The following is a 72,089-nucleotide window of genomic DNA, read 5'->3' as shown; positions in this document are numbered from 1 at the left end:
AAACTAAATGATATGCTGAAGTCATTCAGTTAATAAATAGTAAAGCCAAAATTTGAATTTGTTTTTTCTTGATTTCAAAGTCTATACATTCTACTATGCCACAATTAAATATTGATAGAAATATGCACCTACTCATATGCATGTGTCATTATAATAATAATTCCAAGAAAACAAGGAAGATGAAAAGAGAGACACTGGAGGGAAAATTTTATGCTAGAAGAGCCAAAGCCTGCAGGGAAGCCTGTGTCTAAACAATTAGTGTTGGTTATTATCTAAACAACATGGACATTTTGAAGAAAAAATAACTATATTTATAACTAGCTCAGGTATCCCTCCATAACATCATTAGAACTGTTCCAGTTAATTAAAGGAAGACAATCTTGCTTCCATTAATACACACATACTGCCCCAACCTTCTTGGATTATTAAAGATATCATACCAGCAATCATTGTCAGAAATCAAAGTTTCTATCAATATGTCAATATGCATTTTTCTACCCTGCACCTATCTGTACGAGGATGGAACTAGGTTCATGGTAATTTAACAATCTCTGTGTCTTTGTCTTTCTCTGTCTCTTTCTGTATATATAATATTATATATATTTAGAAATTATTTATTATATAATAATTATTATATAATTATTAATGATTATTATATATTTATGTTATATTTTATATTTATATTATTTATATTAAATATTTATATAATATTTTTATATTATATATTAAAAGTAATATTAAACATTACAAAATATTTATATTATATATTTATTACATTATATATTATATAATTATATATATAATATAATATATAATATATATTATAATATAATATTATATAACTTAATAATATAATATTATTATATTTTATATATTTATATGTAATATAAATGTATATATACCATTATATATTATATTATTATATGTTATATATTATCTATATATAATTATTATATTATAGCATAATATAATGATATTATTATATAAATCAATTCATGTAATAATTAATTAGTATATTAATATTATATATTATATTGTACATTATATATAATTATTATAATTATTAATATATTATAATATATTATATATATTCAAAGATAATATATATAATGTTATATAAGTTTATATATATTATATATGATATACTATATTATATATATTTAGAAAAATCAATTACATACTTATAATATGAAAAATCAAGTACTTGAAAAATCAAGTACATATTTATAATACCCTATATATACATTTAGAGAGAGAGAGAGAATATTGAGAGAATATATATTAAGAGAAAGATTCAGCAAAATCTTACTCACAAGTACATTAGTCATTTTATATTTTAATCTTGCCACCAATTCACTAAGTAGTAGTTTTGTTTTGTTTCTTTGCAGTCATCTATTACAGAAATTTTGCTATTTAATAACTATAACCCCACTCACGAACAAATGAAACTGATAAAAATTTTTTTAATCAAAAACTTGTGTTCAGTTTTTTTCTAATTGAGAATTAAAATGTATATGGATATTATGGATATGATTTACTGCCCTTTCTTTTCATTTCTCCTGTAAGTCTACTTTTAAGAAAAATAATATTTATCCATTTACTTTTGAAAGAGAGAGAATACAAGCAGGGGAGGGACAAAGAGAGAGAGGGAGACACAGAATCCAAAGCAGGCTCCAGGCTCTGAGGTGTCAGCAGAGCCCAAAAGCCCAACGCAGAGATCGAACTCATGAACTGTGAGATCATGACCTGAGCCAAAGTCCGAAACTTAACCAACTGAGCCACCCAAAAGCCTCTGTAATTCTACTTTTCATTTATTATTTATATGAGTTACTTCCAGTAAGCGATCACTTAGTGCTATTGTAAATATAAAACTTAAAGAAAATATAAACTGAAAATATATGCTGTAAAAAATCACAACCACATCACCCTTTCATTATAAATTTTATCATAGAGAAAAATGTTCATTCTTGGCTTTTATACAAAATATTTCAGTAATACGAGAAGCCAAAGGAAGTACTTTAAGATTATAAATTTAATGTTGGCATTGTTTCTAAAATAAAGAAAAGAGGGAATTAGCATTTGATTGCCCATTATATACTGTTAACTTTGATAGATGTTTCAATGATTTGTTCAATAGATGTTTACTTCTCTATCTTCCACTATGGACCAGGCACTATACCAGGTAGTAAGAATGCATCAGAGAAAAAAAGAAAAACAACAAGAAAAACCACACTTGTGAAGGTTTAATTCCCAAAACAACCCCCATCTTCAGTATTATCTCCATTTTCTAAATGGGAAAATGCAAGGCTAGAGAAATTAGTCAACTGGTTCAAGTTTGCACATCTAGTGATGGGGCAAAAAGCAATCCGAATTCCCGATTTCTCCAAACTTCCCTCTCTTCTCAACTGTGCTACAGCAGCTCCTCTTTACATACCAAGTGCCTACAATTGACGAAAGATTTGTAGATCTGCTTTTTCATTCCCTAGAATCAATTTTTTACTCCCCACAAATTTAATACCAATAAAAACAACATTAATGGATTTTTTTCTGGATTTAGACAAATGGATTATAGAATTCAAAAAGAAAAGTAAATAAACAAGCATAGCTGGGAAACTCCTAAACAGCAAGTACAATGAAGGCACACTAGCCATACCAGACCCAAAAACATATTATAAAATTTATGCAGTAAAAATGTGGTATTTGTGATTAAATAAACCAATGAAAAAGAATAGAAAATTTAAAACTACTTGCATATGGATCTATCAAATGAAATACAGTACTTGTTTATGGAGATGTAATTCACATACCTAAAATCTGTAGAATTCAATGATTCATGGTATTTTCACAGAGTTTAACCACTATTACTACATTCTTTTTTCTTAGTTAAAAAAAATTAATGTTTATTTCTGAGAGAGAGAGACAGACAGAATCTGAGTGGGGGAGGGGCAGAGAGAGAGGGAGACACAGAATCCAAAGCAGGCTCCAGGCTCCAAGCTGTCAGCACAGAGCCCAATACAGGGCTCAAACTCACTAGCCATGAGATCACGACCTGAGTCAAAGTCCGTTGCTTAACCAACTGAGCCACCCAGGCACCCCTTTACTACCTTCTAATTATAGAACATTTTAGCACTCCAAAAGGAAATTTTGTACCCATTATCAGTCACTTTTCATTAGACTCCAGCTCAACTCAAACTCTTGTAGATTAGATAATCACTAATTTACTACTCGATCTCTATAGATTTGTCTCTTCTAGACATTTCATAGAAAATGAAATTATCCAATATGTAGTCTTTTATGACTGGCTTCTTTCACTTGTAATGCTTTCACTTGTAATGTTTTCAAGGTTCATCCATGTCATAGCATGCATCAGTTCTTCATTCTTTTCATTGCTAGATAAAATAATATTTTATGAGTATATCATATTTATTGTCCATTCATCACTTGCTGGACATTTGAATTGCTTTCACTTTTTGGCAATTATTTAGAGAACTTCTTTGAAAATTCATGCACAAGATTTTGTATATGCTTATCTTTGTAATTCTCTTGAGCATATACTTAGGAGTGGAATTGCTGATACATGTGTAACTCTGTATTTAACATTTGGAGGAACTATCAAATTGTTTCCAAAGATGGGTGCACCATTTTACATTCCCATCTGCAATGAATAATGCTTCCAATTTTTCTACATCTTCGCTAACATTGTCGTCAGTCTTTTTTGTTATAGATATCCTAGTGAATGTGAAATGGTACCTTATTGAGATTTAGGTTTACGTTTCTCTAATAACTAATGATGTTGATCATGTTTACATGTACTTATTGATAATTTGTGTATCTTAGAGAAAAGTTTACTCAGAACCTTTGGCCACTTTATTTTTACATTTTTTAAATGTTTATTTTTGAGACAGTGTACAAGCAGGGGAGGGATGGAAAGAGAGGGGGACAGAGGATCCGAAACGACCCTGGACTGACAGCACAGAGCTCAATGTGGGGCTTGAACCCACGAACCATGAGATCATGACCAGAGCCACCCAGGTGCCCCTGCCCATTTTTAAAACAAATTATTTACCTTTCTTCTTTTTTACCTGAGTATTTACAACTATAAATTTTCCTCTGAGTACTTCTTTAGGTACATCTCATAATTTTTGGCTTTCTGTGCTTTGCCTTTACTTACCTAAAAGTATTTTCTCATTTCCTTGATGAATTCTTTGTCAACTCTTTGGTTACTTAGAATTATATTTTAATTTCCACATATTTGTGAATTTCTCTAAGTTTTTTCCTGATATTTATTTCTTTTTTTTTTTTTTCAACGTTTTTATTTATTTTTGGGACAGAGAGAGACAGAGCATGAACAGGGGAGGGGCAGAGAGAGAGGGAGACACAGAATCGGAAACAGGCTCCAGGCTCCGAGCCATCCGCCCAGAGCCTGACGCGGGGCTCGAATTCACGGACCGCGAGATCGTGACCTGGCTGAAGTCGGACGCTTAACCGACTGCGCCACCCAGGTGCCCCAATTTCTAATATAAATTTATTGTAGTTAAAGAGCATACTTTGTATAACTCCAATCCTTTTAAATTTATTGAGGCTTGTTTAATGACCTAGCATATGGTCTACTCTGGAGAATGTTCCACATATGTGAGATTAACGTGTGTTCTGCTGTTGCTAGGTGGAGTGTTCTATGCATGTCTGTTATGTATACTTGGTTTATAGTGTTGTTCAAGTCTTCTATTTCCTTATTGATCTTCTCTCTAGTACTATTATTGTCAGTGGGTTATCAAAATCTCCAAGAATTATTGTTGAATTGTCTAGCTCTCTCAATTTTTGTGATTTTGCCTCATGTATTTTGGACCTCTGTTGTTAATTGTATATATGTTTATAATTGTTATTATATTCTTAATAGATTGACCCTTTTGTCATTATAAAATGTCCCTTTTTAGCTTTAGCAACAAGTTTTGTTTTAAAGTCTATTTTCTCTGATTTTAATATAGTCACTTCAGCTTTCTTATGATTGCAATTTGCATGTTACATTTTTTCCCATCCTTTTACTTTCATCCTATTTACCTTTGAGTCTAAAGTATCTACTATAGACAGCATATAATTGAATTGACTAATACATTCACATTTAGTTACTAATGATATGGTTGGATTCAAGTTTGACATTTCGCTTTTTGTTATATTTTTATTTCTGTTGTTTGTTCCCCTGTTCCTTCTTTTGCCTATTTATGAATTTAGAAAATATTTTCTAGTATAGCATAAATCCCTTAATTACAATTATTTTAAACAATTATTTTAAAATAATTTAAATTTAATTTTTAAATATATTTTAAAAATATTTTTAAAATTACTCTCTATACTAGTGGCTTGGTGGCTTGTAATACATAACCTATCAAAGGTGTTTACTAACCTAATTCTAGTGAGATATATAAGCTTTATTTCTATGAAGCTCTATCTCCTGTGGTGGGGGGGGCAGGGTTATTTTTTATACTTATATCTATGTTGTGATAAATCCAAGAATATACCATCAAAATTATTATATTATGTAATTTTGTCATCTCAAGTAGCTGAAAGAAGGAGGGAGAGTATATATTTATAGGGTTTGCTACATATATTAACCTTTGTATGTACTATTACTAGTTATTTTCATTTGTTTCTGGGATTTGAGTCACCATCTAGTGCCTAATAGAGCTGTGTTCCCACCAACTTCCTTTGCGCTATCATGGTCAAATATATTTCTTTATGTTATAGGCTAAACAATAAAAACATATATAGTTCAATACAATTTCTTTTTAATTTTACTGAAATTAGAAATTACTGAAAAGAAATATGCAATTATGTTGTCTTTCTAATTACCTACATATTTATATTTACTGATATTCTGTTTTCTCCTGAGGATCAAATTACTGTCAGGGGTCACTTGCTTTCATTCTGGAGAACTCTCTTTAATGTTTTTTATAAGGTAGTCCTACCATCAATGAATTCTCTCAGCTTTTGTTTATCTGGAATGCCTTTTTTTTTCATTTTTCAAAGATAGCTTTGCTATTTCTCCACATCCTCGCCAACACTTGTTTTTTTGTGATTTTGATTTTAGCCATTCTGACAGGTGTGAGGTGATCTCATCATGACTTTGATTTGCATTTTCCTGATCATGAGTAATGTTCAGCATCTTCTTTGGAGAAATGTCTGTTCATGTCTTCTGCCATTTTTAACTAGATTACTTGGGGTTTTTTTGTTGTTATTTTGTTTTTTGTTTGTTTGTTTTTTGGTATTGACTTCCATAAGTTTTTTATGTAGTTTGGATACTAACCTTTTATTGGAAACATCATTTTCAGATATCATTTCCCATTCAGTAGGTTGTCTTTTAGTTTTGTTAACCGTTTTCTTTGCTGTGAAGAAGATTTTTATTTTGATGCAGTCCCAATAGTTTATTTTTGTTTTTGCTTCCTTTGCCTCAGGAGACATATGTAGAAAAAAAATTGTTATGGCCAATGTCAGAGAAATTACTGCCTGTGCTCTCTTCTAGGGTTTTTATGGTTTCAGGTCTCACATTTAGGTCTTTAATGAATTTTGAGTTTATTATTGTGTATAGTGTGAAAAAGTGGTCCAGTTTCATTTTGCATGTAGCCATCCATTTTTCCCAACACCATTTGTTGTATTCTTGTCCTTTCCCATTGCATATTCTTGCCTCCTTTGTCTAGTATTAAGTGACCATATACTTGTGGGCTTATTTCTGGGCTCTCTATTCTGTTCTATTGATCTATGTGTCTATTTTTGTGCCAGTACCATATTGCTTTGATTACTACAGCTTTGTAGTATATCTTGATATCTGGGATTGTGATACCTCTAGTTTTGTTCTTCTTTTTCTAGATTGCTTTGGATATTCAGGGTCTCTTGTGGTTCCTTACAAATTTTAAGATTATCTGTTGTAGTTCTGTGAAAAATGTTTTTTGTGTTTTGATAGGGATTACATTAAATCTGTAGATGACTTTGGAAGACATTTTAACAATATTTGTTCTTCCAATCCCTGAGCATTGAATATCCTTCCATTTGTTTGTGTCATCTTCAATTTCTTTCATCGGTGTTTTATAGTTTTCAGATTGTAAGTTTTTCACTTTCTTGGTTAAGTTTATTCCTGGGTATTTTATTAGTATTGGTGCACTTGTAAATGGAATTATCTTATTAATTTACTTTCTGCTGCTTCATTATTAGCGTATAGAAATGCAATGGATTTTATGTAGTGACTTTGTATCCTGTAATGTTACTGGATTCATTTATCAGTTATCACAGGTTTCTGGTGAAGTCTTTAGGATTTTCTATATATTGTATCATGTCATCAGCAAATAGCAAAAGTTTTATATCTTCCTTACCAATTTGGATGCCTTTTATTTCTTTTTCTTGTCTGAGAGCTGTGGCTAGACTTCCAGTACTATGTTGAATTAAAAGTGGTTAGAGTGGACATCCTTGTCTTATTCCTGACCTTAAAAGAAAAGTTCTCAGTTTTTCACCATTGAGTATGATGTTAGCCATGGTTTTTCATATATGAGGTATGTTCCCTGTAACCCTGCTTTGTTGAGGATTTTTTTTTATCATGAATGGATGTTGTACTTTGTCAAATGCTTTTTCTGCATCTATTAAAATGCTCATATGGTTTGTATCCTTTCTCTTGTTGATGTGATGTGTCACATTGGTTAATTTGAAAATATTGAACCATCCTTACATTTCAGAAATAAATCCCATTTGATCATGGTGAGTGATTTTTTTAATGTATTGTTGATTGTATTTGCTAATTTTTGTCAAGGATTTTTGCATCTGTTTATCAGAGATATTGGCCTGTAGTTCTTTTTTGTTGTAGTGTCTTTATCTGGTTTTGGTATCAGGAAAGGGCAATTCTGAGCTCATAGAATGAATTTGGAGAAGAATAATGATTAACTCTTTCTTAAATGTTTGGTAGAATTCACCTGTGAAGCCATCTGATTCTGGACTTTTGTTTGTTCAGAGTTTTTTGATTACTGATTCAATTTCATTGCTGGCAATAAATCTGTTCAAATTTTCTATTTCTTCCTGCTTCAGTTTTGGGAGGTTATATGTTTCTAGGAATTTACCCATTTCTCCTAGGTTGTTCAATTTGTTGGCATATAATTTTTCATAATAATCTTTTATAATCTGTGTATTTCTGTAATGTTGGTCGTTATTTCCCTACTTTACTTTCTTACTTTGGTTATTTGAGCCCCTCCCCCTTTTTTATGAGTCTGACTAAAAGTTTATTGAGTTTGTTTATCTTTCAAAGAGCCAGTTCCTGGTTTCATTGATATGTTTTATTTTTTTAGTTTCTATTTTATTTCTTTCTGCTCTACTTCCTTCTTTATTATTTTCTTCCTTCTACTGGTTTGGGGTTTTGTTTGATATTCTTTTTCCAGCTCTTTTCAGTGTAATGTTAGGTGGTTCATTTCAAATTTGCTTGCTTCTTGAGGTAGGCCTATATTGCTTCTTGAGGTAGGCCTCTTAGAACAACATTTGTTGTATCTCAAAGATTTTGGACAATTGTGTTTTCATTTTCATTTGTCTCCATGTACTTTCTGGTTTCTTCTTTGATTTTGATTTCTTCACCTACCCATTCATTGTTTAGTAGCATGTTATTAAACCTCCATGTATTTGTGTTCTTTCCAGTTTTTTCCTTGTGTTGATTTCTAGTTTTATAGCATTGTGGTTGGAAAACATGCATAGTATCACTTCAATCTTTTTTAATTTATTGAGACTTACTTTGTGGCCTAACATGTATTTATTCAGGACAATGTTCCAGGTGCACATTAAAAAAATGTGTATTCCTCTGTTTTAGGATAGAAGATTCTGATATATCTGTCAGATCCATCTGGTCTAATGTGTCATTCAAATCAATAGTTTCCTTGTTGATTTCCTGTTTGGATGATCTACCCATTGATGTAACTGAAGTGTTAAAGTCTCCTACTATTATTGTATTACTGTTGATTACTTCCTTTATGTTTGTTATTAACTGCTTTATATATTTGAGTGTTCCCATGGTGGGTGCATAAATATTTACAATTGTTATATCTTCTTGTTAGATTGTTTCCTTTATGATTATGTAGAGTCCTTGTCTCTTGTTACCGTCTTTGTTTTAGAGTCCATTTTATCGATGTAAGTAGTACCACCTCAGCTTTCTTTTCACTTCCATTTGCATGATAAATGCTTTTCTATCCCTCTGTTTTCTTTCTTTTTTTTTGTTTAAACTTGAGAGAGAGAGAGAGCCAGAGTGAGAGAGAGAGACCATGTGGAGCAGAGAGAATATCAAGCAGGCTCTATGCTCAGTGTGGAATCCAATGCAGGGCACCCTGGTATTGCCTAATACCTGTGCCTAAATCAAGAGCTGCATGCTCAACTGACTGAGCCACTAGGTGCGCCTCCATCCCCTCACTTTCAATCTGCATGTGTTCATAGGTCTGAAATGAGTCTCTTGTAGGTAGCATATAGATGGGTCTTATTTTTTTATTGACTTTGTCACCCTATGTCTTTTTATTGGAGCATCCAGTCCACTTACATTCAAAGTAATTATTGACAGGTATGTACTTGTTGCCATTTTGTTAATTGTTGTATGGTTGCTTTTGTAGTTCTTTGTTCTTTTCTTCTCTTGCTCTCTTCTCTCAGGGTTTGCTGGCTTTCTTTAGTGATATACTTGGATTCCTTTCTCTTTATTTTTTGAATATCTATGAATGGTTTTTGATTTGTGGTTACCATTAGGTTTATATATGGCATCTTATGCCTACAGCAGTCTATATGAAGTTGATGGTCACTGAAGTTTGAACCCATTCCTTATGTCTCCCCTCACCATGTTTTAGGTATATGGTATCATTATTTAGATCTGTGTGTGTGTGTGTGTGTGTGTGTGTGTGAATCCCTTGACTGATTTTTATAGATATACTTAATTTTGCTGTTTTTTTGCTTCCTATTTTTCTTACTCCTGCTTATGATCTTTACTTTCCACGCAGAGTTCCTTTTTGGATTTCTTGTAGGGCAGTTTAGTGGTCATAAATTTCTTAAACTTTTGTTTATCTGGGAAACTCTTTCTCCTATTCTAAATTGTAGTCACTGGATAGACTATTCTTGGTTGCACGGTTTTTTTCTTTTAGTGCTTTGAATATATCATGACTCTCCCTTCTAGCCTGCAAAGTGTCTGCTGAAAACTCAGCCGATAGCATTATGGAGTTTCCCTTGTTTATAAATGTTTTCTTTGCTCTTGCTGTCTTTAAAATTCTCTCTTTATCATCACTCTTTTTTCCATTGTAATTACTATGTAACTTGGTGTGGACCTTGGGTGGATTTTGTTGGGGGCTTTCTGTGCCTCCTTCATCTGGATTTGTTTCTTCCTCAGGCCTGGGAAGTTTTCAGTTATTTCTTCAGATAAATTTTTCTGCTAACTTTTCTCTCTCTTCTCCTTATGGGATCCATATAATGCAAATATTATTATGCTTGATGGTTTTGGTGGGTTCTCTATGTCTATTTTCATTTATCATTATTAATTTTTCTCTCTCCTGGTCAGCTTGATTACTTTTCATTACTCTGCTATCCAGGTCACTGATCAATTATTCTGCTTCCTCTAGTCTCCTGTTTATTCCCTCCAGTGTATTTATAATTTGAGTTATTGAGCTCTTCATCTCTGATTCATTCTTTTTGTTTTCTATCTCTGTTAAGCGTCTTAATGAGGTCTTTCACTCTTCATTGAAAGTAGTTCATTGAGTATCTTTATGACCATTACTTTAATTCTCTATGAGGGAAATTACTTATCTCTGGTTATTTTAGGTCTCTTGCTGTGATTTTTCATGTTCTTTCATTTGGGATTTATTCCTCTGTCTCCTCACTTTTTCTAACTTTATGTGTCTGTTTCTATGTGTTAGAAAAGTCAGCGATGTTTTCTACTCTTGAAAGTAGTGGCCTTAAGAAGAAGTCCTATAGTGCCCTGCATTGTAATGTCTCCTATTTATCAGAACCTGGCACTTCAGGGGTGTCTCCTATGTGTGTTGTTTGTGCCTTACTATTGTGGTGGAGCCATGTTTGCCTTCAGCCTAGTTGTCTGCAGTGGCTCTTTGACTGTTGTGAACAGGGTTTAGTCTTTGTGTTGTTAGGGGACCAGTCTGGGGCTGCCTTAGGCTTGAGTTGAGACAGACCACATGCTTGCCAGAGATGTGGTAGCACTGAAATTCTGGGTGCTCTCTCTGTGTTGTCTCCTGAAAAGCTTGCATTGGTAGGTCAGGCCTAAAGTCAAACCAGATATCTGCCCTCTTTTCCCCACAGCTGGGGCTTCAGTCAGACTACTGTGTGTGGTTATCTTCCCCTTTCTTTGGGATAGGAGTCACTTTGCAGTGGTGCTGATCCCTGCCAGGGATGCCTGAAACCTTCCAGGCTTGTGACACTGCTTTGGATGGGCTGTGGTTAAGGGCATATTGGAGCAGGTCTGCAGGAGAAAATGGGAGCAGGGCATGAAGAGTTGGCAAGGTTTGTGCAGGTCTGCTGTGGGAGGGGACATGAATCAGAGGCCTACCTGGAGGGTGTGTCTGGAGAACATGGGGAGTGCATTGTTAGCAAGTTAGGTAGCCACTGCACTGGTTCCTGCAGGTGTTTATGTTTTGGCTGGGGGGTGGGAAGGGGAGAGAAATGGCACCTGCCAGCTCTTTTGTTCCTAGAGAATTCACCAAATGATCTCTGCCCCTCCAGCACACATATTATTAAGCAAATCTCCCTCCTGTATATCCCAGGGATTTTTCTAACTGCTGCTTCTATGCTGTATTTCTGAGGGGCTGTTTTTTTGTGCTGTCTCATTAAGGGTAGGGACTCTGTTTTCTTTCACTGTCCTGGCTCTCTCAGAGCTGAGCCCACTAATTTTTAAAGTTCTAGGTGGTAAACCCCACTGATTGTAAGAAGTCATGAAATTATGCCCTTCTGGTTTTCAAAGCCATATGTTATGGGGATTTATCTTCCCCATGCAGGCTTCATAGTCTAAGAGTCTATTTTTCTCCCCTCTCCACATGTATGGCCTCTATTGCTCCCCTGGACAGTCTTGTGGGTCCATTTGGTTCCTTATTAGGTCTTTGCCCTTCCTACCCTCCTTGATGTTCCCTCTCCTCTACATTTAACTCTGGAGAGTCTGTTCTCCCAGTTTTGGGGTCATTTTCTGGATTATTTCCACTGATGTGGGTGTTATCCTGTTGTATCCATGGGATGAAGTGAACTTGGGGTTCTCCTACTCTGCCATCTTCCCCTCAATTCAGACCATAGTTTTGGAAAGAAGTTAGCCATTAATCGTACAAGTGTTCCCTTGTATGTGATAGGACATTTTCTCTTGTAATTTTAAATATTTTTTTTCTTTGTATTTGTTTCCAACATTTGACTATAATGTGCCTGGGTCTGGATCTCTTTGTGTTTATCCTGTCTTTGTGTTTATTGGGTTTGTTGAACCTTTTGGATATATAGATTGATGTTTTATATCAAATTGGGAAGTTTGTAGCTATTATTTCCTCAAATACTTTTTCTTCCCCCTTTTCTTTCTCTTCTTCTGGTATTCCAGTTACACATTTTGATGCACTTAAAGGCAGCCTCTGAGGTGCTCTTTATTTTTCCTCTCTGTTCTTTAGAATGCATAATCTTTCTTAATCTATACTCAAGTTCAAATCCACTCTATAAGTTCAAATCTACTCTTGAACTCTAGTGATCTTTTAATTTCAGTTATTGTGTTTTCCAAATCTAGAATTTCCATTCGGTTCTTTTTAAAATAATTTCTACATTTGCTGTGACATTGTCATTATATCTCTCTTTAATTCTTCAAACATGGTTTCCCTTCAGTTTTTAAACATATTTCTATAGCTTCTTTAAAGTCTTTGTCTGATAAGTCCAATATTTAGACCCCTTCATAGGTAGTTTCTATTACCTGCTTTTGTTTTTAATATGGGTCACACTTTCCTGTTTCTTTTCACATCTTACAATCTTGTGCCAAAAACTGGAAATTTTTGATAATATATTTATCCTATAGCCACTCTGAATACTGATTCCCATCCCCCATGTTTGTTGATATTGTTTGGTTGTTTATTTTTTAGTGACTTGACTAATTTGATGAAGTTTATTTTCTCCAGAGTAGGCAGTCTCTGACATCACTCTTATTGCAGTGCAACCTGGGGACTACATACAGCCTTCCTGAGCACCAGGAAATGAGTAAGGTTTTAACTTGCTTTCCTTGACTATCTCTTTCCCTGAGCTCCCCATTAAGTTTCTGGTTGGTCTTGCTTTATTGGTATCACATGGCACCCTTAACCTCCCTTAATTGCTATGTAATTATTGTATTTTAAAAATAATTGTTAAATAAAATTTTATATGGTCTCACCCAGTTGAAGCTAGGCTCCTTGGCAGGGGCAGGTTGTTGTCAGGAAGTTCATTTTGTAGAAGCATTTCAACTGATAAATGATAGATATAGAATGTTACCACTGTAATGAATGAGTGGATTTACACAATGAATGCCAAAGGTTGCTAAAATCATCAAAACTGTCAACCAGTTAATTTTTATCTCCAAGTTGAAGAATACATCTTTCATCTTTGAAGTATTCTTGTGAAAGTGGGAAAAAAGTCTTACTAAGCTTCTGGATCTAACTATGATGTTTTGGGATATATAAAGAAAAACTTGTTAAATGACACCACAAGAATACATTGAACAAAATCCAAGTGTTGGCAGTGCCACAGGATGAATCATTCCCTTTCTTAAAAAAAATAAATCAAGAAGTAAAAGAAAACAGATGGGGAGAAGATAACCTAGAGATTATTAAAGGCTTAAGAGACCTATATCAATGGATCTTCTATAGATCCTGATTTTAGCAACCTATAAAATAAAGTGAGACAATCAAGGAAATTTTTAACACTGATAAAATGTATATCATTGTGTAATTATATTTAATTATTTTTAGATATAATAATCTTACAGTGGTCATTCTTTTCAAAAGTATTCTTATGTTTACAGATATACAATGAAATATTTATAGATAAAATAATAAGTTGTTATACATGCACTGCAAAATGATCCAGAGATAGAAAATGTGGAGAGTTAATGATGAAACAAAATTGGTAATGAGTTTACAATTGTTGAAACTGGCAAAGGATTGATTCATAGCATCCTTATATTATTTTGAAATTTTCCATAATAAAGAGTTAAAAAATAAGCAACACATATTAACCAACTGCGTACTCATCATCATGTTAAGTAATGTTGAACAATAAAATAACTATACATTATGACTTTGCTTTTTTATCTAATTCAGGTGAGAAGATTAAAGTCATAAAACAATAAAAATCAATGGAATTAAAAGTTAAAATGTTTGGTGCAAACTGTAGGTACCCAGAGAGGAATTAAATTCCTGAGGCCTGGAGAAGTTAGAAGATAAAAGATTCAAGTTGGTATTTTAAAGGATGAAACAGATATGAACAGATAAAAGGAATACAGAAGAGCTTGGGCAATTTACTAGATTCTGTAAAGGTTAATAAATAAAAATCTCTTAGTATTTTGCTTGGGATATACTTCCCAATAATCCACCCCTGGGTTCTCGAAGGCAAACTAAGAAGGTTTAAAAACTTCAGAATTCTTCCTTGAATTAATCTCTGAATATTAAATTATGGAAATTTCATCAAGTACACATAGTCCTTCTGTCATCATATTTTAAAGGTCATCTCTTGTCTCTTGAAGGAAAACTGTCTCTTCCCAGTAAAAATCAAACTGAAACACCTATTTCAAATAAAAGTAAAGATGGAAGTCTTTCCCTGCACAACCTGCCACTTTACAAAGGAAATCATTACACAAGTTATCCAGGAGTTGAATGTATCCTTAACTCTCATAGGTAAGTACAAAAGAAGCATACAAATAGAAGGTATGCTTTGTACAATTCAAAGAGAACTTATGTCCACATAAGTGGACATAACTATTTGTGGCCCCCATTAGACTTCCCATCTGGATTAGAGAAATAGTTCTTCCAATTTTTGGCTTAACCATAATTTATGCACCAAGTCATTTCCTTGCTAGGAAAAGAAAAAAAGCTATGTTTATCCAAAACCATCTAGTAAAACAGTTTATAAGGTGTGAAACTGAGACCTAAAGAGGCTAAGCAACTTATGTAAAGTCACAGTTACTGCTTTATTAAGTAAAACAAGGAATAATACTATAATGAGTCTAACCAGTAAGGGAATAAGGTTATTATTATTAAATATATAACAAAATGTAAGACACATTTTATATTATGTATATTTTCCCCTCTCAAATTTCATTTTAATTCTTACCTATTTTATCACACATTTTTGCATACATATATGCAAAGGTTTTTTTGTTGTTGTTCACCTGACAGGAACGGTTTCACTTGATAAACTAAGTTCATCTTGAATGTACTACAAAGCCATATAGCACACTGCATTAGTTTTCCACTCATCAATTCTGCCAAACTTCTTACTATTAGAACCACAGGTTTATTCAGGTGGATAGACATATGGTTTCAGAGGGTTTAGTTCCTCTCTAGCACCAATGGATGAAATTTCAATAACTTAAGGCAAGGGTTCTCCAACTAATGTCAACAGATAATATTCCATGTTATCAAAATAAATATCAAAAACATGACAATATTTTAGAAATAGCAAAGTCATTTTCATAAAAATATGAATGCACTAATTACCTTTTTCACTGTGTTGACATTTGAACTGATGATGCATTGGTGGATAAAACAGCTAGCAATTCAGTACAAAGCAAGGCAATGGCCCAACTATACTAGAAGTCATTGTATTGTTCACCACCACACAGTCAAGTAATAAATGAAAAGAAAATGCCATTTCACTTAAGAATTTCATTCATGAGGTAATAACAATTGATGTTATTAAATCTTGATTCTTGAATACCTGTCATTTTAACATTCTTTGTGACAAAATAAACTACTAATATGTAATGGGTTTTTTGCTACACATATAAAGCCCATCTACTACATTCCAAAGTGCAATAATTGGTTCAAGGAAAAGTATTTATGTGATTGAGTTGAGAGCTGAATTAGCCATGTTTTCATGGGACAGCATTTTTATCTGAAAGATGACTCACAAACTATTGTTATCAGGCTTCAGTGTTGAGTAGAAATTTTCTCAATAATAAGCCAACTGGGCCACTGACTTCAAGGAAATCGGTTGTTAACATTTGTGGCCATTACATTTGAACTTTCAAGTGAAAATTCAAATTTTAGAAAGCATATCCCCTCCTGTGAGCACACACAGGTTCCAAAACTTAAGGGCTCTTCTGATGAGATCAGTGATGATACTAAAAATGTGACGATGTCATATTTTGATATTATATAAGAAAATGTGTCAACACTTGGGAGATGTGTATAATCAGAGAACAAATATTTTGTAAATGACCAATTCAAAATATTACCAAATCATACACGGACAAAAGATCCATTCAAAGTGGAGAACAGACCAATAAATTTTAATGTAACAGAGTGAAAAACATTTCTTGAAGTTGCTTCAGATTCCACATTACAACTAACCTCTAATATTCTAAAACTTACCAAGTTTTGTTGTAGTATCTAGGATGAATTGCTACAATTATCTGGAAGGCTATTAAAATAATCCTCCCTTTCTAACTATGTATCTCTGTAAGGCTGGATTTTCTTCAATATAATTCAATCAACAACATATCACAACAGATAGAATAAAGAAACATGAGGATTTAAATTTTTTCTTCTATGCTAAATGTTAGAGATTCACAAAAATGGAAAATATGCCACTGTTCTCATTAAATATTTATGAAAAGTCTTTTATATAAAAATATGTCATTTATGTTACCATATCATGGGTTTATTGTTATTTTTAAATCAGTTAGTAAACAGACACTTCAAAAATTTACCAGTTTCGGGGCGCCTGGGTGGCGCAGTCGGTTAAGCGTCCGACTTCAGCCAGGTCACGATCTCGCGGTCCGTGAGTTCGAGCCCTGCGTCAGGCTCTGGGCTGATGGCTCGGAGCCTGGAGCCTGTTTCCGATTCTGTGTCTCCCTCTCTCTCTGCCCCTCCCCCGTTCATGCTCTGTCTCTCTCTGTCCCAAAAATAAATAAACGTTGAAAAAAAAATTTAAAAAAAAATTTACCAGTTTCAATTTCTAATACTGGTAAATATTTTTTTTAATTTTTTTAATGTTTATTTATTTTTTAGAGAGACAGAATGCAAGTAGGGAAGGGAAAATACCTGGGAGAGATTTTATTTCTCTTTGAAAGGGATATAAGAAGGTGAATTGTCCTTCTGATACTTTATACTATTGTATGAGTATGTGTGCTTGGTGCTGCTGCAGTCATTTAATGACCATGAGAGGACAAGCATGAGGACAAGAGCCAACAGGTAGAAAGTAACAAAACAGAAAGATTGAAGGACACTGGATCTTTGACAACTTAGTTAAGTATCAAACCCAAACCACCTCCTGACTTCTTTTTATGTGAAATAGCAAACCAACTTCTTGTCCATGACTTTTTGAGATTACTCTTTTTCTTTTCTTTTACTTGCAAAAAGATCATCCTAAGTAACACAGAATGTTTAGGTGTGTATATTATTTTAGTGTTTCCTTTTGTAATTGCTAGTTGACATTTACATGATGGGAATCTGTTTAATATCTATGTTAACAACTAAAACAATTATGATTTAATGGTGAATAAAATGGTTTACTTAATTGGTATTTATAGCAACATGCATAGTAATCATTCACATACTTAATACAATATTTTGTTGGATTCCATACACACAAAGTTGCTTCTAATTATAATTTAGTTCCCCTGCATGGAGAGATTGCACAGTATAACACAAATGATTATCGTGGTTTATATGAAATTGGCATTAGCTCTCTACAGTCCAAAAACTTTAATATGTATTCCAGATGTACCTTTATTTTTTATTTGCATTGTGACCTTGGGTTTAATCTCATATTTAATTTTATGATGATGTAGTTTCAGATTTGGATCTTTATTTAATCTGCTTCAATATTTTGACTTCAATACCAAAGTAGAGCATGCCCATAAAGATAAGTTTATTAGATAAAGCAGTATTATTAAAAGCTGCAGGGCTTAATTTGACAATTTATGATAATCATATTTCACATTTTAAGAAACATTATCTAGGGCAGGGATTCTCAATATTGGCACTATTGATATTTTGGGCCAGATAATTCTCTGTTGCAGGTAGCTGTCCCATGCATTATAGGATGTTTAGCAGGATCCCTGGCATCTAATCACTGGATGGCAGTAGCATGCACTCCCTTTCTCCCACCCAGTGTTGACAATGAAAAATATTTACAAACATTGCCAAATGTACCCTGGGCGGGGGGGGGGGGGGGGGGGTTGTAAAACTGCCTCCTTTCCCATTGAAAACTACTGGTCTATGAGATAATTTTTTTTAAAAAATCCTGATTTGGTCTGCCACTTTTAGCATAACTCAGAAGCATGATCATGTCTATCTTGACTATCATTTTTTTAATTCCTTAGAAATGATTGCTAAGGTTGTTTACCCTTCTCCCTCCTTACTACCCCATCCTGAGGGGGCCAACAGCCTTAGGAAACAGAAGGCATAAGTAGCATGCTCTAGAAAGGAGAGAGAGAGGAGAAAGAAAAAAAAAATGATTCCTACATTTCCTTAATTATGGTATTAAGTATCCATTCTTTAAATACCTTTATCGAATGGGTGGTTATATTTTTTTATAATTGTTTAATTCTATTAGTTTTTGCTCAAAATTGTGTCCCCAGATTCTAACAGTTTTTCCATTCTTGGTAGACGTTCAGTGTATAGCTAATAAATCAATAAATGAAGTTCTCATTACCTTACCATGACTAAACAAACCCACCAATTAGTAGAGTGCTTGTTTAAAAGTTCTTCCTGTAAGTGGAGGGCATCTAACAAAAAATATTGAATATTGCCATATAAAAACTTTGACATCAGGCACCCTCATTATTATCAAAAGATTCAGTCCAAAGAAGATTATAAGCCTCAAACAACTAACTGTAAAATGTAAAGCAAAACATCAACAAATTAATATAAAAATAAATGTGAAGTCCTATGAGAACAGAGAGAGAGAAGAAATGACTTGAAGATTAGAACACTGAAAGAATGAAGTGATAACTGGATTGAGCCTTTGAGGAGAGGACTCTTACAGGCTAAGGGACAGTGTGAAGAAAGGCTTTGAATTTTGAAGACACCAAGGAGAGCTTCACGAAGTCTGAAATTAATATAACTATGTCAGTTTTCTTTTGCTTAGAGTTTGTATGAAATATATTTTTCAGTCCTTTTACTGAGTTTTGTACTTAAGATGTGTTTTTTATTTAAAAAACGTGTTTCTTATAAACAGCATGTTAGCCTTTTTAAATCCAATCTGATAATCTTAACCTTTTACTTGTAATATGTGGCCCATTTATATTTAATATTGTTGTTTATAGTGTTGGGCCCATATCTATTATCTTATAACTTGTTTTTTATTTAGCTAATCTATTATATGGGTTTTTTTTTTAATTTCTTGCCATCTCTTAGATAACTTTTTTATTCTCCCATATTGTATTCTTTATTAGTTATACACTGTTTTACTATTCTTTGTATGTTTGACGCTCTGGGATTTTAGGATGTATCCTTGATAATTGTCTACTACAAGATATTACTTTTACCACTTCCACATTAATGTTAGAACCTCAGAAGACTTTAGCTTCGTATATCACTGCCTACTTTTTGAGTAATGATTGTCTTCAAATTTAATTCTACATATATTTTAAACTTCCCAAGGCATTACTAGAATCATTTCTGTATAGTCTACATTCATTTATATTTATCCACATATTCATCCTTTCTGATACTCTTAATTCTTTTCTATGTACACTTGTTTCAATTTCCTTCTGCCAAAAAAAGTTTCTTTTACATTTCTTTTAAAGCAGGCTTACTGGGAATGAATTCTTCCATTTTTTAGCAAAAATATCTCAGTCATGCTCCTTGGTATTTACCCAGAGGGACTAAAAACTTATGTTTACACAAAAAGCTGGATGTGGATGTTTATAGCAGGTTTATTCATAATTGTCAAGCTTGGAAATAACCAAGAGGTTTTTCATTAGAATAAATAAATGGAAAAATAAACTGGTATATCTAGGCAATGGAATATTATTCAGTGCTAAAAAGAAATGAGCTATCAAGCCATGAAAAAAACATGGAGAAAACTTAAATGTATATTACTAAGTGAAAGAAGCCAGTCTGAAAACGCTATATACTGTATGATTCCAATTATATGCCATTCCGCCCAAAAAAGCAAACTATGGAGACAGGAAAGAGATCAGTGATTACCTGTGGTTGGGAGTGAGCACAGGGGGTAGATGAACAGGTGCAACACAGAGGATTTTTAGGACAGTGAAAATACTCTGTCAATAACATGATGATGGATACATGTCAGTATAAATTTGTCCAATCCCATAGAATGTACAATACCAAGAACGGAAATCTCTTTTCTTTCCTTCCCTTTAGTGTTGCTGTGAACCTGATCTTCTCTAAAAATAATTAAGTCTTAATAATAAAAAAATTGAAAATAGAGTGGAGAACTGATCACTTTCATCTAATTATGAGGGACTAAGCTCTGGGAGTTGGCAGTTGAGATATGATTTTGGTAAGATTCAGTCTACTTACGATTTGAGAGCTTGTTTGGAGGTTCTAGCAGGGGAGCGCAGCTACTCGTATACCCTTGACCGAAGAACGGTCCTCCTCTATCGGGGAAGGTCGTCCTCTTCGACGGAGCGCGCAGCTTCGGGAGGGAAGCACATGGAGCGGTGAGGGAGGAAGAGGACACCTGCCTAGCCAGCCAGATCAGCCGAATCAACCCTGGCGATCAATGGGGTGACAGATGTCGCAGCCAGATCGCCCTCACATCCTGTCTACTTACGATTTGTATCTGTTCCTGTGGTATGGCCTTCAATAGGCCTTTAATTGAGAATTTAGCGTGTCTTTTTTAGTACTAAGAAACTGGCATTTCCACTCTTCAGAGTTATTTGAATTAGCTTTTTAAGTTTTTGCTCTACATATCTTCAGAACATGGCAAAGTCTTGAGATGGGGATTGGCTGTGTGTTTGAGGTGTCTTGGGTCTCTAATTTCGTTACTCTAACCCACATAAGTTCAAAAACTGTGATTGTTTATCTGTGTCTTAGCAGCAGCTCTCTGTCTCCACACTCATATTCTAAGCCTTTTGTTTATACCCAGAATCAGCAAATGTCCTCAGAGAAAAAGGAAACTACAGATCTTCAGTCTCACTCTGAAATTACCTGTTTTCTCTGGATTTTCAGTTCTAAGGCTTTTTACTTCAGCAGCTCTCTGACACCTTAAAAAAAGCATTTTTTTTTTTTTTTTTTTTAAATTTTTTTTTCAACGTTTATTTATTTTGGGGACAGAGAGAGACAGAGCATGAACGGGGGAGGGGCAGAGAGAGAGGGAGACACAGAATCGGAAACAGGCTCCAGGCTCTGAGCCATCAGCCCAGAGCCCGACGCGGGGCTCGAACTCACAGACCGCGAGATCGTGACCTGGCTGAAGTCGGACGCTTAACCGACTGCGCCACCCAGGCGCCCCAAAAAAAGCATTTTTATAATTTGCCTAGATTTTCTAGTTGCCATGAATATTTCATCCTGCCCTGAAGCAACAGTCCTAAACGCCATATTACCTTTATTTAGAGAACTTCTAAGAGTATGCAATTAAATTTTATATCTTTCTTATGCTACAGATTAATTTTTCTAACTGCCTTCAACACAATTTTTTTTTTAATTTTAATGTGTTCAAAATAGAACTAATCCTTCTATTTTCCCATTATTATAATAATTGCATCAGATTCCTGATCACCATCATGTTGGGGGTTAGGGATAGGTGCAATATTAAACAAAATTGCAATAATTAATGGCATTTAATAAGAATATGTAATAATTATTAATATTGTTTCATAATTAAACAATATTAAGCAATCTTAAGCAAATCATCACTGAGAAGATAACCTTCGAAAAAACACCTGACAAAAAGAATAAGCTATGGTAATGTCTGGAAGAAGAGAAGAAGGAATAGCAAATTCAAAGAAACTGATACAAGAGTGTAACTGATGATTTTGTATAATGGCAAGCAGGTTGATACGACTGGGGCCGAGTGAGCAAGCGGAAAGTAACAAAGGTTAAATTCAGACCAGGACTTATTTGAACATTGTCTTTAACTCTTCATTTTTTATCAATACTTTGCATCCAATATTTCTTATGCCCTAGAGGTTTTACCAATTAATTATATTGATATACATGGCTCATTTAGAATTCTGTTACCACCACTCCCATTTATCTCCTATTGTCTACAGATAATTACCAATCAGAAACTGATCCTCCCAGTCTTAGAACTCCCCACTCCAAATAAATGTCAAATAAAACATTTTCTTCTGCCACAACCAGTATCATGGTCACAGGATAAGACTGTAAAGATTCCTAAAACTCTGGATTTATCCAATACTATATTTGAATAGGTCAATTAAAGAGGAGGAAATGTCCATTTTCTACAACAGGTGATTGGGTTGTTTGAATATAAGTGACTAGCCTATTTTAATGCTTACCACAATATTAGAAAACAGTGAGAATTGTGGAATCTACTTAGATCTATTCAAAAGTCAAATGGATTTGAGTATAAGACTGTGCTAGGAAATGAATGAAATTTTCAACTTCCTGTTGTTGGGAAAAATCTAAGTAAAATAATCATTTGGCCTCATGACTTCTTGGCAGAAATTTCACAAAAACCCACAGTGCTCTGCATCCTAGAGATGCATTTTGAATTTCACATTGTTGTCAGTTATTTTCACATATACATTATACTGATGCATACTGCTTTCACAAAATAACTAAACACGATTATTGGTTTTCTAATGAAAAAGTGATTTTTAAGACATACAAGAATAAGAGTGTCCATATAGCCTCCACTTCCTGATTCTTTCATTAACACAATTAAAAGCTCATTCTGTGAGCTCCCTATATATCCTTTGGGAAAACATCTGTTGTTTTCTGTTACACGAATTAACATCAATATGCCTTTTCAGCCCTGGGCTTGGATTGTCTTCCTCTAATTTGGCACATTTAAGAATCTTATCATCCCTCTGTTTGCAAAATAATGGTTTCAAATACTTAATAAATAATGCAATATTATTTGTAGCAAAAATCAAAGAAACCAAAAGATACGTTTGAAAATAACAGCACAACAAATCTGATTTCTGAGGGAAATGTTAGAAGACTTTAATTTTTTTTTTTTTTTTACTTTTTATTTTTGTAAGAGAGAGGCAAAACACTGCTTCTTATGATCAACATTTTAATTTTTCCTGTGGAGCAGGAAAACGAAAGCTGCTATGGCAAGGGAGAAAGAAGAAAGAGACAAAGAAGAATGGTGGGTAAATTTTCACACTTTGTATGCTAGATGCTAAGTTCTAAAATATTTGTGATATAATGTAAAGAATGAAACATATTATGAAAGAAGTTAAACAAAAGAAATGGAATATTTAGTAGATTAAACAAATTTCTTCTGATGTTTTAAAAATCCATGGTTGATACAAAGTAAGAAATCCATGCAATAATAAAACACTAACAAAATGTCTGTTTTGACTAGATTAAAAAAATTAACACTTGCATTTTTATATAAAGAAATATGGCCAAAACAATGGTTGCAGCTGTTATTGTAGACACTATGTATATACATCATATAAAGATACATATGCAAAATGTAGAATATAACATTCTAACATAAGCTATATTTTATGGGTTGCAGGAAAATCATGACTAATTTGTTGATTTGTTTGATTGTTTAGAATCTCAGAAAGCTGTTTTTGAATGTGAAGTAAAAGGAAATTTAGTTTTTGAGATGAACTGTGACTTGTGATTTGAAAGCCTGCTCAAGAGGCACCGGTTGGCTCAGTCGGTTGAGCATCCAACTTGGGCTCAGGTCATGATCTCCCGGTCTGTGAGTTAGAGCCTTGTGTCAGGCTCCGTGCTGACAGCTCAGAGCCTGGAGTCTGCTTTGAATTCTTTCTCCCTCTCTCTGCCCCTACCTCACTCTCACTTTTTCTCTCTCTCTCTCAAAAATAAATACACATTCATGGGGAATAAGCTTAGGAATTCCCTGAGCACGGATGGGTTAACAAGGCATAAAGAATTAGAAAGCCGTAGGATTTACACACCCAAGTTTGGGTAAACAAGATTAGGTAAATAAGATTAGGTAAACCCAGCAAAGGCCCCCAGTATAAGGACAAAGATATAGGAATAGAAAAGCCTCGTGATGAAAGCATCAAAAATGAGGTAAGCAAGACTAGGTATTCAGGGAGAAGTGCCCCCCAACTTAGTACAATAGCAGAAAACTGCTTTCACCAGAAGGAAGGAAGGAAGGAAGGAAGGAAGGAAGGAAGGAAGGAAGGACCAAATTAGGTAAACAGGTAAATAGGGCTATAGACTGCTGCAGGGTGAAGTTGCCCAGAGGGGAGCTAATTAGCAAAAGAAATGTGCCTTGTTGACCCTGAGGTAGCATGCTCTTTCTTGTCCCCTAGGCTAGTTTAGGTAAACGGAGGTGGCCACTCTCGTCTGCTGTAAACAACCTTCTGCCCAGCACCAGAATTTTGTTTTGTATTGACCCAAACCCCTAACACCCCATATCTTCAAAACCTTTCCCCCATGCCCATGAGTTAACATTCACAGTTTCATTATCTCTTTGAAGGAGCTGCTGTATGTAAGTGGAGATACAACATAACTGAGTCCAGGTTGAGACCTAGATGAAGAGAAAGAGCAAAGCAGACTCTAATGGTTTACACTTCATAGATCCTGAGGTGTTGATTTGGGGTGGTTTTATGAAGAAGGTGAGTCATTGGGAGAATTTTCAAAAAGGGCTGAGGCATCATTGGGCAGAGAGGAGTAGAAAAACCATTCTAGAAAAGAGTGGAGAAGAAACGGTATTATATAAGGAAAATGCAAGGCAATTGTGAGAAGATGAAAAGATCTTGGGAGGTGATAGTTCCTCTTTGCTAAGTTTATTTAATGTTGAACTGAAGAAGCACTTTAAATAAAAAAATTCTCTCTCTTTCTCTCTCTCTCTCTCAAAACTACTCCATTTCCAAGTACAAATACACCTTCTTAAAGTTTTCAACACTTAAAAACTTTCCTGAACCCAAATCTCTCATACTATATATCAAGACAAAGACAAGTCTGAAGTCCAAAGCTCTGAAAGCTGAGATCTTATTGGTAACTCATTTGATGGCAAAATCTGATCTGGCATGAACCTACATGAAGCTACCCATAGTCTTTCTTTATCCCACTTGATAAGACAATCCATAGGTTTGACTACAGAATATTAAAGTGCTTGGAGGGGCTCCTGGGTGGCTCAGTCAGTTAGGTGGCCGACTTTGGCTCAGGTCATGATCTCGCAGTCCGTGAGTTCAAGCCCCGCGTCGGGCTCTGTGCTGACAGAGCCTGGAGCCTGCTTCAGATTCTGTGTCTCCCACTCTCTGGCCCTCCCCCATTCATGCTATGTCTCTCTCTGTCTCAAAAAAATAGATAAACATTAAAAAATAAATAAAATAAAATAAAATTAAATTAAATTAAATTAAATTAAATTAAATTAAATTAAAAATAAAGTGCTTGGAGTCCCACCCCAGACCCTGCTGGAGGATGTTGTAGGATAGAGTTGGTTTATGTATTATATTCAATATACAGGTGTTAACTTTTAAAAATCTCAAAATTTCTGAAGTCTGAAACATATTTGTTTCTAAGGGCTTCAGATAAAGGACTGTGGTCCTATTAGAATCAGCTCTCATCCTTGCTTCTCCATTTAAATAATACCAATTCTTTTTTATTTCGTGTTTTAAGGTAATTGCTTTCCCCTTTAAATCAATGCTGTGAATTCCCTATGACTTCTTTTGAACTTTCTTCAAATTCTTTATGTTTCTTTTAAAGTTACTGAGTCCAAATTTGGATATAAAACAGAAGTGAACATCTGAGCAGTTCTTATTATATGGTTTATTACCATTTCCTCATTTTCATCATCTAGGAGTATTTTTTAAAGGATTGTTTTGCTGTCTATTCAAAGTAGATTAAATGGACAAAGTCTTTCCTCAATGTCAACTCATAAATGATCAGTATCCAGTTGGTGCTTTGCATAGACTGTCAAAAATGTTTCTTGAATAAATCCAAACATGACTGATTATTAAAACTCTATTCTTATTGGGGCGCCTGGGTGGTGCAGTTGGTTAAGCGTCCGACTTCAGCCAGGTCACGATCTCGCGGTCCGTGAGTTCGAGCCCCGCGTCGGGCTCTGGGCTGATGGCTCAGAGCCTGGAGCCTGTTTCCGATTCTGTGTCTCCCTCTCTCTCTGCCCCTCCCCTGTTCATGCTCTGTCTCTCTCTGTCCCAAAAATAAATAAACGTTGAGAAAAAAAAAATTAAAAAAAAAACAACTCTATTCTTATTTACACAATGCTATCTCATGCTTTTTAAAATGCAATGCTTTTATACATATGTAACTTATTATGATTCCTCTGTTTTCTTCCTCAATTTGATGTCTTTTTTTTTATCTCAAATTATGCCACAGTAAACCTGTCCCTGCTAAGTTTTATTTTTGATGAATCCTCTTTATTAAAGTTGTTTTGAATTCTAAGCATATGTCCAAGATAATATATATTGTTCTTAGCTTAGGATCATCTGCAAATCTAATATATACTCTCAGACACTTGTTTTATTTTCTAAAGGGATTACCAAGAAAGGCATAAGTTGATGTAAAATAGGAAAATGTGAAATATTTAAAAATACTTATTTTATACTTGGTCCTGCTACCTTCATTCTGTCAGGGAACACATTATAAAGATAGATTCTCAAAACTGACAATATTTTCACTTCATAGACATGACATCAATGTTTAAACTATGGTCCATTACAGCTGAAAAATAAACATGGCCTCTATCCCCAAGAAACCCATGGTCTATTGAGAAGGTAAACACATGAACAAATAGTTCATTTTCAGTGCAAATTCAAAATGATTTTGAGTGCAATCACACAGGTTTGTTTTAGGAATTGTATGTTGGGAAAGTTTGAAAGGAGAGTACTCCAACAGAATATGATTAAACTTCCCAGGATGAAGAGGAAGGAAAGATGTTTTGAAGATATGAAATAACCAGAACAAAGGCACTAGCAACAAAATAAACTATAGGGTACACAAATACACAGAGACATAAGGGGAAGTTTTTAAGGAACTCTGAGCCAATCAGTGTGACTAGGTAAAATACAGATATGGGTCAAACCAAAAAAGGACCATCTAAGGCTGTGGTAAGTCTTTGGGCTTTGTCTGAAGACAGTGAAGCACATTGATTCAGAATCTTTGCATTTTAGAAAGAGATATTTCTGGCTGCATTGCTGAGGATACATGGAAGGTTTGGGGACTGAATTTGGGGTGAAGTGGTTGTCATATTCAATGAGAAACACTAATGGCTGAAGTGAAGTGACCGCAGTAAGCACAAAGCAGACAGGGACAAGGGATGGTGAAGAGGATATTCATCTGTGAATAGAGTGTGAAGCATTGGTAGTTCGGAATCAGTCATGGTGGGAATACTTACATCACAGAAATTGGCTCCCCCATCATTCCCCCAAGTCCTTCCTAAAGATTTACCAGCGTATCATTGAGAAAATATTTGAAATAGAAACAAATTATATTGCACATTTCTTTGGTTTGTAAAAGCAGTCATATATTACTGGCACGAAGACCAAGTTGGCTATAAGTTATTTTAATTATTTGGAGTCTTTTACAAAAGCCATCCTTTCTCTCTGATGTGCAAAAGGAAAGAGGAAAAGAATGAGTTATGGGGTTATTGCATGGCTGGAAAAAATGCTGAAGAGCCTTCTGCAGGTCTCTGGGGTTTCAGGAAGCTCCTGAATTGCCAAACATGTTTATATTGGCTTAGAAGAAGGTCTACAGTTGGAGTTGCCTACTGAATTTTTGAGTTTTATAATGTGGACAAACAAAATAAGTACATACTAAAGAAAAGAGTTACACTTAAGAATGTTGCTGGAAATAATAGTCTCTGTAACAGAAACCAAAGGTTAATCTTACAATTCAGTTGGATTTATTTTGAGTGTATATATGTTATAATTATTTGGCATATAGGTCTGTAGAAAGCCACTCCTGAATATATATATTTATAATGTGACCTGACCCTTCCATTCTGAGCAGGGATAACTAATTGATTTTAGTTTCTATCTCTGATTGTAAGCGCATTTATAATAGATTAGCTGATGTAACCTAAAGTTTACACTATAGTCACAAAAATGAGAATTTGACACAGAAAGCAACTTAAACAATATATACAGGCTTCTCTTTTTCCCTCCATTTTCCATGTTAGAGACACTTAATTTCTGCATGTTATAGTTGCTGTTCCTTTTCTCTCTCTTCCTTTCTTTCCCTCCCTCTTTCCTTCATCCTTCCTTTCTGTCCTTCCTCTTTGTTTCTTTATTAGATTTTTAAAAATGTTTTACTTCTTTATTTTGACAGAGAGAGAGAGAGAGAGAGAGAGAGAGAGCGCACATGAACAGGGGAGAGGCAGAGAGTGAGGGGGGGAGAGAGAGAATAACAAGCAGGCTTGGGTGATGCCAGCACAGAGCCTGCTGCAAACTGTGAGATCATGACCTGAGCCAAAATTAAGATCATGACTTTAACCAATTGAGCCACTCAGGCGCCCATCTTTATTAGATCTTAAATTAAAATTTTGAGTTGGTAATATAATCACGTTTCAAATTTTTCAAAAATAAAACTAAAGTATATAGGGGACAGGAACCCCTCATATTCTATCCTTCCTGTCCCCCTCCCCTTTCTTACAGGTGACAAATGTGACATGTATTCTCATTGCTGTTTTAACTATGCCAACCATGAAAATTCATTAGCATTTTATGTATTAATTTTTCCCCTTACTTTTTGTAAGGATAAGATGCAGTATAGGAAATTATCTAGAACATCTGCCATGTGTAAGTCACTTCAGAGTGCTATAATAGTCTCTAGACTGGGTGATTTGTAAACAACGAACACTTGTTTCTCACAGTTTTGGAGGCTGAGAAGTCCAAGATCAAGGTGCTGGCAGTGTCTGGTGAAGACCTGCTTGCTGGTTCATACAGCAAGTCTTTTTGCCCTCTCACATGGCAGAAGGGACAAGAGAGCTCTCTAGGGTCTGTTTTATAAGAGCACTAATCCCATTAATGAGGGCTTCATCTTCCCAACCTAATCACTTCCCAAAGGCTCACCTAATATTTACAGCACACTGGGGACTGGATTTCTACATATGAATTTAGGAGAACACAAATATTCAGTCTACAGCATCCCACTTATGCCTGCATAATTTACGTATAGGTCTTTGATGACCTATTTTCCAACAGGGCCAACCAGTCAGGGTCCAGAGGCTAGTGGGATTTTAATAGTCCAGTTTTCTTCCTCCCTTTCAGTCTACCTGGTAATTATCAAGGGTAACAGAGCTGAGATTTATCAAAAGTTAGAACAAAAGTAGATGGGATAAAGTAGACTCCAACATAAGGGAGATTGTCAAGGTCAAGCCTTTGTAAGAACTGCTCCTTTTACATGGTCACTGCTTTCCTTCTACCAGGTAGTTCTTCAAAATGAGGAGATGGGGGAGTTTCGTAGTTACAGATGAAAGGCCATAGCTGCAAAGAACTAAGAACTCTCAGGACGGAAAAACCTCTGGAATGCTAGACAATCAAGGGCAGGGTACAAAAAAGAATGAAAGCAATTTGATTTGAAAGATATCCAAATACATCATCCATCCCAAAAGTATATTTCACTGTTATTCAATCTAGTAATTCATGGGGTTTTCTCCACTGGTTTTATGTTAATAAACACATGAGCAACATTTTGGGAAAGAATAATTATTTCTTATACCCAGTCTAGTAATATTAATAAAATATATTTTTCTCTTCTATTTATAAATAACATTGTTGATATAATGTTTCTAGAATATATTTTGTTTTCTAACTTAATTCTTCAATCTATTTCTTTTCTAACCTCTATTTTTCTTATTTATGCTTTTTTCCCCATATATGTATTCACCTTTGTTACCCACACTAGGTTCTTTGTTTTCAGAGAAAGATGGCATGTGGATACATTATAAAAGAAAATACTTCAAGTAGAGAAGTATTGATGATAACATTTCACTTGAAACTTTTTCTGGAACAATATGGCTACAAGTAAACAAATTAAACAATTCAAATAGAGAAATGTTAGAACTGACATTCCATCTGGGATAATGGCCACTTGAGTGCCTTGGGGGTTGACTATTTTCATGAAATAGCTATACTATTATTTTGCTCCCTGATCTGCTTGCGTGGGTGTGCATTCTTTCCTCTTCTTATCCTTTTTCCTTTTTAAAATGTGCACTGTTTTTAAATCTCAGATGCACAAACAGATCATGGCTCATAAGTTTTGTTTTGTTTGGTTATGACTCAGAATTATTACCTGTTGGATTGTACTCACCAAACTGTCAAGTTTTCAGGGGGAAATAAAAGTAAACCTCATCATATTTACCGAAATGTAGAAGTGGACATTGTGGATTATAAAAAAGCAGGTTTCAAAGCAGTGTGTACAGTATGACATCATTTTGTTAAAGAAATACATGTCTTTATAAATATTTTTTTCCAGATAGTAAGATCTGGAAAGACTTGTACTAATGTATTAGCTGTGGTGATGTCTGGGCAGTAGAAGTATTTCCTCATTTATCTTCCAAAATTTTTTATAATGTAATTTATCAGTACATGAATGCGAGTGTGTCAGGTATAAACCCTCACTACTCTCTCACATAGGTTATATTTACCTGTAATTGCTAATATTCTTCACTTCCTACTTTTATGTTATCACAGAAATTCATTTCACCAAAATAAAAATGTTAGTAAAATCATTCAGCCACTCAGTCAGGTAATATGCCAAATAGTCCTTGGTGCTGGGATATAGAAGACAAAATACATGTAGATTCTTACAGGATAGTGGGGCAGAAAAATAGAAATATGAGATAAGGATTGCATTTACCACAGTATGTAATGATTTTACTTATGTACCTGTCTGTTGTTTGTGTGTCTTCCACAGTAGATAGTAAGACCTCAGCAGGCAAATTTGCCTTGGTCTTCCCAGTGCCCACAATAATGTCTGGTATGTGGCAGGCAACCAATAAATGAGTTGAATAACTAAACTGATCAAATACATACGTATTTGATGTAGCTAGAACTACAAAGTAAACAAGTAGGGTGATGATGTAGAGAAAAATGGGAGATCAACTTTAACTTGAGTGTTTGGGCTTATATATTAAGCCAAGACCTGACGGAAGAGAAGAAAGAAAAACAAATAAGTCAAAGAATATTGATTTTTTTTCTTCTAATTTTGTTAACCTTATTTCTTTCTCTTATGTTTTGGAAAGGAAGATTTGAGTACTCTGTAGATATACTTCAGGAAAATGTCTTTTTCCTATCCCTTCAGATACCTCCTCAGAAAACATACTGATAATTGTTTGAAAGAAAAATTGATATTTTTTGATATGAGAGGCATACTTGACATACCTTTCTCCTCCTGCTTCTGAAATAATTTCTAGAAAAAAACTTATCTATTCATGATCTTTGAGTCACTCAAGACTATAGATGGTGTTTTGGTTTGGTCTATTAACAAATTTAAATGAACTGTAGATCGATTACATTTTACCTTTTTCATAAATATTTTGTTAATAACCAGATAAGCTATTAGCAAGAAATGAGTTAGCAAATTTAACACTTTAAAACCAAGGCGTGTGTGTGTGTGTGTGTATCCCAGAGACAGAGAGAATGGAAGAGAGGGAGGGAGGGAGGGAAGAAATAAGGAAGTAAGCAAGTGAGAAAGAAAAAGAAGAGAGAGAAGATGCTAATCCTGATGACAGTGGCAAAAGAATAGATCCTACGCTGGTCTAGCTTTTCTTATTCATTTCATCCCATGTTATTCTAAGTTCCCTAAAAGCAGGTGCCATAAGTGAGTGAAGCAGCCTTAGGCTTCCATATACCATTGTGCAGATGAGCAATTCTAAGGAACTCTATTCACATTTGTAATCTTTGTAGATGAATATATCTATTAAGACAACTTTCTAGGTGATAGTAGTAAGTTATCTTGAAAAAAGGCAGCCCTTTCTAATTTACATGAAGGAGTCATTTGGACTAGTGGTAGAGCACAGACTATGGATATTGGGGAGGAAGGTATCACTCTGTGGGGGCAACTGTTACCCAATGGCAATCAATTGTTTTAGTGCCATTCTATGTCATTATATCAGATGTCATTCTACGATTGAAGAACATGGATTTTTTTTTTCAAAAGAAGCTAGAAATATAGCATTTTATGTGAAATCTAATTTTTTAAATACTTGCTCAATTAGACATTTAAATTAATCATGCCCACAGGCTAGATGTTGCGCATGAGTTACTGTTTGCAGACCTCTGCCCTTGACCTCACAAACTCCTCTTTGGCTTGGATGGGTGCCTTTTGCTTCAGGCGTCTGTTGGTGAACCTTCATAATGCAACACTTTCTTCTGAGAAATTTTTGTCTAAGTTCCCTGTTAAGGCTGTTTTCTCTATAGAGTTAATGTCTTGTTCATTCACTTCCTTTCTCATTTCACATTTGAAAGCCCTTTTGGAATGGAATAATCTCTTTACTTACCCAGCATGACATCACTTCCTGCAATTCTCATAAAACAGCTCTTTGTACCCTCCACACTAGCTTTGCAAGTTACAGCTGAAAGACTGCAGGCACAATACTGAGCAAAATTCACTAAAATGGCATGAGTGAGGAAACAGCTGTAATTTTTAAATGTATAGTATACACACACATATATACATTCTATATATGTAGATATATATACACATTATATGTAGGTATATATACACATTATACCTACATATATAGAATGTATATATATATATATATGTGTGTGTATACTGTACATTTAAAAATATATACATATTATACCTACATATATAGAATGTATATATGTGTGTGTATATATACATTATACCTACATACATAGAATATATGTATACTACATATATAGTATGTATATATACTGTATTCTGTTTTATGTATTATCTATACATTGATATATAAGTATAAATTTATATATTATATATTATATATTATAAAATAGATATTGTATAAAAATTTTATATAAATATAAAATATATATCTATGTTATAGATATTTATATATAATCTATAAACAGAATCAATAGTATATATAGCAGAAGCTATAAAATATGTATATTCTCTTTTCTGTATTACACACACACACACACACACACATATAAAGAGGTTTATATAAGGAACTGGTTTGTGTGATTATAGAGGCTAACAACTCTAAAATTTGCAGAGGGGCGCCTGGGTGGCTCAGTCGGTTGGGTGTCTGACTTCAGCTCAGGTCAGGATCTCGCGGTCCATAAGTTTGGGCCCCGCATCGGGCTCTGTGCTATCAGTTCGGAGCCTGGAGCCTGCTTCGGATTCTGTGTCTCCCTCTCTCTCTGCACCTCCCTCTCTCTCTGCCCCTTCCTCACTCACACTCTGTCTCTCTCCATCAAAAAATGAATAAACGTTAAAAAAAACATTAAAATTGGCAGAGCCACTGTTCCAGTTTGAGTCCTAAGGCCTGCAGGCTTCTATAGAACCAGCAAAAGGCAATGTCTCAGTTTGAAGGCCATTAAACAGGAGAAATCTCTTTTCCTGGGGAAGCCCAGCCTTTTGTTCTATTCATGCCTTTAAACTGACTGGATGAGGCCCACTTATATTATGAAGAGCAATCTGATTTACTTAGCCTATCAATTTAAGTGTTATCTCATCCAAAAACAGTCTCACAGAAACACCCAGAATAATGTTTGACCGAAAATCTGGGCACCCCGCCCCGTGGCCCAGTCAAATTCACACTTAAACTAAGCATACCATATTCATTATAAAGAAATACTCTTTCTTGTCAAATAATAATATAATCATGCTAGGAATTAGAAAAAGAGAAAGAAAACATAAATTATCACTGATAGGAATGAAAAATGATACTTTACTATAGACCCTAAAGATGTTAAAAAAATAAAAATATGCTTGATGACTTGGATGAAATGGATAAATTCCTAAATACATGTTCCTAAAATTGACAAGAAAATAAATAGAAAATTTAAATAATGAAGATCTATTTAAGAAATCGAATTTGTTAAGTTTTTCCTACAAGGAAAATCCTATTTAGGCAACATAATTGATGAATTCTTCCAAACATGAAAAAAATAGTAACAATAGGATTACTCACAATCTTTCAAATAACAGAAACAGAGAGAAAACTTCACAGTGTGTTCATGAAGCCAATATAGCCTTGATTCCAGAACCAGATATTATAAGCAAAATTATAACCCTGAAGAAGGTAAGGGCTTAGAAGAGTCAGGAATAAAAAGGGAAATCAATAGAGCAGAAACAGAGCAAATAAGCGGAGCAGGGGATAAAATTGGAGAGAAATAGTGGCCAGCCATGTAGGACTCTACAGGTCATGGAAGAAGATTCTGAAATGCATTAAAGTCAGTAGTCATCAGCTTACTTACATTCATATATTTAACCTAAATATGAGATTTCATGTCATAAGTAAATTTACAAAGAAGAATCTTCACTTAATATCACCTCAATGTAATATTAAAGATTATTCTTTATTGAATCCTTTTAAACTTTTAAGAAATTATGCTCATGTCACATTTGAAACAAATAAAAATATTAAATATTAAATATTTTCATTTGTATATCATATTATGACAAATTTTAATAGTATTTTTTTAACAATACAAAGTGGTTAGTCTTAAAGGTACACATAAGTTGTATTATGAAAAAGCACATTGCTACCATCTCAAACATCTTATTTTATTGACTAATTTTCCCCTCTTGGCACTGCAAATTAAAAAAAAAAAAAGGTATCCAGTAGAATTTCCTTCCTTCCCTCTCTCATCTGGCACACTCTCTTTTTGTCCTTCCCCATCTTTTTCTTTCCTTTCATGGAATGCATACTTGAGGTCAAAATGTAGCCGAACATGTCAAAGGAAACTCCTTTTACCTATCAAGTATAGTAGAACTAGGATTTTTAACAAGTCAAACAAGAAAAAAAGGTTACCATATTAGCACATGAAGATAAAGTGGTTCCAAAATTTTTGAGTCGATATATGATTGCAAGAATAATTCTGAAATCTCAAGCTATGTTGACAAAACTCTGTACAACATTTGATTGTATCTGACCACAAAAGTATATTCCCTTTTTTGAAACTGCTTAAAATCAAAACCATGACTACCATCGATGAGATCTCAGTACAGGCTATGTGAAGCTAGCCAAAGAGGGGGGGCGGAATCTGTTTTTTAACATGGTAAAAGTTTACCTCCTGCTTTCGCAAAGTGCGCTGGTCAAGAGGATCTACTGATTTACTTTCTGAGATGACTCAAAGTTATCTAGGCTTCTCCTAGTTGTGTCTGTCACCTTTGGCAGTCCTTGCTCCTCACAATGTGGATGAATGAGAATAAGATCATGAGGACCTTCTAGAAGTCAGGCAGAATACATCTTTCCATTTACATTCCATTGGTCAGAACTAATCATATAGCTTCATCTAAATGCAAGTGATCTGGGAAATGTTGTCTTCCTGTGTGCCCAAGAGAAAAAGAAAATAGTCTGGTGATCACATAGCACTTTACTGGCACGAGCTGAAAGTGCATATGCAAAAATCATTAGTGAAGGCCTCACAAATAAAATATATGACAATTCTCATTTTTAAAAAATTCATATCATAGAATTAGAGGAGATGGAGTGGGGGGAGTCAAAATAAAGAGACTATGCCTCATTATCATTTATAAATTGACTGTAAGGCTACCTATATCCACAAGTAAACAGAGTAAACAATAACATCATTTATTTTGCTTCTAGGCTAACCATATATCCAAACTGCAACTCTTTTTTAAAAAAAAAATTTAACATTTATTTATTTTTGATAGAGAGAGAGAGACGGAGTGCAAGCAGGGGAGGGGCACGGAGAGAGGGAGACACAGAATCCAAAGCAGGCTCCAGGCCCTGAGCTGTCAACACAGAGTCCGACGTGGTGCTCAAACTCAGGAACCATAAGATCATGACCTGAGCCGAAGTCGGATGCTCAACAACTGAGCCGCCCAGGCGCCCCAAAACTGCAACTCTTAATAGGCTTTTCTCTTCTCTGGGAATATCTCAGACTGCTTTGCAAGATAGACAAACCTTGAACAAAAGTGCACAAAGGTCTGTTATCTTGCTCAAAATAGTGAATCATGGAGGCCTGTGCTTCAAAATAAACATTTTCTTCCAACTACATTTAAAAATGCATGTATATACAGACATATACATTTATATGTATGTATTTGTGTGTGTGTGTGTGTGTGTGTGTGTGTGTGTGTGTGTGTGTATTTCTGGGAATTATGGAATACTTGAATCTGCTTTAGCTTGCTAAGAAATGGAAAGTGATAATCTGTATGGCTCAAATAAATAAACATCAACAACCACAAAACTAAGATCCAATGCTTGTCAAAAAATTTAATAGGGAGTTAGCATGTAAAAAAGTTAATTCTCTTATGAAAAGCCAATTTCTCTCTGCCTTCTGCAAGGGATATCTGGGTTAGTAATTCAAAACACTAATTGCCTGAGTTTAGAAACTCCGGGGATTCATAAGAGTCAGAAGGTCAAGATACTAGGACAGGTAAGTGAAGGCTTGTTGGCATGAACTAGCAATTGGTTGGGTCTGGCATGGCAGGTATTTTCTATTAAACGAAAGGATGAGAAGGGAAAATAACCCAAGGGAATGCTGAGTTAAAAGCTAGTGACAGCAGGAGGGCTTAGAGCAAAGCAATCATTAAAAGTCCTTTGGTGCTGGCTTCTTTAAAAGAGCTTGCTGATGACATGTTTCATGGTCCTACCCAATTTTTTTTTTTTTTGGTTTTGGTTTTCCTTTGGAGACAGCAGTTCACAGCTGGCCTCACGTGTGTAAACAATATGCACTTTTCCAAGCAACCCTGGTGCGTGTGGAAGGCTCAGGTAGATGAGATCTTGGAGAATACCTTTTCCTGTCTGTGTTTGACCCTTTATACATTTCTCCTGAAACTCAGAGCTGGTTTTCCTACCTGCTCCCTCTCCTCTGTTTTCTTTTTCTTATGTGCTCAATTTCTGAAGACACACTCTCCAGCCAGCCAGGTAGTGCTCTATCCTTCACAGCTTCCACAGCCCCAGGGGGAACAAAGCCAAGTGACTGCCTCCTGAAAAGGCATCTCTACCAATGTTGAGGTAGAAGGACAGTGTACTAGGGAGCATCTCTGTCCTAAAACATTGAAAATCAGTGCCTTTAGGATTCAAACTGCATTTTAAATATATTTCTTGATGTTATTATAAGAGTAATATGCTCATAAAAATAAAAACAAATATAGAATGTAAAACTCTTCTCCTGCATCCTCCCCCATTCAGAAGAGTTTGATATGTAGTCTTTTCCAGAATTACCCTATGTGTATGTAACCATGTACATGCCATACATACATCTACCTGTGTACTCATCTGAGATTTGTAAATTGAGTTATAGTTTACATAAAATAAACTGCACACATTTTAGATGTACAATTTAATGAGTTTTATAAATATATACTCCACCCCAGTGGAGATATAGGACCTACCCATCATGCCAGAAAGCTCCCCTATGTTCCTTTCTAGCCAATTTCCATAGTTCGAGAGGTAACTCTTACTTAGATTTCAAATATCACAGATTAGTTTTTGCCTTTTTTATACATTGTATGCCTTTAAGCTTTCCTTTGCTCAATGCAATGCTTTTGGGTTTCCATCTTGTTGCAACATATATCAGTAAACTACTGATAGTCCTTTTTTTTTGAACGAGTAATATTCTATTTTGTATGAATCCACAGTTTTTTAAAGATATTCCTATTAATGGAGATGTACACATATATAATTTTCTATACACAAAAAGGGTTGCACTATGCAACAATTTCCATGAATTTCTTTTCATTTTTCCATTCAGAATTATGGAAATGCTGGACGTGCTTCCCTAAATGTCCCTGTGACTTAACTGATTCTTTACTAAGACTGCAGTCTTCCTTCATACAGATATACGATGTGCTATATATTATATACTTGATCCCCTATCTATAATTATAATATAATTTTAATATAGTTTTATAAATTAAAGTTATCCTTGCAAACAATTGCAAAAGTTACCATGGTGAAGATGTGTGTCTAAGACACACTACAGAATATCTAAATCAAAATCAAAATTCTTGGGGTGCCTGGGTGGCTCAGTCAGTTAAGCATCTGACTTCAACTCAGGTCATGATCTTGCGATTTGTGAGTTCGAGCCCCATGTTGGACTCTATGTTGAGAGCTCAAAGCCTGGAGACTGCTTCGGATTCTGTGTCTCCCCCTCTCTCTCTGTCCCTCCCCTGCTCATGCTCTGTCTCTCTGTCTCTCAAAAATAAATAAACATTTAAAAAAATCAAAATTCTCTCACTTTGCAACCCCATTACCAAGATAGGACCACATTTGACATTTTTTGTTTTGTTTTGTTTTCTTAAATAACAAACTAGTAGTTGTGAGATCCTTACTTTAAATAAGAATACAGATTTCAGTGCTGGTTTTATCAGCTTTAGAAATATCTCTTGGTTCTCTGATATGAAAGATGAGGATTTTAGTATTTTTGTACTACTCTCACCTCTTTTACCTGTCTCTACCTCCACATTTATATTTTGGTTATGTTGTTATTTTTACATTATATTTGCATTCTGTTCTGCAACAATAATTAGTTCTATTCATTCTGTCTAGAATTTGGCTCTTTAAATGTAAACATATATGAGTGTTTCAAATCTATCATGATATAAATGTTTTTCACTCAAGAACTGAGTTGTATAAATAGGACAAAAAAGAAATAAAAAGTAATATTATATCAATAAATCCCTATTGTTCAAAGGTGAATATTTCAAGGGTTGGAGAGTGGAGTAATCCATTGTTTCTACTTTAATCAGGTTGTTAGTATCTTATACTTTATAGTCAACTAGAATTGGTATTTTTATTTATTTGTTTGTTTGTTTGTTTTGGTATCCCTGTTTCATTTTGTGGAAATGTCTCCATACAGATTATTTTTTCTTGCATAATTATTAACTTTGAGTCTTTGCATTTTCAAAATATTAATTTGCCACATATTTGAGAGTTGGGAGGGAAGTGCTGAGAGCCAGAGGTCTGATGTCCTCCATCTAGTTCTCTCTCCTTCACAGAGAATCTTCATTTTCTCTTTGAATGTTTTCAGGGTTTTTTCCCCTTTATTCATGGTGTTCTAAAATTTCTAGCACCTACCTATGTTGGGGCTTCATTCATTTGTCCTGTCTGCCACTTGGTGGACTATTTTTACCTACCCTCTACTTTCTTTTTCTTTATTTAAAATATTATTTCTTCTTCATTTTCTTTGCAACCAGCCTTTGCATCTCCTTAAAACAGATGGTAGAGCATCTAAATTGATTTCCTTATGTGTGTTAATGTTACCTTTTCAGTCTCTGTTTTAGGTCTACATTCTGAACAACTTTTCCTATTTATATTCCAGATCCAGTATAAGGCTCTGTCCATTGTTTTATTCAAATCACTGACTCTCTTTTTTAATTTCAGCAATATTTTAAATTTCAATATAGTTGTTACATAGTTATGCTTTTTTATAAAGATATGTTATAATATTTAAAAAGTTATATGGGACTTACTATGTTTCAGGCATATTTTAAGCATTCTGTATGTAACAACTCACTTATCCTCACCCTCACCATAACATTGATTCTTAATTCTATTCTTAACCCCATTTCACAGATTAAGAAACAGAAACACAAAGTTAAAATGTCTTGTCCAAGAACACAGCTGACTTCAGTGACCATGCTTCTAACTACTGTGCTGAACTTCCTTTCAGTTTATTGTTGTAATATCTTCACAAATATTTCTTAAAATACTAATCCAATGATTTAGTAGGGATTTGTTGTTGCTGTTGCTATTCTAATTACCTTTTTTTCCTTTAAGACTAAAACTCTTATGTTTATATTAGCTTAATCAGTTAATTCAGTTGAATGCATTAATGTAAATATGCCAATGAATATTGATCCTAAAATAAAGTACAGAATTCCCTACCATAACCTGTGGGGTCCTGCAAGGCTGGCGCATATTGTTCTCCAATCTTATCTCCTTTCCCTTTATGCTTGTGATGCTTCAGTCCTACTGGCCTTCATTTTTCTCATTAACTCTTCTAAATACTTGCCCTCTATATAGAGGTTGTTCTCTCTGCCTGGAATCCTCTTTCCCCAGTTCTTCGTTTGGCTGGCTTTTTATCATTCAAGTTTTCCTGCTCAAATGTCCTCTCTTCAGAAAAAATCACCCCAACCTTCCAAACCAAAGTGGACTCCATCTTGATATCCTCTTTCATTGATAAAAAGTAACACAATCCATAAAAAACATGCTAATTTCTTAGTTTACCTGTTTATTTTTTAAACCCTATCTAGAAAATTAGGGCAGAGACTTTCGGTACATCCCACACACCTAGCACTATGCCTGGAGCACAGCAGGCAGTCTTGACTTGACTTGAACTTAAGTTGAACTGAATAAGCATCACTGCTCAAATAACTAGTGTTCGTATCCAAGTAATTGAAACATAACAACCAATCCTCACATCTATTTGAATACATAAGGAGAAGAACAAGTGTAGGAGAATGATGGCAAGAGCATTTTTACCATTTTACATTAAAAAACTCACAATGATAAGATCTCTTACCTATAAAATCACTAATATGTTTTAAATGAAAATACCTTACTTCAGCTGAATATTCATTGAGAATAAACTCTGTTTTTCTTTCCATTTTCTTTAGGCACAGTTGTGTTTTAATTAAGGACAATATCTTATACTAGCAGCCTTTGGGATATATTCCATTGATCAAAGGTGAGAAACAAATAGGTGACATTTATAAGGACTCCAAGGCACGTATGTCTTTCATATGAAAGGAGACCAATTTAAAGTCTCACAGTGTGGTGTTACTAATGGTCCTCAGCTGGGCAACCTTCTGAAAAGTTCAATTTTGATTAAAATGCAATTACTTTTCTGTAAGTAATGGAGAAAGGATCGACTCAGAGAATAGAGGAAAGGAAACATCAGGGAGGGAGGGGAAAGAGCAGCTACTAAGTGAAATGTAGAAATTGGAAATACAAATCTTGAGAAAATTCTTCAGTTAATATACAAAAATATTGCAAAAATGCTGTCTTCAAGGCCATAGTTTGAAGGCATGGCTATTTTAAAGGGCAATTTTGTTAAGGCTAATAAGCCAAAAAATTTCATATCTAATATAGCCAATGAACTTCATATATTCTAAAATAGCTTCATAATATTATGGCAATTCCTTTGGTAACTACTCCCAGGCATCTAACAATTAAATAAAAAAGACTCCAAACCTTCTCTTTTACATAGTCACTAATCAGTTCATGAGATAATCTTTTGTTTTTCCAAATTTCTAAAATCTAATTTCTCATCATAATGAATGACTTCAAGAATAGAGCTAATGTCATTTTTTTAAATATTGGCCAGACAGTCTCTTTTTAAAGGTTATTAGAAACCCAACTTCAACCAAAGTAGTCAGGCAAGAGTTCTCTCCCCTCACTCTGACAAAGGTAGATTTATTTCTGAGACATACTGAATAGGAGAGGATGTGGATTTGGGCATACCACATCTGGCAGAGGGTGAGGGTAAGGAGCCACACTGAGAATAGGGGGACTAACTGAATAGTTGCAGGCTGAGTAGTAAGTCCTTCCTCCATCCCCTCCAGTTCCCTTGCCTGGATTAAAGAATATAGATAGCTAAGCCTACTACCAATACATACATATACACACTCACACACACACATGTGCATGTGCACATGCACACATGGCAGATCACTGGAAGATTTATTTCTAGAGAAACTTCATGGGTCCAGACAAAAGACCTACATATTTGGGGGTGCCTGGGTGGCTCAGTCGGTTGAGCGCCCAACTTTTGGTTTCAGCTCAGGTCATGATCTCATATTATGTGAGTTCGGGCCCTGCATTGGGCTCTGTGCAGCTCAGATCCTGCTTGGGATTCTCTCTCTCTTCCTCTCTCTCTCTCTCTCTCTCTCTCTCTCTCTGTCCCTCCCTTCATTTACACACACTCTCTCTGTCTCTCTAGATAAATGAATAAAATTTTTAAAAAATTAAAAAAATACCTACATATTTGTATACTATCCAAAGAGAACAAAGTCCAAAAGAGAAACTCAAGAGGAGAGCAACACTTTAGGAACTGACAGAAAAAAATAAAATTTAAGACAAAAAAAGAAGGAAGGGAGGGAGAGGGGGGAGGGAGAGAGAGAGAGAGAGAGAGAGAGAGAGAGAGAGAGGAAAGAAAGATGGGTGGAAAGCAGGAAGGGAAGAAAATAGGAAAGAAGGATGGAAGGAAGGAAGGAAGGAAGGAAGGAAGGAAGGGAGGGAGGGAGGAAGCCTGTGAGGCAGTAGAAACACCAGAAAAGTAAGCCATAAGTGCTTACACAAGCCAAGTGTAAGGTGCTGCATAAGCCAAGAAAAGATGACACTGTCCAGTATCAAATGTTGAGTAGAGGTTAAATCAAATGAGAAGGGAAGCACGCCCATGGAATATCACCACTCTTTTGTGTGTGTGTCTGTGTGTGTGTGTGTGTGTGTGTGTGTGTGTGTGTTGTTTTGTTTTGTTTTGTTTTGTTGTTGTTGTTGTTTTGTAATATTTTCAAGAAAATTTTCATTAGAGTACTATGAAGGGAAGTCAGATTGTGGATGGAGGACTGAATGAGAAATGAGAATAATGATAAGCAATGTAGGCAGTTCTTTCAATATGTTTACCTATAAAAGAGAGGAGAGACTTGGAGGAGGGGCTAGAGGGGTTGGAAGGGATGAAGTGTTGGAATGAATGAATGGTTGTTTGTATTTGCAATGTTGTTTTTAAGGAAGAGGGTTATAGCCATCTAAGTCCTCACTGAAAAAAGCAAGGGGCAAAGAAATTGAAAAAGAAAAGAGACTGGGTAAGTAATGAAGTTAGGTTATGGAAAGAGACAGAACCAGAGGCCAGGTGGAAAGAAGAATCCATGCAAGAGGAGGAATTCTCTTCTAATTTCACAGGAGGGGAAGAGAAATGGGAGACTTGCAGTCACAAGTAAGTTTGTAGAACTTGGTAGCAAAAAGGTAAAAGGGATTCTTTCTCAAATTCTGGGGAAGTAAGTGATAAGGTTACACACTGAGAACCAGGAACAGTAAGGAAGAGATTTTAGAGTTGTCGAGATGGAGAAGAAAAGCATGAATTGACAGAGAACTAGCAAAATTGCCAATGTTTGAGTTGAGATTGGAGGCTGGATGTATTGTGTCCTGAATAAGTTTCATGGTCTGACGTTTACACAAAGTATCACGAAAAATTAGCAGGTTGGTGAATGTTTCACCAGACAGGTACAATGGGAGGAGAGTGAAGTAAAGGGTTTGAGATGTTCATAAGATTGGTAGAAATAATGAACCATTGACCCTAGCTTCATAGGGAAAAATATGAATGCAGGGTAGAGCTGATAGGGAAATATTAACAGTCCAGTATATCAGTGGTCAAAATGAGACAGAAGAATTGGCATATTGAGAGTAAACTGAACAGACAATAAGAAACTTAGGAAATGGCACCTCCATACACCTAGAAATAATCCTTGATGCTACCCCTATTACCATATCTAGTTCATAAGCTGTTCTCATTAGCTCCACCACAACTAAAGTATTTCCTGAGTCTATCCATTTTTCACCCATCCTCTGCTGACATCTTTGTTTAATGCACAATTAGACCACTGGGACATCCTTCTAACCCCCAGCTCCCACTTTCTCTCCCTGATCTTTTCATAATGCTGTCTCTCCATAATAGCCAGAGTGACCTGCTCCAAGTTTAGTACTTCCTTAAGTGCTTCCAATCACACTTATGCGTGAATGTATAAACATAGAGATTTATAGGATGGATGTATTAGGGTCTGTTGTTTTTACTTGCTGTGCATCTATCTATTCCCCCCAATTTTGCTTTGGGAAATAACCTAGTCTTTCCTTCATAAAGTCTCATTTAAATGAGACTCAATTAAAAATGTCAGCCAGGGAGTCCCATCCACTCTTGGCATGTGGTTCAGTCAAGCTCATCATTCTTCTTCAGGGAATTTCAATCTTGACCAGAATGATGTTGAATGAGGAAAACTATTGGAGATGGTTCATGTTAATGGTTACACACTAAGATTTTCCTTTAATTCCTACATACCTAAATACCTGGGGCAACCTGTTTTCTTTGCTTTTTGAGAGATGGTTCTTCAAATTTTCCTTCCCTACTGTGAGTTACATCATAGGTTTCTAATAAATCCTTTTTTTAAGCATAAGTTGAGAAGAGTCCTTTTGTCTTGCTCTGCAACCAGAGAATGCTTACTAAAAAACTAGAAGTGTAACACAATTAGAAGAAAACATATTTATTTTAATAATTATAGAGTATGCTAGGTGCAAAACAAAATATCAGAAATTTTGAACAAAAAATATATAAATTCAGAACTAGTTCTTGTCTTCAAGCAACTTAAAGGGAGATAAGGAAAATTATCAAATAACTTTAATTCAAGATAAAATGAGATTAGTGGCAAAAGAAATATAGGTGAAATGCTGAGGGAAATTGTGGAAAGGGATTCCTCCAGTTGGGGCAATTGTGGCAAAACCAACAGCTGGTCTATGCTTAGGATTTGGGCATGCCGACTTAGGAAAGGTATTCAGGATCAGCATAGCAATGCAGAGAGATGGGAAAGCATCAAGTATGTGTGGTGGTCAGTATGTAGATCAATTTGCTACAGCACAGGGTTCATGAAGGAGAATAATGAGTAGTATATTAGAACTGAAAAGCCAGGCTAGGAGAAGTCTGGGTTGGAGTTTGAAGGCAATAAGGAGCCAAACACTATTTGTGCAGAGTTGTTTAGAAAAGCAAGGTGTGCAAAGTCATGTGTGATGTACTGAAGCAAGTTAAAGAACAAATTAAAGACACAACTTTCAAGGTATTGTGATGGTTCAATTAAGGTATTATTAGTACTAGAACAAAGAAAATTTCAAATACTTTCTATTTAACTGATGACTGAAAGGTAAGAATCAAAAAAAGGCAGTGAGGTCTTGAACTGAATAAAATGCTGAACTTGATAAAAAATATTCCACAGTTCTGTACTTCAAGCTCTCGTTTCTCTGTCTTCCCTCTCCCAAGTTTCAGTTGTCCATCTTTAGCTGCCCATGCGTTTTCACTTGGATAGGCCAGTGTTATCATAAACTAACATACCTAAAAACAAATGTCTCCTTTGATCCTCTACCCCATGAATCATCTCCCCCCCCCTTTTTTTTTTACCAAACTTAGAAACAGCTCTGCCTCTTCCTGTCCTTCAACTCCCATTCACCTCTGCATCACAGCAGTTAGGAAAGACCCTTATTCATTCATGCCTGGTTCACTGCAGCCTCTTCCTGATAAATCACACTGTTCCCATTTCTCCCCACTACACAGCAAGACATCAATAAACTCTGCCTAATCTAAAGTTGATAAATTAACCTGACAAGCGCAATGCAGCTTTCATGCCATATGGACATGCTGAAAACACCTAAAAATATTACTTCCATGCTCAAAAAATTATAATGAATCCTACTTGCTCCAAGTAGGTGGTGGGTGAGAATTACTTTTCCTATTCTTTTGGATTTCTAAGGTCCACTAGGTTATGTGCGTGTGCATGTGTATATTTGTGTAAATGAGGGAGTGTGACTGTGCACACACTAATAGAGCCAAAGGAGATAAGAGATAGAAACCTGGATTCCCCAGGAGGGGGAGGGAAGGCCATATTACTCAAGTAGACATCACCTTTTATCTTCCAACTGTGAGGGCTATGATGGGGAAAGAAGGAAAGTGAAAAGGCAGCTGCTCTACTTGTGTCTACTAGGGGGAGCTCCGGCAGGTTAAAAATCTCTGCTTATCTGTTCATGTATTCAGCTGTTTCATCTTCAGAGGTTTCTATTGATTCAACCTATCTGCATAATGTCCAGCTTTAATCCACATTATTCCAAAAGGACAAACCCTGTGTATCAACAGATGTTTTAAAAAAATACTGGCTCGACCGGGTAACTGCAGGCACTGACACCTGGAAATCATCAAAACACTGGAAAAGAACTAGATTCATTAATGTAGAAAAGAAATAGCCAAAGGTAGTTTAGTATGATTTTAGTATATACTTAGTGCTTATTTAGAGATTAATAACCTAAGAACAAGAAGAAATAATCTCAATGTCTCCAGTTTCAGTTAAATACTCATTGAAAAAAATATTTTTAAAATGTTGTGTAGGAGCGCCTGGTGGCGCAGTCGGTTAAGCGTCCGACTTCAGCCAGGTCACGATCTCGAGGTCCGGGAGTTCGAGCCCCGCGTCAGGCTCTGGGCTGATGGCTCAGAGCCTGGAGCCTGTTTCCGATTCTGTGTCTCCCTCTCTCTCTGCCCCTCCCCCGTTCATGCTCTGTCTCTCTCTGTCCCAAAAATAAATAAACGTTGAAAAAAATTTTTAAAAAAAATAATAAAAAAATAAAATGTTGTGTAGGGCGTTTGGGTGGATCAGTTGGTTAAGCATTAGAATTCGGCTCAGGTCATGATCTCATGGCTTGTGAGTTCGAGCCCTGCATTGGGCTCTGTACTGACAGCTCAGAGCCTGGATCTTACTTCAGATTCTGTGTCTCCCTCTATCTCTGCCCCTCCCCCGCTCATTCTCACTCGCTCTCTCTCTCTCTCTCTCTCTCAAAACTAAGCATTAAAATTTAAAAAAAATAAGTAAAATTAAAATGTGTGATCATCTTTTATGTCTTTAAGGGAACAAAGGCTTTGTTTGATAGTAGGGCTGAGGTGCAGTCCTGTCTGAAGTCAGGCTGAGAGACAGGATGGGAAGAAAATGACAGACTTGTTAACTCAAAGCCCAGCACCCTGACATCTTGTTGCAATTCTCTGTACTCAGGCCAGGGTTAAAATGAAATAGCAATGTTCCCAAGAGTAATAAGTTCAGAATGGGCAGATTTGTGGATATTTCACACTGGTACTGAGTGCAATGGGTACAGGAGAATACGATGACAGATGTGTTTGTTATAAGATAAACAGTTCATCTGAATGCATGAATTTAATAAAGAGACTCTGAAGTATTCTCTCCCTCTCTCTTTTAAGTATTCTCTTTTGATATTGCTAGTCCATTTAGAGATATATTTTTTACAAAGTCTTACAATAGATTCTGAATAAGCTCAGGTTACAGCCTATGGTTCATTACTCAAATGTCTCCATGTTGGCAGTTTCTGACTTCATCGTTATTAAAAATTTGGCATTGTTCCAAACATCTGGACTCTCTTATAGTAAAAATCAAAGCCACAATGGAAACTGTGACTAAAGCCACTTAAAAAAAAAATATATATATATATATATATATGGCAAGTTTTTACTAGGGCAAGTGATTATTTTTCATTCTGCTCTTTGAGTCTTGTTATTTTCTTATCTAATCTCCAAAACGTAATTCATTAGAACTACAACAATGGACTTCACTGCAATTGCATTTTCTCCTGAGCTAAAAGAAACAGCTCTCTGTGGCTGTAGTAAAGTTGATCTACAGAGCTTTCCCATGTAAATTTGTTTTGCAATAATGAAGCAGCTATATATCCATCCCTCTTTTAGTCAAAATTCTTAAAGCTAATATTCACTTATTTATTCACTCAGCATGTATTTACTGAGTATCTACTAAATGCCAACATTGTTAATATTCAATGATTAGCATAAATTTGTCCCAGTCCTCAAAATTATATGTAGCACGTATTATTGAAATCCTTGACTCAGTTATGAGCAAACAGGAAGGTTATTTTATTCTTTTGAATATGTATATTCATAAGAATTCATATATATCTGAATATATAGGAATATAAGACTGGCTTTAGCTACCGGTATCCTTTATATTGATTGCTAGAAACTCTCAAGTGGTAAGGTAAAGGATAAGTGCAGGAGACAGACTTTTGCATATCGCACAAAGGTATTACAATTGTTATGTAGATGAGGAATGACACTTGAGTAGCTGTAAAACCATATAAAAGAAATGGGGAACAACTTGCCCCAGGAAGTAGTTTTTAAATTAGAAACAGAAGGATAAGTAAGTTTAAAAAGATGGAATGTGGTAAGTTTAAGAAGAAAATTTGAGGTAGCAGGTATAGTATTTACAAAAGTCCTGTGGTAAAAGGGAATGCAGGATCTTCCAGTAACTGAGAGAAATTCACTTCAGCTAGGGACAGAATGAGAAAGAGTGAGGGAGCATTGGGAATCTAAGGCTGGCACTTTTGTTGCTTGCTCATCTTTCTCTTCATATGACTCCCAAGTATGGAGTCATCTGAGCAAAGGGGAAAGTTCTATAGTGCATTAGCTGAAGTTTGTTGAGTGTGTTCTACAAATGTGTCCCTATCTGACTGAAAACTGAGTAGGACCATATAAAGTGGTGAATGGTACATTGATGATCACCGTTCTCAAACTCTCCCCCTTTTCCCTGAGGCAAGGTTGGAGGAGCATGGAGTTTTAAGTTCCTAATGGAAACCAAAGTTAAAGCATGTCTCCAATCACCTGCTGCCCCTGTCACGCCACATCCCCCCACCCCCCTCACACACACCCATACACCAGGTCCTCCAGCATGGTGGAGTAAGAGGAGCAAGCCATACCCCAAGGTTCTTTGAGGTAAGCTGAGCCACCTACCAATAGGCCACAAGGGCAAGCCAGCCCCCAGAATGTCCGCACCACTGGCAGCAGACATCACAGCTCTAAGGTTACCAGTCCTTAGAGTCAGCTACTAGTATGTCTGTGAATGTACATGAATAACTTGGCCCTCTTTTTGACCATAACTGAGTAAAAAAAATGTCAGAAATACCTGCTACATATAATTGTGATTACAGAAATTACTGGGTAATTATTTAATATCTCTCTTCTCTGCTGGAACACAAATCCCCCTAGAGGAGAGACCATCTTTCCTATTCATCACTGTAGGCCCAGTGGAGTGCCTTGCATGTAGTTATCACCCAAAACTGTTCTATTTTTGTTGATGACATAATGGTGTCATTTCCTTTGATGGGAGACAGTGAAGAAAGAGTATGTGTGAAGGGAAAGACCAGAAACCCGAAGCTCAGATGAGAAACCTAGGTCCTGGCTATCAAATAGGATCACTGAATTAAGGACTGTATTTTGAGCCTTGGGACTGAGTAAGATTGTAGAGGAAGTAAGGGTAAAGTGAGACAACAACAGACAAAAACGTAGAAATGGTACTTTCAATCTAATACAATAAAAAAGAGAATAAAGAAATCTGGGGCAACCAAAAGAAGAGGCACTTTACTGGGGGTGTGTAGGACAGGTTAAAGTGATCCAGGAAAGGAAGAGTGTAAAGGGTGTTAGGAACAGAGCAAAGGCTATAAGCTAAAGCAAGGGATTGGGAGGATGAAAAGAGTGTGTGTGCTTGTGTGGCACAACATCTGAGAAGCCAAGTGCCAGGCAGAGAATGAGACAGGTAGCAGAATCTAGAGTGCTGAGCCACGTATGTGTTTTAGAAGGATCTCAAGTGAATTATCAGAATGTAATATGGAGGCTAACATACATAACATATGTAATATGACTTACAGCAAGGAAGAAGCTAGATGGTGATAGACTATGGAAATAAATGGAGGGTAGAGGGAGAGCCAGGATCCAGAATCTTGAGTAGTTCCTATAATAACCCCCTTCAGGGACCCTGTGAGACAAAGTCCCAGAGACATCACTATAAGCATAAAACATACAGACATCACAATGACGCTAAACCCGTATCTTTCTATAATAACACTGAATGTAAATGGATTAAATGCGCCAACCAAAAGACATAGGGTATCAGAATGGATAAAAAAACAAGACCCATCTATTTGCTGTCTACAAGAGACTCATTTTAGACCTGAGGACACCTTTAGATTGAGAGTGAGGGGATGGAGAACTATTTATCATGCGACTGGAAGCCAAAAGAAAGCTGGAGTAGCCATACTTATATCAGACAAACTAGACTTTAAATTAAAGGCTGTAACAAGAGATGAAGAAGGACATTATATAATAGTTACAGGGTCTATCCATCAGGAAGAGCTAACAATTATCAATGTCTATGCACCGAATACCGGAGCCCCCAAATATATAAAACAATTACTCATAAACATAAGCAACCTTATTGATAAGAATGTGGTAATTGCAGGGGACTTTAATACACCACTTACAGAAATGGATAGATCAACTAGACACACGGTCAATAAAGAAACAAGGGCCCTGAATGAGACATTGGATGAGATGGACTTGACAGATATATTTAGAACTCTGCATCCCAAAGCAACAGAATATACTTTCTTCTCGAGTGCACATGGAACATTCTCCAAGATAGATCATATACTGGGTCACAAAACAGCCCTTCATAAGTTTACAAGAATTGAAATTATACCATGCTTACTTTCAGACCACAATGCCATGAAGCTTGAAATCAACCACAGGAAAAAGTCTGGAAAACCTCCAAAAGCATGGAGGTTAAAGAACACCCTACTAACGAATGAGTGGGTCAACCAGGCAATTAGAGAAGAAATTAAAAAATATATGGAAACAAACGAAAATGAAAATACAACAATCCAAACGCTTTGGGACGCAGCAAAGGCAGTCCTGAGAGGAAAATACATTGCAATCCAGGCCTATCTCAAGAAACAAGAAAAATCCCAAATACAAAATCTAACAGCACACCTAAAGGAACTAGAAGCAGAACAGCAAAGGCAGCCTAAGCCCAGCAGAAGAAGAGAAATAATAAAGATCAGAGCAGAAATAAACAATATAGAAACTAAAAAAACTGTAGAGCAGATCAACGAAACCAAGAGTTGGTTTTTTGAAAAAATAAACAAAATTGACAAACCTCTAGCCAGGCTTCTCAAAAAGAAAAGGGAGATGACCCAAATAGATAAAATCATGAATGAAAATGGAACTATTACAACCAATCCCTCAGAGATACAAACAATTATCAGGGAATACTATGAAAACTTATATGCCAACAAATTGGACAACCTGGAAGAAATGGACGAATTCCTGAACACCCACACGCTTCAAAAACTCAATCAGGAGGAAATAGAAAGCTTGAACAGACCCATAACCAGCGAAGAAATTGAATCGGTTATCAAAAATCTCCCAACAAATAAGAGTCCAGGACCAGATGGCTTCCCAGGGGAGTTCTACCAGACGTTTAAAGCAGAGATAATACCTATCCTTCTCAAGCTATTCCAAGAAATAGAAAGGGAAGGAAAACTTCCAGACTCATTCTATGAAGCCAGTATTACTTTGATTCCTAAACCAGACAGAGACCCAGTAAAAAAAGAGAACTACAGGCCAATATCCCTGATGAATATGGATGCAAAAATTCTCAATAAGATACTAGCAAATCGAATTCAACGGCATATAAAAAGAATTATTCACCATGATCAAGTGGGATTCATTCCTGGGATGCAGGGCTGGTTCAACATTCGCAAATCAATCAACGTGATACATCACATTAACAAAAAAAGAGAGAAGAACCATATGATCCTGTCAATCGATGCAGAAAAGGCCTTCGACAAAATCCAGCACCCTTTCTTAATAAAAACCCTTGAGAAAGTCGGGATAGAAGGAACATACTTAAAGATCATAAAAGCCATTTATGAAAAGCCCACAGCTAACATCATCCTCAACGGGGAAAAACTGAAAGCTTTTTCCCTGAGATCAGGAACACGACAAGGATGCCCACTCTCACCGCTGCTGTTTAACATAGTGCTGGAAGTTCTAGCATCAGCAATCAGACAACAAAAGGAAATCAAAGGCATCAAAATTGGCAAAGATGAAGTCAAGCTTTCGCTTTTTGCAGATGACATGATATTATACATGGAAAATCCGATAGACTCCACCAAAAGTCTGCTAGAACTGATACAGGAATTCAGCAAAGTTGCAGGCTACAAAATCAATGTACAGAAATCAGTTGCATTCTTATACACTAACAATGAAGCAACAGAAAGACAAATAAAGAAACTGATCCCATTCACAATTGCACCAAGAAGCATAAAATACCTAGGAATAAATCTAACCAAAGATGTAAAGGATCTGTATGCTGAAAACTATAGAAAGCTTCTGAAGGAAATTGAAGAAGATTTAAAGAAATGGAAAGACATTCCCTGCTCATGGATTGGAAAAATAAATATTGTCAAAATGTCAATACTACCCAAAGCTATCTACACATTCAATGCAATCCCAATCAAAATTGCACCAGCATTCTTCTCGAAACTAGAACAAGCAATCCTAAAATTCATATGGAACCACAAAAGGCCCCGAATAGCCAAAGGAATTTTGAAGAAGAAGACCAAAGCAGGAGGCATCACAATCCCAGACTTTAGCCTCTACTACAAAGCTGTCATCATCAAGACAGCATGGTATTGGCACCAAAACAGACACATAGACCAATGGAATAGAATAGAAACCCCAGAACTAGACCCACAAACGTATGGCCAACTCATCTTTGACAAAGCAGGAAAGAACATCCAATGGAAAAAAGACAGCCTCTTTAACAAATGGTGCTGGGAGAACTGGACAGCAACATGCAGACGGTTGAAACTAGACCACTTTCTCACACCATTCACAAAAATAAACTCAAAATGGATAAAGGACCTAAATGTGAGACAGGAAACCATCAAAACCTTAGAGGAGAAAGCAGGAAAAGACCTCTCTGACCTCAGCCGTAGCAATCTCTTACTCGACACATCCCCAAAGGCAAGGGAATTAAAAGCAAAAGTGAATTACTGGGACCTTATGAAGATAAAAAGCTTCTGCACAGCAAAGGAAACAACCAACAAAACTAAAAGGCAACCAACGGAATGGGAAAAGATATTTGCAAATGACATATCGGACAAAGGGCTAGTATCCAAAATCTATAAAGAGCTCACCAAACTCCACACCCGAAAAACAAATAACCCAGTGAAGAAATGGGCAGAAAACATGAATAGACACTTCTCTAAAGAAGACATCCGGATGGCCAACAGACACATGAAAAGATGTTCAGCGTCGCTCCTTATCAGGGAAATACAAATCAAAACCACACTCAGGTATCACCTCACGCCAGTCAGAGTGGCCAAAATGAACAAATCAGGAGACTATAGATGCTGGAGAGGATGTGGAGAAACGGGAACCCTCTTGCACTGTTGGTGGGAATGCAAATTGGTGCAGCCGCTCTGGAAAGCAGTGTGGAGGTTCCTCAGAAAATTAAAAATAGACCTACCCTATGACCCAGCAATAGCACTGCTAGGAATTTATCCAAGGGATACAGGAGCACTGATGCATAGGGCCACTTGTACCCCAATGTTCATAGCAGCACTCTCAACAATAGCCAAATTATGGAAAGAGCCTAAATGTCCATCCACTGATGAATGGATAAAGAAATTGTGGTTTATATACACAATGGAATATTACATGGCAATGAGAAAAAATGAAATATGGCCTTTTGTAGCAACGTGGATGGAACTGGAGAGTGTGATGCTAAGTGAAATAAGCCATACAGAGAAAGACAGATACCATATGGTCTCACTCTTATGTGGATCCTGAGAAACTTAACAGGAACCCATGGGGGAGGGGAAGGAAAAAAAAAAAAAAAGAGGTTAGAAAGGGAGAGAGCCAAAGCATAAGAGACTGTTAAAAACTGAGAACAAACTGAGGGTTGATGGGGGGTGGGAGGGAGGAGAGGGTGGGTGATGGGTATTGAGGAGGGCACCTTTTGGGATGAGCACTGGGTGTTGTATGGAAACCAATTTGTCAATAAATTTCAGAAAAAAAAAAAAAAAAAAAAAAAAAAAAAAAAAAAAAAAAAAAAAAAAAAAAAATAACCCCCTTCAGTGACTTGGGCAAATATTTGTTGAAAGAATGAAGTAAGGAGGAATCAGTTAATCAATCCATGCATCAATGAATTAACACAATTTCAAGGAGGTTTCATAATTAGAAGAAAAAAGATGGAATTGTTATTTTAGAAATGAACCATTTAGATATCTGAAACAACAGGAAAAAAGTATTTTTAAATTGTCATACACACAATGTAAATCATGTAAAAACAGGTATTTTTCTTCATTTTTTTTAACCATAGAGCAAAGAAGTTAGGGAGCACTCTTGTGACTTTACAAAAGTAGATATTCAAAAGCTTGAAATAATATAGACCAAATTTTGTTTTTTCTTAGTAACTCTTTTATTTGCATTTGTGATTTTTTTTATCTAATGGCTCTGAGATGATACTTGAGATGAGACTACTCAATTTCACATATAGTCAGATCTCTGAGATTATATTTACTTCACACTTCTAGTTATTATGCTCAATTTCTAAAAAGTATAGTTGACCATAACCTATGCTATCATAAATGCTTGTCATTATGATCTACAAGCAATCCCAAATTCAAGACATATCCCTTGAGTTTGACTGGCTTAGAACTCTTAGTGTATTGAGTGGGTATTTTGTTCTCAGTGCGAAGGGGCATTTTGCTCTCATTAAGGTATTTACCTTTATCTCCAATTTATAGTCAGAAAATTCATCTTGCTCTAAGGCCCAGAAAAAGTAAAAGTATAACACAAAGATATGTAACTAGAGAATAAAAAAAAAACAGTGCAAAAACTACTTAGTGTTGTGCTTGTTCTAGAACCAAAGCACTGCCATTGTGCTCATAACATTATCGTTTTGAATAAAATTAGATTAATTGAAAAATAAATACTTAATTAGCACCCTTTCAAAGCTGCTCAGATATCTGTCCTGATTTCAGACATGAAAATGTTTGTACTTCATTAATATTGCATCACACAAATGAGCATTTATAGCTTTGAAGAGCTTAGCACTTCATAGATTTGCTCTTTTGAAAATTTTCAAACCTCCTTTAAAGTTATTTATTTAAGGCAGATGGCATTTTCTGCCCTTTCTTTTTAGTAAAAGATTATTTGATCCAAGGTAATGAGAAGTATCCCTCTGAGGTTTGAAGCCTCATTTTCCCCCCCAGATAGAAGCATACATCAGAGGCACATTTCAAGACTTTAAATTGCTTGGTCAAATAGCTTGTGCATGGTGAATATTTGTTGGTTGGCTGGTTTACTGGATTTACTGATTAACTGAAATATAAATTGAATACATTTACAATTCTAGGTAAGATTAATAAAATGAAATATGGTTGTTAATCAAATAGAAATAAATTGGCAATGAGCAGCCATGGAATCCTGAGTTTTACAACTTTCACTCTAAGAAAGTGAAAAAATTTTAAAGTTTTTATTTAAATTGCCATTAGTTAACATACAGTGTAATATTAGTTTCAGGTGTATAATTTAGTGATTCAATTCTTACACATAAGACCCAGTGCTCATCACAACAAATGCCCTCCTTAATCCCCATCACCCATTTACCCCATCCTCCCACCCCACTCCCCTCTAGCAACCCTCAGTTTGCTCTCTATAGTTGAGAGCATGTTTTATGATTTGCCTATTTTTCCCTCCATGTTCTTTTGTTTCATTTCTTACATTCCACATATGAGTGAAATCATATGGTATTTGTCTTTCTTTAACTGATTTATTTTTCTTAGCATAATAGTCTCTAGCTCCATTGATGTTATTACAAATGGCAATATTTCGTCCTTTTTTATGGTTGAGTTATATTCAACTGTAAATGTATGCTACATCTTCTTTATCCATTCATCAGTTGATGGACATTTGGGTTCTTTTCATAATTTGGCTATTGTAGGTAATTCTACAGGGTGCACATATCCTTTTGAATTAGTATTTTTGTTCATTTGAGTAAATTCCTTGTAGTGCAATTTTTGGATCAGAGGGTAATGCTATTTTTAACTTTCTGAGTAATCTCCATACTGTTTTCCAGAGTGGCTGCTTCAGTTCTCATTCCCACCAACAATGCAAGAGGGTTTCCCTTTTTCCTTGCCAATGCCTGTTATTTCTTGTGTTGTTAATTTTAGCCATTCTGACAGGTGTGAGGTGATATCTAACTGTAGTTCTGATTTGTATTTCCCTGATGATGGGTGATGTTATTAGAAGTCCTAGCCACAGAAATCAGATGACAACAATAACAACAACAACAACAACAACAAAATAAAAGGCATCCAAATCAGCAAGGAAGAAGTAAAACTTTCGCTATTTGCAGATGACATGATACTCTATATAGAAAACCTGAAAGATTCAACCAAAAAGTTGATAGAACTGATACATGGATTAGTAAGTCATAGGATACAAAATGAACATACAGAAATCTGTTGTATTTCTATGCACAAATAATGAAGCAGCAGAAAGAGAAATCAAGGAATCAATCCCATTTATAATTGCACCAAAAGCCAGAAGATACATAGGAATAAACTCGACTAAAGAGATTAAAGAACTGTACTCCAAAAACTATAAAACACTGATGAAAGAAATTGCAGATGACAGAAAGAAATGGAAAAACATTCCATGTTCATGTATTGGATGAACAAACATTGTTAAAATGTCTATACTATCCAAAGCTATCTATACATTTAATACAACCCCTATCAAAATACTACCAGCATTTTTCACAGAGCTAGAGCAAACAATTTGTATGGAATTGTTTGAACTTTGTATGGAGCCACAAAAGATCCCAAATAGCCAAAGCAACCTTGAAAAAGAAAAGCAAAGCTGGAGGCATCACAATTCTAGATTTTAAGCTATATTAAAAAGCTATAGTGATACAAATCAAAACCACACTCAGGTATCACCTCACGCCAGTCAGAGTGGCCAAAATGAACAAATCAGGAGACTATAGATGCTGGAAAGGATGTGGAGAAACGGGAACCCTCTTGCAGTGTTGGTGGGAATGCAAATTGGTGCAGCCACTCTGGAAAGCAGTGTGGAGGTTCCTCAGAAAATTAAAAATAGACCTACCCTATGACCCAGCAATAGCACTGCTAGGAATTTACCCAAGGGATACAGGAGTGCTGATGCATAGGGGCACTTGTACCCCAATGTTCACAGCAGCACTCTCAACAATAGCCAAATTATGGAAAGAGCCTAAATGTCCATCAACTGATGAATGGATAAAGAAATTGTGGTTTATATACACAATGGAATACTACATGGCAATGAGAAAAAATGAAATATGGCCTTTTGTAGCAACGTGGATGGAACTGGAGAGTGTGATGCTAAGTGAAATAAGCCATACAGAGAAAGACAGATACCATATGGTTTCACTCTTATGTGGATCCTGAGAAACTTAACAGGAAACCATGGGGGAGGGGAAGGAAAAAAAAAAGAGGTTAGAGTGGGAGAGAGCCAAAGCATAAGAGACTGTTAAAAACTGAGAACAAACTGAGGGTTAATGGGGGGTGGGAGGGAGGGGGGGATGGGTGATGGGTATTGAGGAGGGCACCTTTTGGGATGAGCACTGGGTGTTGTATGGAAACCAATTTGTCAATAAATTTCATATATATATAAAAAAAAGCTATAATCAACAAGAAGTATGGTTTTGACACAAAAACACAGATCAATAGAACAAAATAGAAAACCCAGAAATGAAGCCACAACTACATGGTCAATTAACCTTTTACAAAGCGGGAAAGAATATCCAATGGAAAAAAGAGTCTCTTCAAAAAATGGTGTTGGTTATTCCCAAAGGCAAGGGAATTAAAAGCAAAAATGAACTACTGGGACCTTATGAAGATAAAAAGCTTTTGCACAGCAAAGGAAACAACCAACAAAACTAAAAGGCAACCAACGGAATGGGAAAAGATATTTGCAAAGGACATATCAGACAAAGGGCTAGTATCCAAAATCTATAAAGAGCTCACCAAACTCCACACCCGAAAAACAAATAACCCAGTGAAGAAATGGGCAGAAAACACGAATAGATGCTTCTCTAAAGAAGACATCCAGATGGCCAACAGGCACATGAAAAGATGCTCAACGTCGCTCCTCATCAGGGAAATACAAATCAAAACCACACTCAGATATCACCTCACGCCAGTCAGAGTGGCCAAAATGAACAAATCAGGAGACTATAGATGCTGGAGAGGATGTGGAGAAACGGGAACCCTCTTGCACTGTTGGCGGGAATGCAAATTGGTGCAGCCACTCTGGAAAACAGTGTGGAGGTTCCTCAGAAAATTAAAAATAGACCTACCCTATGACCCAGCAATAGCACTGCTAGGAATTTACCCAAGGGATACAGGAGTGCTGATGCATAGGGGCACTTGTACCCCAATGTTTATAGGAGAACTCTCAACAATAGCCAAATTGTGGAAAGAGCCTAAATGTCCATCAACTGATGAATGGATAAAGAAATTGTGGTTTATATACACAATGGAGTACTATGTGGCAATGAGAAAGAATGAAATATGGCCTTTTGTAGCAACATGGATGGAACTGGAGAGTGTGATGCTAAGTGAAATAAGCCATACAGAGAAAGACAGATACCATATGGTTTCACTCTTATGTGGATCCTGAGAAACTTAACAGAAACCCATGGGGGAGGGGAAGGAAAAAAAAAAAGAGTTTAGAGTGGGAGAGAGCCAAAGCATAAGAGACTCTTTAAAACTGAGAACAAACTGAGGGTTGATGGGGGGTGGGAGGGAGGGGAGGGTGGGTGATGGGTATTGAGGAGGGCACCTTTTGGGATGAGCACTGGGTGTTGTATGGAAACCAATTTGACAATAAATTTCATATATTGAAAAAAAAAGGTGTTGGGAAAACTGGACAACAACATGCAAAAGAATCAAACTAGACCACTTTCTTACACCATACACAAAAATAAATTCAAAATTCCTAAATGTGAAACAGGAAACCATTAAAATCCTAGAGGAGAACCCAGGCAGTAACCTCTTTGACATTGGTCACAGCAACTTCTTACTAGATATGTCTCCTGAGGCAGGGGAAATAAAAGAAAGAAAAAAAAAGTATTGGGACTTCATTAAAAAAAAAGCTTCTGCACAGTGAAGGAAGCAATCAATAAAAGTAAAAGGCAACCTACAGAATGGGAGAAGGTATTTTCAAATGATATACTGGTAAAGGGTTAATATCCAAAATATATAAAGAGCTTATAAAATTCAACAATCAGAAAACCAATAATACAATTAAAAAATGGGCCAGAAGACTTTTCCATAGAAGACACACAGATGGCCAACAGAAGAAAGTGAAATCTTCTTTAGAGTTTAATTTGAATTCATAATGTGGAATAATGTTGTTATTAGTCTAGAAAGATAGTCTAAGAAGCTTTATTTTTAGGTTAAAAACATAGGTTTTAAAGACCTGAAAATAATTTGTCCAAAGTTAGAATTCTCATACTAGAACCAAGGTCTTCTGAACTGTTGATACAAACAAATGAGTTGTGAACATGTACTGGAAAGCAGCCAAGACCAAGAAGCCTAGTTCTGATCTTGGGTTCTAGCCTCATTTTTGCTATCAGATAATGAATTTCTTTGAAATCTTTTTTAAGTAGTGTAGTCCAAGGGGTGCCTTGCACCAGCGGGTGCAAGCATCTGACTTCGGCTGAGCTCATGATCTCACAGTTTGTGGGTTCAAGCCTCATGTCAGGCTCTGTGCTGAGAGCTCAGAGCCTAGAACCTGCTTCAGATTCTGTGTCTTCCTCTATCTCTTCCCTTCCTCTGCTCACACTTTGTCTCTTTCTGTCTCTCAAAAATAGATAAAGGTTAAAAAAATTAAATAATGTAGTCCAATGTCCTACATACTTCCTGGCACACGCTAGACACACAATAAATGTGTGAAGAATGAATAAATGAATGACTGAATATGCTTCCTATTTATGCCTTCATGGGAAATTCACTCAAACCTTCTAAGATTCAATGTCTCCAAAGGAGATTAGATGATTTCAAAGCTCAGTAGATATGTAATTGGACCATCATTGCGGTCACTTCCTCCTCTAAAGTTCAGTGGCTCATCTTGAATATTACTATGATGTTAAAGCTACTTTCTAAATTCAAATATAAAAGCAACCTTGTTTTTCACAAGGTTGAATATATCTTCTAAATTTAGGATCCTGTATTTTTGTAATTATCATTAAACGTTTAATGACTGATTTGTATGTTCATAACTATTCTTGTAATTGAATAGAATTGAATATACTCATGTGTGTGGTAAGGGAATGTTTTTCTTTATTCATTTCAGTGATGTTCTAAGAGAGTTTTATTGAAGATCACTAAGATATGTTTTAAATAAATGTAGTATAAAAACTATACTTATTTTCAATATTTGGGAACTCCAGTTTCAATTTCTGGTCAACCAGAATCAAGACAATCTGACTGAGTGATAGATTCATATCATACTTTTTAATATCCTTCATTCTGGGAGCAAGATATTCAATATACTTTATAGATGACTCTTTCAAAATATATTTTGACAGTACGATACAAACCTAATCTTGGAATGTTCTCTTCTTTAACTTTAAAGTTTTATGACGCTCTGCTTATCTAACTAAGCTATGAAGATTTAAAATGATTAATATTAATAGCAATTTTATTCATCTTTAGTCTACATACGAAAAAAGATTAAATCAAAGTCTTTATAAAAGCTATAGTAATATCTTGCTGATCTTAAAGTCATATAATGGTAACCTCAAGTGTTCAGAACCTGAAAATCCATTTAAAAAGCCCCTTAACAGATGAAATATTCCTTAAAAATATTATATCCCTCTGTCTCTTTCTTAAAAGGACACTCATAATTGCATTTAGGGCCCACTTGGATAATCCAGAATAATCCTCCCATGTCAACATTTTAAATGTAATTACATTTTCAAAGTTCCTTTTTCTTTTTAAGATAACATTTGCAGGTCCCAAGGATTAAAACCTGGTATCTGTAGTTGCCATCATTCAGCCTACTATGATAGGCTAGATGAAAATTAAGTGCACAAAAATTCTTGGTGAAGTTGCCAGCATGCAGTAAAAAGCTATTCACTGAACATTTTAAAAAGTTGAGTGCCTATCATGCATGAGCCTCTATAGATATATAAGTGAAAAAAAATAGATGAGCCCTTCCCTTCAAGGAGTTCTCATTTTAGTGTGGGAAACATATAACCAACAATGAATAGATAGATAGATAGATAGATAGATAGATAGATAGATAGATAGAACAAACAGATAGGTAGACAGAGATAGGGAGATAGAAAAATAGGTGAAATTATGGGGAAAATAAAGCAGAGCAAAGAGGCTAAGATACACTGCAGTTTAGAGGAGTGACTAAAGCCATACTTATAAGATTGTGCAATTAAGTGGATATATGCTTATGGGAAAAAAATCCATCAAAGATAGCCATTATCATTATTAGCATTTATCACAGTTTATTATTCTATATTTATCTATATCATGATTTGTTTCACATTTGGTTCCCTAACTAAATTTCCATAAAGGCAGGACTGGGTCTATCTGAGAAACTGCTGCACTTTTGGTGTCTGGCAGAATCCTTATACATAGGAGACACTGAACAAATATTTGTAGAATAACTGAATAAAAATAACGAGAGTAGCAAATATTTTTATCTAAACAAGATGACATTATTAGAATGTTTTTAATCTCAGACTTACACTTCTGGCTTTGATTAGAGTAGCTTGAAACAGACAAATGCTTCAATTATGCAGTTAGATATAAAACAAACAGTAAAAACCCACATCTGTTTGAAACCAGAAAGCTATGAAGAGAACTGGTATGTGGGAGGCCAAGATCAGAGAGAGAAGAGAATCTCAAGAAAGGTGAACTGATGTTTTTTGAGTCACTTTTTCCCTTAAGGCATTTGCCAGTTGTAAGCATAGGACAAGAGAAGCTAAGCAGAGGAATGATAGCCAAGAGCCAGAGAATTCAGTCTATATTTGGATAATATCAAAGAAATAAAGAGATATTACAGGAGTTTTCCTACTGATAGTGACCAATGCTCTGTTGTCTGACACCAACTGGTGTCCAACAATTCCATTCAGTTCTGACACTAGCTATCTGGAGTTAGCTCAGACCCCACAGATTAAGGACTCAGTTCCACAAGACTGCTTCCACTTTAGGAAATAATACTCTTATTAATAATAAGATAATTATAATAAAATATATAATATTTAATAATTATATACAATAAGATAATAAGAATGCATACTCTTATTTCTGCCCAGCTGGGTATAAATTCTGGGGTACTCATGACTCCACTTCAGGGTCAATAATTCACTAGAATGACTCACAGAACTCAGGAAAACAATTAACTTACTTTTACTGACTTATAAAAGTTACAACTCAGGAACAATCAAATGGAAGAGATGCATGGGGCGAGGTATGGGGGAGGGGCACAGATCTTCCATGCCTTCTTCAGGTACACCACTCTCTCAGTACCTCAAAGTATTCACTAACCCAAAAACTCTCCAAACTTCATCACTTAGGGTTTTTTTATGGAGGTTTCATTACATAGGTATAATGGATTATTACCTTAATCTTCAGTTCCTCTTCACTCCCAGAAGGTTAGGGCAGGGGGCTGAAATATCCATGTTTCTACTCAAATCTTGGTCTTTCTGGCAACAAGCCCCCATTCTGAAGCTATCTAGGTGCTCACCAAGAGTCATCTCATTAGAACAAAAGATGCTCCTATCACTCCTATCATTCAGGAAATGTTAAGAGTTTTAAGAGCTCTATGCTAACAGGGACAATGACCTGTATCTTTCTATAACACCACAGATATAAAAATTCAATTTAGGGCTCAATCCCCACTTCCAGGAAGATCAAGTAGATAGAATTTACCCTATTTCATCCACTAAAAGCTCTGGACATTATATATAAAACAAATTTAAAAGACTCATATGACCATATGACCCACATACTCAGCCATTTTATTAGTAGGTATTTACCCAGGGGAAATGAAAGCATGAGCCCATACAGACTTTACACAAATGTCTATGGCAGCTTTTTCATAATAGCCAAAATTGAAAACAATCCAAATGTCCATTAATATGTAAATGGATAAATAAATCGTGGTATAGCTATATAGTGGAAGAGTACTGTGCAATAAAAATGAACACAAAAACAGGAATGAATCTCAAATTAATTTTGTTCAGTGAAGGAGGCCAGAGGAAAAGCTACTACCCATTGTATAATTCCATTTATATGAAATTTTAGGAAATTTAAACATAATGATAGAAAATAAGAACACAGTGGTTGTTTGGGGGTTTGGGGTTAGGAAAGGGTGGGAGAGACCAATTAACAAAGTGCTAGTAGGAAATTTGTATGGTTTCATAGATAAATACATGTGTCAAAATTTATCAAATCATATATACTCTAAATATGTGAAGTTTATAAGACATTAATTAGACTTCAAGAAAGGTATTAAAAATTAATTCCATATTTGTCTATGTGAACATGCAAACTGTAGTAAAGGCTCCAGAAGCTTATATATCAGAGTGATATGCATGATTCTAGCTCTCAGAAAAAGGTGGGAATTGCGGTTGATAATCAGAGTGGAGTTTTTCATTATCTGTGGTATTTTAATCCACAAAAGAAGAACAGTTATTTTAAATATTTTTAAATTATAAAACAATGTGACAAATTTTATTATACTGGGAACCCAAATTAAAGAGGCAGAGATAGAAGAGGAAAACGACTTTCAGAAAAAACTTTGCAGAAGAAACAATACTTGGTCTCAATCTTAAAGACTAAGTAGGATTCTCTGAGGGGAGACAATCTAAAGATAATAAGCCGTATAAGAGAACATCGACTGAGGGATCAGCGCTGCGTAGTGCTAGGGTGTGCTGGAGCTTAAGGTGGGAGGGGTAGAGGTCTGTGCCAGGCAGAGAGGATCTTGCAAGCGATGGTCAAAGTGTAATGGAGCCTAGAAAGAATGGGCAGCCGTTAAGAGTTTGAAGTGGAAACATAATACAATAAAATTTGTGTTTTTTTAAAAAAAAACAATCACTCTGATGGCACTGTAAAAAAAGATCATGATGATTTGTACAGAAGAAGAGTTCCCAACCTCAGGCATTAGAATGAAGGGGGAAAAAAGATGAACTTAAAAGATTATTGAAGTGTAAATAAAAGGGTTTCATGTGTTTTAGGGAAATACGGTAGTTTAGAGATTAGGTGATTGGGGAAATTATGGCACAAATAACACAGAGACAAAGAATCTCTTTGTTGTGTTATTTTGTTTTATTTTGCTTTGTTTGTGATTTAGTTTTACAGAGGTGGAAATGGTTGGTTCTAGGCAGAGATTTTTGAGATTTTTGCAACATTTATGGATGAATATAAAAGCCCAGCAATTAGGAGAGACATTGGGTTATTAGCCAACAACATGAATGTATTAGCTGATACCAAGAGACTGGCCAGAATCACCCAAAGAAAACATACAGAAAGAGAATAGAAATTAGCTAAGGGTAGAATCCTATAGAACAAAAACGGTTAAGGTATTTTTAAAAAAGAAAAAGGAGTTGAACAAGAGGTGAGGTTGTGGTAGCTAAGAATGCAGAACATATAAACAGCATGGAGAGGTCAAGTGTTTCAGCAAAGAGAGTGGGGGGCCACAAGTGTGAAGAGTAAGAGGGGTTATTAGAATTGGCCATTGAAAGCCGTGGATGGTGACCCTGTGCAGGGTCTTTTTGACAGTGTGAGAGTGGAAGCCAGGTTAGAATTCGTGTGAGGGAATTGATTCGGTGACTATAGATTAGGCATTCAAATCATCTGGAGAAGAGAATGAGAGAATTAGAGTGGCAGCCTGAGAGGAAGACTGAGCCAAAGAAAGGAGATGCAGCCCACAGAAGCAAGAATAGAGACAAGAGAACGGAGGACTTACTTGAGCGAAGTCCTGGGAGACAGGAGAGGATGAAATCAAGGGCACTAGCTCCTGCATTTGAGAAGGAAGTAGTGATCAAGAGGTTACTGGTAAGTGAGGGAAACTGAGGAATTTCACTCTAGGTTTCTTCATTCCCTTCCTTTTTCCTTCCTTCCTTCCTTCCTTCCTTCCTTCCTTCCTTCCTCCTCCCTCCCTTCTTTCCTTCCTTCCTTCCTTCCTTCCTTCCTTCCTTCCTTCGTTCCCTCTTTCCTTCCTTTTTTGGGCAGGGGGAGGAGAGGGTTAAGATCATCTGCTAGGAGTGAAGACATTAAGGGTGAAATAATATGATGAAGATCTAGAAAGGTTTAATGCAGGCCTTCATGATATATGTGAAGAGTTAAATAAGACTGCTAAAAGTTGTGCAAAAACTTGCACGGTCCAGCTGAGTTGGAGATGTGTGTTTATAATGGCACGCATCAGGCCCTTTAATGATTCTAACCCAATTAGGCCTTATTAGTAAGCAGTGGTTCTCAGCCATAGCTACATGATGAAATCACATGGGGAACTTTAGAAAGCACTTCCACTTGGGTCATATTCCCAAATACTCTGATTGAATAGGTCTGGGATGTGACCTGGGTATTAAGAATTTTAAAAGCTCATTAGATGATTCTAATGTGTAGCCAAGCTGAGAAACATAGCACTAAACACTCACATCTTTCATTACTTAAACTCAGAACTGAATTCAAAGTATGGAATATAGTTGGATTTAAACTAAAAAGTGAAACATGGATCTCAAAGGCAATAATAAATAACTATCCATGGAAGAACTTCAGAGATTGTAACATCTTCATGCTACGCACATTCACATTTTAGGAGTTTATATTTTCAGCACCCAGGCTTGCAGCTGTTGTATACCCACATCAGTAGGACTGTCATAAAATCTCAGGATATTTTTAAGATTTAGCAACTACCTGACAAATAGTGAAGGTGAATGATGCCAGGTCTATAATGTCCATCTTTCAATGACTGATTCAGCATATATATTCAGCAAAAGTATCATCTTGGTTGTTCTGAGCTTTTTTTTTTTCTCTCTTGCTTCTCATACTGATTTTTAATCTAAAACAAATGCCATATATACTAATATAATGAGTAACACAAGAGGAAATTTCAGCCTGGACTCTACAGTCCTGTCACTCAGTTTTGTAGATTAACCTTTGATTTTATAAGCCTGGCAAGTTGAGTCATTCTTCATAATTTCAGGAAAGAAGAACATTATAACACAAAATAATAGTTTATTAAATTACAATAAGGAATGTGATTTCCATCTGGGACACATTCTTGTTGGTCAATCAACCCATTATTCTCTTTTCATCAGAGAAAGTAACACTTCATTTATATGGAGGTCACATGATTCCATCTTTAGTGTCTGGAATAAAACCAAATTTTAAAAAGTCCTCTGGGCAGTCAGAACAGATTTTACAAGGCCCATACACTAAAACTTGGGTAATTCTGTCATTGGATTAACCCCTGATCCTTCACTCGCACTTATGTTTTCAGATTCAGAATACTCATTCTAATTGGGAAAACCGAGTTTGAATCAAGTCACAGGTGACTAGAAAGAGCAAACTAAAAGCAAAGGGGACTGTTAGAAGGAGTCACAACACCAGACACAAGAAACTGCCGCTGACACTGAGAGAGGAGACACAAAAACTACCTCCTGCTCCAAAAAGAAGCAGACAAAAGGTCTCAAAAAACAGGAATCATTTCAATTAAATACAAATGGCCTTACATACCTCAAGATTCTCTGGGGCCTAATAGAGACTCTGAAACAAGGAAAATTTTATGTTTATTTATTTTGAAATAAATAACTAAACACACTGTGTCTATGCGCATACACTTATATGTGTGTTATTTGAGGGTTTAAAATTACTCTTTTTAATTTAGAGAATTAATATATTTGGCTATACCCATCTTTGAAAATCATAAATAAATGAGGAACTGGTTTACTTTAATCATGTGATGGCAGACTGAAATCCTTGTCTCTGATAAAAGCAGATACGATGTCAACCTGTTAGAGTGCCCTTTCTTCTGTAGTCTGCCAAGAAAACCCACTCTGGTCTCAATTTTTTGGATCCATGAATCAATTACAGCATCATCCCTCTTCAACCTGAGAGACTTTTATTTACCTGTTATTGTGAGTTTATATTAATCTTAGTTCATTTTGTGGGATGAAAGTTTATCCTCTTCCAGTCTACATCAAGTCAGCATCATTTATATCCTTTTAGTGAGTTAATTCCATATCAAAATGAAAGAGGAGTTACTGCTCAGAGACCTCCTTGCATTCAGTTAATGTTATCCATGGCAAATAGCATCAACTGACTTTTCTTCTCCATAGATTTGGAGATGCAACTTTTTTGGCAGGAGCCTGGAAATTTTTACCCACCAAACTTATCAGTGTTCATATAGTAATACCATCAGCATGCATGTGATGCCTATGAGCAAACAATCAACCCAATGTGAATAAAGTAACATACAGCTACAAAAGATATTAAGTATTTATTAAGGTGCACTACCATCCAAAATGCACATAAAAGTTAAATATAAATATACAAATGGATATGTGAACTTAGGAAGATCACAAGGAACAATTCATCTCCAAAATTGAGATCCTTAGTAGCATTCAGAAAGTTGTTTGTTTTTTTTCTTTTCCAGTATCTGAGTATCTTAAATTACAAATAAGAAGATAGGGTCCAAATATAAAAGAGTAAAGCACACTAAGGCATTTATTTATGAAATAAAAAGCATCAATATCCATTTCCAGAAATATAATGGCAAAGGTAAATGCCCTGGATAAAACCTAATAAACATCCTTTTAAATATACAGTAAGCCCACAAAAAAGAAAAATTCCAGGGGTCAAAGGAAAACACCTCCCTGGAGAATTAGCCATCACAGGCTTAGGTTCAAATTTACAGCACTGATAAGGTCAGCAAAGTTTAACTATCAGAGGGTCTGATACAAAATATACTTGAAGACCAATGACACTCCTAGGATTTCAGGCAGGAAAAAAATGCAACCTATTTCAGGAACGACAATCCCTTCACCCAGGTGAAAAGGATCACTACTTATAAAAGTCTGCTGAAAATGAGTTTCTCCTCAACCTCCAACAAGAAATCTAATGAAAGCATCACCTTTGAAGCAATGTGCCACACTAAGTTGCTGTTCTTTCGCTTATTTTCTCTATGGCCACCCTAAGTTGGTTTTGTTCATGTTACTTTCAATTCTAAATTCTACTCACTGTTCAGACATAATGTTTCCATAAATTGATTTATATATTATCATATCCTCAAGTCTTATCATGCTTCTGAAGTAGAAGGAAAGAAGCATGAAAGGACATAGAAACACAGTCTTTTAAAATCCAGGCTTTTTCAATAATCTGTCAACTAGGAATGTAATTCAGTTAATAGGGCAAAAGTTAAGCAGTTACATACATATTTCTAGAGGAAAAATAGTAAATAGCTACGGACAATTATTTTTTTGAAACAACTTTTTTTACAGTTATATCATAGAATTATTCCAGATTTGATGTAACTTCCTGTACTTTCTTCCTGTGTATATGAGTAAAATATGGAATTTTTTTACTCATATAACTCAGGAATCTAAAATTTTTTCTCCGTCTTCAGAGGAGTGAATTGCTTGCCATATATAGTTTAAGTTCAAAGTATATTTTATGTATTCAATTTGCTCAAATACCAGAAATTCCCACAACGAATTCTATTTACCAAAATACATTATTTTCCGACTCTGACAAACTGGCATTCTTGTATACAGATAATTTTAGTGACTGAAATTTTTCTTAAGGAAGAGGCAAAACCTCTGGGTGGTCAGCTCATCTTACAAATAACGAAGATAAATTCCTGAGAACAGCAGCCCTGAAAGTTACCTGAAGCAAGAAAACTGCCTGTCAGAAGTGAGGACTGAGGTGGAGTCCCCTCTTTGCCCTATGGGTGGGTGTTCTTCACCTCATGATTGTAAAAGTCACTCCCCAAAGACATTCCAGAGTATTCCAAAGTTCAGGAAAAGTTCTGTCACCTTTAGCAACTTCCATGGAGAGAATCAATCTGTTTACAGAACAGCCAGCCACCTTCCTTCAGAGGTATGTGGGACAGAAGTCTGAGATTTTAAACCAATCCTGTGAACACCTCTTTTATTTAGCTTTTACTTTGTAGGACTCTTAAAAAAATTGAAGACTTCATACATTAATAACAGAGATTTCTACACTTCAAACTGCATGAGAGGAAAGGATCAGATATAGTTCATGAGTAAAAGGACAGGTATTTGGATTTCCTGACACAGATGTCAAAACTTACTTTATGTATTTCTGTATTTATTTAGCAAACACTTACATCTTACTATTTGCCACACAGTGCTGGGCATTGAGGAGATCAAAAGTGAAGAAGCATTGTCAGTGCTCTCAGGGAACTAACAGATTAAGTTAAGGAGAACATTGCGAACCATCACTTAGAATAATTGTGATTGATTTTTCTTTTGGCTTCTCTCCAGTTTCTGCAAGAAAAGTGTTGCTTGGAATAATAGCCACACTGTATGTTCCATACCTTGGCAGTAGCTTGGGGCAAAAAGTGCTTCTACAGAGTGCTGCTATTGCATGAAAAGTGGTCAGGACAACTTGTGCTCCATATTTTCAAGTCATAGGAAAGTGACAAACGATAAGAATGAAAACTTCAGCAGTAATTACCTGATGCTAAAAAAACTATTTGATTTGGTACCAAAAATGAAAAATATCATTCAGCAGTCAGTTCACCCCTAGGCTGGGAGGTTGGAAGGTGGTAGGAATAATACCAAGCCACTTATTACTCATTACAGCACTTATATAACCTCATCTATTTTTACTACATCCAAGTGTAGCCATATTTTTTTTACTCTCAACAGATTGAATCTCTGAAATACACTTCTTGCATTCCACAGACTTCTCATACCTCAAGCCATAGTTCCAGAATCATGTCCTCATGACTCCTTATCAAACCAAGTCCATAATGGTGCCACCCTTTCTGTGCTCCTGCAGTATTCAGAGTCTGGCCACCCACTCTGAGACTCTAGTATGTTTGTGCTATGGAGCTCTCCAGCCATGGTAACCTCCATGACATTAGGAATCATGTCTTTATAATTCTTCTGCACCTAGCATTGCTCTGAGAAAAAGTAGGCTCTCATTAATGTCAATTCAATTTGATTCTTCAACAGAGTTTCTAAATTATAAATAGTAAGGAGAAAAACCTTAAATCCTATCAGAAAAATAGTTCTCCCAGGTTATGCAATAATTTTATAAGCAAGGACCTCTGATCCTAACCACCCAGCATGATGCTGGACAGTAGATACGCAATGAAAATTAATTTGCTGGCTCATGGATACACAATAAGTAACAAAATAATATGCCACTAAAGATGTGAATGAGTATATATCTAAAAGCATCTATATTTTCAAAGCAAGAAGAATGATTGGTCAGCATCTACCATGCAAGAGTAAGTAATTAGAACTTCCATATAATTAGCACGTTAATATCTTAAACATTATCATAATAGCTAAACATAATGGACAGTAACATACAGAATCAATATGCCACAGTCTCTAGGATTACACTAGAGAAATTGAAATCTGTTCAAGAGACTAGGCTTTTTTGACATATGGTAAATGAATATTTCAGCACCAAATACTAGTAATATTTATTCTCAAAATTAAAAAGAAAGGATAAGGGTGAGGTTGAACAGGAAAAAGCAATTCTGATTTTGTTGGAAGTCTTTCATATTGTTTCAGTCTCACCCATGAAGTAAGCAAGGGTTGTATTTACAGCTTCCAACAATTCACTCTTTACTGACTTAATTTGAATCTCCTTTTTTTTTATATTGTGACACTGACATCGTAAAAGCCACAGAAGATGAACCGGTGCCTCAAACAGGCATTTAATTTTGCACTTCAATATGTTCTTATTTCATGAAAATGTTCTTATAAAATCAATTTTAAAGTGTCCATTAACATTTTTTGGCTTCCCTGATGGAACTTACCTAGTCTCTAAAAAGAGTATACACAGCTTGTTCTTCCATCAGAAAAATCAAAGAAAATATGATAATTTATTTGACTTGGTATATTATTAGTATGTCTTAGGACATCAAAAAAATCTTTATTTCAAACCTTTTAACCCAGTATCTTCTCTTTTCCTGGAAAATATTATTCTTTGTAAGGATGTTAGTGTAATATGAAATAATTCAAGGAGGCATGGCTCACTGACACTTTAATACTTAAATGTTAGCCCTTTAAGTAAGATTTGCTTATCTTTAAGTAACGTCTAAAATGACGATCCTTGCTCTAATGCCTCCCTGATTGAATTCCCACCCAGCTCCAGCATTCAGATTTTTCAGCCTATAGATTTCCCATTCTTTAATGCATCTAATATTAGCCAGAGATACTGTTTAAAATTGAGTCAGATCATGTCACTACTCTGCTCAAAATATCAGTAGCTTCCTATCTCATTCAGAATAAAGGCCAAAGTCTATAAAATCACCTGCCAAGACCATGGAGTCTTGTCCATGACCCCTTTTGGACCTCATCCCTTGTCTATTTCCCTCCAGCAGCTTGTTCCTTAAATATGCCTAACCCACTCTCATCACAGGGTCTTTGCACTCACCACTGTCTCTGCCTGGAACGCTCTTTGCCCAGATGTTTGCAAAGTTTCTCCCTCGTTTCCTTCAGACTTCTGCTCAAATGACATCTTACGAAGGTCTTCCATGGCTATCATATAAACCAGCAATACTCCCTTGCCAGTACTTAGTCCCCTTTCCCTGCTTTATTTTTCTCCATAGCACTTATTACTAAGTGATCCCATAATATATTTACCTATCTGTCATTTATTATCTTCCTCCTCCATTAACATATAAGCTCCCACAAAGTAAGGACTTTTGGTCTTTTTTGTTCACTGCTGTGCCTGCAGTTCCTGTATGAGTGCCCGGACATAGTTGCAACTCAATAAATATTTGTTGGATTAATGGATTCATTGTTGTAAAT

This window comes from Prionailurus viverrinus, chromosome C2 (assembly GCF_022837055.1).
Source record: "Prionailurus viverrinus isolate Anna chromosome C2, UM_Priviv_1.0, whole genome shotgun sequence".
Lineage (NCBI taxonomy): Eukaryota > Metazoa > Chordata > Mammalia > Carnivora > Felidae > Prionailurus > Prionailurus viverrinus.
Note: the sequence above shows the minus strand (reverse complement) of the source record.